The 72,089-nt window shown below is 42.3% G+C and overlaps 3 protein-coding genes and 1 long non-coding RNA gene across 7 annotated transcripts in view; all 4 read left to right on the forward strand.

Annotated features, from left to right (window-relative positions):
• Positions 1 to 4,364: 4,364 nt before the first annotated feature.
• Positions 4,365 to 6,999, forward strand: LOC125288481. The gene is made up of 3 exons (XR_007192495.1): positions 4,365 to 4,487; positions 6,648 to 6,679; positions 6,916 to 6,999. It is a non-coding gene; the product is annotated as an uncharacterized LOC125288481 (long non-coding RNA).
• Positions 7,000 to 12,253: 5,254 nt separating this feature from the next.
• LOC125288727 (poly(rC)-binding protein 3-like) lies at positions 12,254 to 27,841 on the forward strand. Of its 4 annotated transcripts, none has more exons than XM_048235313.1 (13): positions 12,254 to 12,391; positions 17,102 to 17,271; positions 17,413 to 17,436; positions 17,544 to 17,576; positions 17,777 to 17,893; positions 18,495 to 18,626; positions 20,028 to 20,156; positions 21,401 to 21,550; positions 22,031 to 22,075; positions 22,882 to 22,960; positions 23,850 to 23,902; positions 24,433 to 24,602; positions 25,212 to 27,841. In XM_048235313.1, the coding sequence occupies exons 2-13, from the start codon at positions 17,194 to 17,196 to the stop codon at positions 25,264 to 25,266; spliced, it is 1,065 nt and encodes a 354-aa protein (XP_048091270.1). In that variant the 5' UTR covers positions 12,254 to 12,391; positions 17,102 to 17,193; the 3' UTR covers positions 25,267 to 27,841. The 4 variants fall into 4 exon arrangements, with proteins under 4 accessions (XP_048091270.1, XP_048091272.1, XP_048091271.1 ...); XM_048235315.1 differs by having other exon boundaries at positions 22,885 to 22,960; XM_048235314.1 differs by having other exon boundaries at positions 22,034 to 22,075.
• Positions 27,842 to 34,030: 6,189 nt separating this feature from the next.
• On the forward strand, positions 34,031 to 36,599 carry LOC125288733 (leucine-rich repeat-containing protein 3-like). Its single transcript, XM_048235319.1, has 2 exons — positions 34,031 to 34,164; positions 35,272 to 36,599. The coding sequence occupies exon 2, from the start codon at positions 35,755 to 35,757 to the stop codon at positions 36,538 to 36,540; it is 786 nt and encodes a 261-aa protein (XP_048091276.1). The 5' UTR covers positions 34,031 to 34,164; positions 35,272 to 35,754; the 3' UTR covers positions 36,541 to 36,599.
• A 27,112-nt stretch (positions 36,600 to 63,711) lies between these two features.
• The window catches only part of LOC125288595 (protein FAM171B), a 10,373-nt gene continuing 1,995 nt past the window's right edge, over positions 63,712 to 72,089 (forward strand). The window contains exons 1-8 of the mRNA XM_048235074.1: positions 63,712 to 64,095; positions 65,337 to 65,570; positions 66,744 to 66,836; positions 66,971 to 67,123; positions 68,095 to 68,271; positions 68,953 to 69,069; positions 69,354 to 69,477; positions 70,583 to 72,089. The exon at positions 70,583 to 72,089 is cut by the window's right edge and continues 1,995 nt beyond it. Of these exons, the coding sequence (XP_048091031.1) occupies positions 63,885 to 64,095; positions 65,337 to 65,570; positions 66,744 to 66,836; positions 66,971 to 67,123; positions 68,095 to 68,271; positions 68,953 to 69,069; positions 69,354 to 69,477; positions 70,583 to 71,840 (2,367 nt within the window). The 5' untranslated portion in view covers positions 63,712 to 63,884 and the 3' untranslated portion in view covers positions 71,841 to 72,089. The remainder of the gene's footprint in view (positions 64,096 to 65,336; positions 65,571 to 66,743; positions 66,837 to 66,970; positions 67,124 to 68,094; positions 68,272 to 68,952; positions 69,070 to 69,353; positions 69,478 to 70,582) is intronic.

Below are 72,089 nucleotides of genomic sequence, written 5' to 3' on the forward strand. Positions count from 1 at the left end.
TGCGTCCTACTAATAGAGATTTTTATTTAGCCTGTGGCCTGTCAAAATAATCTTAGCATTCACAACGCAAATTAATTTACACAAATGAACTTACACAAAAGTGTAAAGCAGTCCCCTGTACATTTAGCCATTCCAGAGTAATCCAGTTTTGAATTTGCAGTAAATTTCGACATGCATGGAAGTCTCCAAATTTGGGCTTTAAGTTTTACAATGTGGTTAAATTGTTCCACATGATTTCATAACGGGCCAAATACAAAATAAATGTTACAAATATCGCCTAGATATTGGTAAATCAGAGGACAGCTGACTTTGTGAAAGTAGCCTTTATGATCACAAAATGCTAAGCATGCATCTAGGCTATTTGAGTTTCTTAAAGCTGAGCTGTGCTGAAATTGTTCAATACATGATTTCATAGCAGGCCAAATATAAAATAAATGTTATATATATATAGCCTAGATATCTGTAATTATTAGATGATAAGATGATTTACAGTTCTATGTAATATGTCATGTTTCATGTTTTTGTAATGTTTCATACAGTGATGCAGGTCTACTGCAGTGAATAGGCTAAATACAACTTTGATCATTTTTATATGCTACTACTGTATAGTTAATTTTGGCCTTGGTGCCCTGACATGTGGCCTTTGTGCCCCCCACCAAATATGCCCAACTGAAGGCCAAGTGGCCTTGCCCCCAGAATGGTGAAATTCCAAGCCTGTTCAAGGCTATAACTTTTTTTTGTTTTACCATGACTGTTTTTGAAGACGATCATGTGTGGTAGTTCCTACGCGAAGGAAGTGTGAGAAGAATTTCTGTGTATCTATGAGTTACAAGATTCAGTTTGATGGCTAACGTCACAAAGTTAAGTGCGAGTCTGTGCAGTACTGGGGGGACCAACTGAAAAATCGTTCAATTTGACTCAGTGCCCTCCCATTGAGAACGACGGAGTCTGTTCGTCCATTTCTTTTACTGTCTATGAGCCAGAGCCCGTTTGGTGTAGCCTACTGACAGGTCTCACTTTGATGATAGTCAGTCGCAAATTATCGATTTTGAAGATTTTTGCATGCATATTTCAAAATATGCTTATTTAAGTAGGACGTTTATCGCTGCACTGCACTGTTTCCAATTCCAAGGGGAACAGTTTCAGGGGAGCTCCACACCATGGATCGTGTACTGACAGCTAATATAAGACTCACTTTGATGATAGTCAGTCGCAATTTAAAAAACTGATTACTTGGGAACCGCTTGTGGGTTAAGATGCAAGATGATTATCATGTCTGACCTCAACAATAAAGACTCCCTGTATGCAGTTTAATTGCTTGCATAAAATGATTATGCGGATTTTCCAACAACACACACTAACAAACACGGGTATGTATGTAGTGACCACTCAAAATAAAAGTATGTGCAATTAACTGACACTTTGAATAGCCCAGGCTACTTTGGACTTGAGACTTTGACTAAACAAACGACAATTCCAACTGCAAGGTCCCAAATTGAAACGAGCGATAGGCTAATGCCACATAGCTAACGTTAGACAACAAGTTGCAGACTGAGCAACGTCATTTATTACTTGACCACTCAAAATAAAAGTATGTGCAATAAACTGACGCTTTGAATAGCATTAGGAAGTTATTCAGTAAGCTATACAGTACACACTTAACTCAAAACAGTTGTTAGGCTTATGTCATTCTGATCTGTAGAAATGTCACATGCAGCCATGCCTAAATGTATTACACATGTAATAGAGGCCACATTAATTATAGGCTATATATTATAATATTCAGTAGCCTATTCATTATTGAATGCTTAGCTGGAATGATGTTTCCCTATCATCCTATTTTTAAAGCAGGCATACCAGTGGGCATTTAATTGAGCTACCGGTTGGCATGTTTGAACCGGTTTGAACGGGCACTGCACTAATTTGACACATTCTACCCTAGAGGTGTCATCGCAAAATGTTTTGAATGTTGAGAAAATGTGCACTAGTTTTACTACATTGTGCGCTCGTTTTACTAAATTGTGCTCTCGTTTTACTCTATTGTGCGCACAATTTACTATATTGTGCACTCGTTTTACTAAATCGTACGCTCGTTTTAAATTGTGCGCTCGGTTAACTAAATCGTGTGCACAATTTACTATATTGTGCTCTCGTTTTACTATAGTGTGCGCTCATCTATCTATAAGCAAGAAGCGTCTGTGGCACGCATATCTTGCTGACTGTTTGTCAGACTGACCTAAGATTTCGTATGTGGCTCGCGCATGGCACAAAGGTGTGCACTCTCGATTTTGAAGATTTTTGCATGCATATTTCAAAATATGCTTATTTACGTAGGACGTTTATCGCTGCACTGCACTGTTTCCAATTCCAAGGGGAACAGTTTCAGGGGAGCTCCACCCCATGGATCGTGTACTGACAGCTAATATAAGACTCACTTTGATGATAGTCAGTCGCAATTTAAAAAACGGATTACTTGGGAACCGCTTGTGGGTTAAGATGCAAGATGATTATCATGTCTGACCTCAACAATAAAGACTCCCTGTATGCAGTTTGCTTGCATAAAATGATTGCACGGATTTGCAACAACACGCCAACAAACACGGGTATGTAGTGAGCACTCAAAATAAAAGTATGTGCAATAAACTGACGCTTTGAATAGCCCAGGCTACTTTGGACTTGAGACTTTGACTAAACAAACGACAATTCCGACTGCAAGGTCCCAAATTAAAACGAACGATAGGCTAATGCCACATAGCGCTTTCAGAAACTAATGACGTTCTGCAGTCGTGATGGAACCAACTTTTATCTCGTAAATTACCCTACTAATAATGCCCTGAATGGTGCGAAACTTCTGCAGTAGTACAACTATGACCTTTAGTCCAATAACGAGGCATTAGAAAGTTTGTAAGTGCAACAGGAGTTTATTTAAATAAGACTTGCCTGATTATCTGCTACTATACCGCTGCGTCGACGTTTTTTCCGTGATTTGGGAAAAGCCTGTAAAAGTCCTTGCAGGAAGCGATTACATCAACGTTTTTTATTATATCCAGTTTTTAATATTTTTTTTCCGAAGTGTTCACAACTTAGTGTTAACTAATAATTGTTGCAAACTGGACTACGAACAAAATATTAGTGCATTCCTGGATCTTCATCCTTATGCATGCTTCCTGCCAGGACTTTTATGGGCTTTTCCCAAATCACGGAAGAAACGTCGACGCAACTTAAAACAGTTGTTAGGCTTATGTCATTCTGATCTGATCTGTAGAAATGTCACATGCAGCCATGGCTAAATGTATTACACATGTATTAGAGGCCACATTAATTATAGGCTAATATATTATAATATTCAGCATTCATTATTGAATGCTTATAAAGCTGGAATGATGTTTCCCTATCATCCTATTTTTAAAGCAGGCATACCTGTGGGCTAATTGGGCTACGGGTTTTCTTCAGGAATGGCATGTTTGAACGGGCACTGCACTAGTGTTCTATAATGATGGATTTTACTGAACTCCTTACTTAGGCTACTGAACAGGGGATGTTCATTGACTTGAACATTTTGTTTTATCCATCCCCTCACTTATGCTTTTCAATAACCTTTTCTTTGAGTTGTTTGGAGTGTTCTTTTGTCTTCATGGTGGAATTAGCCAGGAATACTGATTGACCAGTGACTGGACCTTCCAGACACAGGTGTCTTTATATTAGCCTACTATACTATACACATTCACTGCACTCAGACTATCTCCATTTCACAAATTGTGAGACTATAGCACCAATTGGCTGGACTGCTGTAGATAGCAACACAACATCAGTACAGAGGCTGACTGGTCCGGTGGGATGGCTAATGTTATAAGGATCAAAACAGGAAGTTAAAATAAGTGATACACTCTAAAAAAACGTGGGGGTGTTGACAACTATGAGAGGGTGTTTCTCCAAACAATGTGTGCTTGTTTTATTCATCAGAAGTCTGCTGCCCTCTGCTTCACTTCTCACCATTCTCCTGTACTGGAGTGGCCTTGTTTAGGAATGTAATCCAAAAGCAGAGTGTTACTAATCTGATTAGTTGATAGGCTGCCCCTTGCTAGAATGGTGGAGTTTTTTTTCACTCTCAGTCTTAATGAGGTAGATATGGTTTCTTTGTGTTAGAGTGATTTTATTCCAGTCATAAGACGCCCTCTTAGCAGTTGCATGGGAAGATGGCACGTTTCCTCAGGGTACCTCCAGTTCTCAATGGGAGGGGTGATGTGTGTGTGTGTGTGTGTGTGTGTGTGTGTGTAGGGGAGGTTGTCTGGTGGAGGCAGAGCGCACAGCAGAGATGGGTGCTTTCTCTTCATCCTCCATCCTGCCCCGCCCGCCTCTCTTTCTCTCGTCCTCTCACCCGTCTTTCCCCTCCGACTAACTTCACAGCGCAAGAACAAGACAACAGGTTTTTTTTTTTTCACACAGAAAATCATCCAAACTTCTGTCCTCCGCTTCAGATATAGAAGGTAAGATTCCCTCATTTTACACAATTCACAGCTTCAACTGTTCAGCAAACTAGCATCTCCACCTCTGAACACAGCTACTGTAGTCATCCCAATGCAATCTTGTTTGCTAATTAAACTATATAAGATGCACCCCTATAGACATGTAGTATGTCTGTATTGAATCATATTCAGGCATTGACATGGGGATCTTTTCCACCATCTGTGTTTCCTAAGATGCTTTGTGTGTGTTCGATGTGTGTTCGTAGTATTCGTCCGTTTAGTGAATGTCTTAAGCCATCCTACACAGAGGGACTCATAGGCAGTAATTATGGCACAAATCAGATTTCCCAGGCGTCCACTGCACATAGCACACACTAATAGGGTTACGCAGACATGTCTGGCCATACACAGGAAATTATGCGGCTTCTTCTCTGCTCAGATGTAATGTTGTGTTCTGTCTCACTAATGCTTTCAAATGATATGAGGTTGCTTTGTTTCTTCAGACAAGAGCATGGGCTAGACTCTCCAACACACACACGCACACGCACACGCACACACACACACACGCACACACATGCAACCTGTTGATCAGTGCTGGCCTGCTACATTCCCTCTTGTTGTTAGCTTTCTGGCTTTTGTCATGCTTACAAGGCTGATGTCAGGGGAAAAACATTTGAGTTATATTTATTTAAGAAATATATATGACTTTATTTTAATTTATTTAAGAATATATTTATGGTTTTAGATTTTGAGGAGCGTTTTTTTTTTTCATAGACTGCTAGCATATTTCGCCCTCTATGGCATGATAATTCAATCTAAATAACATCAGCATGCCTCATCTGTCTTCTTTACCACATTTAGTAAAGGTACAAAATACCTTAACCCATAAACACCAATGTATCAGGCAGTCAGACATGGGGAAAGTACATAAACTACACACATTGTAAAGGAAATAGACAGCACAAAGCGAATTTAAACACACACACACACACACACACACACACACACACTATCTCTCTCTCTCTCTCTCTCTCTCTCTCTCACACACACACACATATACACACAGGGTATGTATGGTAATTAGTAGTGTAACCTGAAGGTCTCTTGGAAAACAGTGATGCATCTGTTTTGGCTAAAACAAGAAAAGATGTGGTTGTAGTTTGAGTCTGCTTGCCTTTTGTATGCTACTCTGCAAGGTAACCCGCTGCAAAGAATTTCATGCATATTAAGCTCGCTGCTCACAAGATCCGATAAAGATCTTGGCTTCCTATTAAACGTATGACTTTGAAAGAAAGGATTTATTTTTAGACTTGCCTCTACTCAAAATGATCACTTATGGATCTCTCTGAGAGTTAAGAGCATTACTACTACCATTTGCCATACATTACAGTATCTCTCTATTTCTCATAATCTCACTGAAATATATAATAAGGGAGTTAAAACATGCCACATTACTCTGCATTAATTTGCCAGCCGTACTATCTAAGTATGTTTCTTTGAAAGGTCAGACGGCACTGTGCTAAATTGCATTACTATGCTCAGGAGATGGCTGGGAGTTATTTCCAAGGCTGTGTCTGCCTGCCAGAGGACCACTGTTGTTTATTTGCAAACTCATCGCTGATGACAAGACATTGGCCACAGTGGAACAGCATTCTGGTTGGCTGTACCTAGTCTGTTCAGATAATCAGATAATCAGATAATAATCAGATAAATAGATAGATAGATAGATAGATAGATACAGTAGATAGATAGATAGACAGATTGATTGATTGATTTAGACACACACACACATTGATCGATCCGTACAATTGCAATGCAATGGATGTAAAGGTATAATAGCTCAATGTGAATTCTTTCAGGGGAGGCCTTAGAGTGTCTGCTGTGACCCACTTTACCAGCTAAAAGTTACAGTGGTGTGCACTTACACAAAATATCCAGTAGAGGACACCAAAATCATGATCAACTTCAACTGACAAAGCCTTGAAGCCATGATAGGAATCCTCCACATGTTATCTGCCATGGTAGCTTTAGTTTTGTGTCATCTTATCTTAACTTATTTTAACTTCCTGTTTTGATCTCTGTCAACTTATCTGTCATATTGACTTTAGTTGTTGTTTATTTGTTTTTCACAGATAGAACGTAATTGTCATGGTGACTTTAGTTTCTGTTTTCTTTTTACAGGTGACAGCTCAATGGATTCCAGTGGATGACAGGTATACTGTATACTGATCCAAATAGGCCAATCAGTGACAGACAGTATTTGATATGTAAAGTTAAGCTCAGTGCACCCACATGCCCCATGATAACGTTATTTCTTGCAGAAGACACTTTGTTCTTTGATTGTGTGACTTTGCACTTTGCCCAGAATTTAAATCTGGGTCCTAACATGTAGCAGGCTCTCAGTCATAATAAAAAACTTTTTTGCGCATTTCTCCTGAGGACTTCCCAGGTGGGATAGGAGGGGCCATCTGACATGTCAGGCAGGCCCTGAACAGGAAGAGGAAGCTGAGGAAGCTTCTGGAATGTTCCTGGGGTAGGTAGGGTAAACCCTAATCTTTCATCACTCCATCTCACACAATCCTATACTCACAACATGGCATGTCTGATGCCTACCAGCTCAGTCCAGTAGCATGGGGTGCTGTCAGGTGTATGGCACACTGAATGACCTCAGTGAGCTAGTTCATAGTAATTTGCAACTGGACTACACAGCACATATCTGCTATGTGATAATGGCTGCTGAGGTGTTCCAATATGGAATTAAAGGTGCCGTCAGTGAAGGTTTACGCAATTTAAAACCCATAAAATATTTTGTCACATTAACCAAACATCTCCTCACAATCCACTAGCTGCCCATCCTGTGAGTACACTGTAAAAAAAAAAAAGGTCTCTGCAGTCCAGGCTGAAAACTGGAAACAAACAAATTGGGGGCAGCTGGCCCCCTAAACAAAAACGAAAAACTGTGTGGAGTTTCAAATACTGAAGGGAGGGGTGAGCTACTTTTATGGTATGTTTTGTTTGGTCCTTGATTAAAATATAATGTAGGTTGTTTTGGACAAAACCATCTGCTAAGAAATTTAAATATAAACTGCACCTGCACCTGCACCTGCATATAAACTGCATTGACTGCACCTTTAATGGATTAGGTGGAGGCAAAGAAGAGTTTCCTCCACCAAGTATATTCACAACCACATGCAGGCTGTTTAAGATGGTAATGAAATATTTGGAGTAAACATGATGGATTTGTGTAATAAGAGGTTGCTGTCAAAGCACATCAAAACACATTCATCCATCACATCCAGCATCTTAACAGACTGGTATGATGTCAATGGCCTTTTTCCAGAGACTCAAAGCATTTCTCCATTACAGTGGAGAGGTTCAGAAGAGATGTTTTAACATGGTTAAATGGCCAAAAAGGATGCGTATCCATGTATAGGCTAGGTATCCCTTGGAATCAGAAACAAAAAGTCTGCTAACACTAATATGTTACAAAAGAACAGACTGAAAAAAGGTTTATTTTTGTAGTGTATTTATGTTCAATATAGTCCTAGATTCCCTTGCAGAAAGCAACTATTATTGTCCTATAGAGTGGATGTAGTTAAACAGCATCATGAGGATTTGCAGTGGTTGTTGAACTGTATTGGGAAACAACTAAACAGTAAAAACGTTTGGCTACTTGGCTACTAAACACTTGCTTTGAAACTCTTTTTCACTTGTTCCTTGGCATACTATTTTTCTACAATCTTTTCATAGAGCAATTGTAAAAACTCCCCTCCACCCTTACATATCTATGCACAAACTCTTTCACTCTCTCCCTCACACACTCACACACACACGCACAAACACAAACACTGACACACACATAGACACACACACACACACACACACACACACACACTAGTTTGGCGTGTGAGATAACATTGGCCCGAGCACAGTTCCATGTGAGCCTGCTGTCATTATTTATTGGTTTCCGCTCCCAGGCCTCTGTTACATCGACAGCAGCCATAAAGAAGGTCAGCTTCATTTTCCATTAGCGAGCGAGAGGGAACAGAGTGAATGAGAAAGAGATAGAGGGGGGAGAAACTGAGAGAGAAGAGAGAGAGACAGACAGAGAGAGAGAGAGAGGAAATGATCGAAATAATGACTGGGAAAAAAATATATGATTGAGCAAAGATGGAGTTTGAATAGGAAACAGAAGGCAATAAATATCTTTTAAAAAAGAAAGAAAGAAAGAATGAATGAAAGAAAGAAAGAAAGACTGAGTGGAAGGCAAAGAGAGGGTAAAAAACAGGGAGCGATGACTTCTCCTTGACCACAGAGGGAGCAGCGGAGGCCATCCGTGGCCTTTTGTGGCTGGGCGAGGCGTCGAGCACTCATGCCTTGTGGCTGTACTGTGGCCATGTGTGCTTTTAGTCCACTCCGGACCATAAAGAAAGGAGGAAAGAGGAACGAACGTCCTTTCAGACATGCACAAAGGAGTTACTGTAGCAGAGGCACTCCGACCCCCCCAGTGCCGGGGTCACCCCCATTATGGCAGCGTTCCTTTCCTCTGAGAGGGAACTTTTAATGATCTTGCTGGGTATTGATCGTCCAAATGCACGTGTGACATTGCAGTGGTTGCAGTGTTGTTTTTGTTTGTGGCTCTTGAATAATGGACTTTGTTGGGGGGAGGGGAGTCATGTTTGCAGTAAGTTTGGTTGCATTACTGGACACTGGTCACTGAACTTAGAACCAATCGGAATGTTTTTTGCAGAATGTTCTGGTCACAGTACGTCATCCATTTCACTGACAGGCACAGCAAGTAATCCTTCTCATATTTTGTCCTATGATAGGCACTCCATTTAGATTAACTTGCACGTAGATTAATATATCAAGCACCATGTCATCTCCTCTGTACAGTTACAAGCTGTTAATCATGTTCATTAAAACCTATTGATTTAATGAACAAGCCTCCCAACGCCTTTCAGGAACTCAAATGACTCCCCTACCTCTCGCTTGCCTCTGTCTCTAATTAACTTTTACTCTGCTTAGCCCTGGAATCGAACACACTCTCTTACACACCCATATACACACACGCACACACATGTGCGCAAGCACACACAAACGCACATACACACACACACACACACACACACACACACACACACACACACTCACACTCTCTCTCTCTCTCTCTCTCTCTCTCTCTGTCACACACACAAACACACACACACACACACACACACACACACAAACATGCAAACACACACACACACACACACCATCAGTAAAAGCAATGGCTCTCTGCCTGGCTCTGATCACTCGCTCTCCTTCACGCCTCTCTTGGCTCATCTGCTGTTCAGGATGATGAGATGAGGACAGGGAACCGGCCCTGCTCACAGGTCACACTGGTCACCTTGCTGGGGGCCCTGTTGCTCTGCTTTTACCAATACTCCCGTCGCTTTTCCTGTGCAGTGACTGGCCGTGGTGTGCGCAGGCAGTCTGGGCTCTGGGAGCGTCTGGCTCTGCAGTAGCTCCACTCTGTCTCCCTGTCTGTCGGTCTGTCTGTCTGTCTGTCGGTCTGTCTGTCTGTGTCTCTGTCTGTGGCCTGCTGTTTGAGCAGTCCAATTCTTTCTCCATCTCTCTCTCTTTCCCTGTTTCTGTCTTGGTCTCTCTTAATGCTTGTCTGGTTTTAGGGTCCACTAGACACACTTGTGTATAAACATCAATAAGCACCAGTTTTAGTTTTATGTTGATATTATCTGAGATATTACATATTTTGGGTGTATTTCCTTTATGGTTTAAGTTTAGTCTGTAAATAGATGAGGACCAAGACCTATTAAAGAAAATGTGACTTGTAACAGTGGACTTTCTCAGAAAGATTAAAGATTATGTATCCTCTAGGCAGCTCATCTATATTGCATAGGAGTAGTGTGACTTTTCCAGCAGGTTATGGAATGCACGCCTATAGATGAGCTTTGGTCAGTTTTCTGAGAAATTTAATTTTGTTACTGCAAATATGAGATATGTCTGGCCTGTGTGTCTGTCTGATGAGATGTCTCTCATCTCATCAGGTAAAGCCACAGTCCTTGTTTGAATATAAGCCACGTTTCCTGTGACTTAGCAGTCTTTTCTTTCCCATACACTGTCTCCGGCTTAATGTGGAACAAATTTAATGCTCTATTTGTGCCATGCCCACAGGCCAGACAACGTGTGCTCGATTTGCAGTTGATTTTAGCCTATGGTTCCACTGCAGTGATTTACCACTTCCAGAGATGTTTAAAACGTCCTGTTTAAAAAAGCAAAAGCTACAACAACAACAAATAAAACCCCTCAGCTTTTTGGTTTCACAAAAGGCAAGCAGACGAAGTAGGAGGGAGGATGATGTGGTGATTTTCGTGTGTGTGTGTGTGTAAGAGGGGGGGGTCTCATGGTGCAAATGATTACTGAGCTGTCCGGGGGAAACAATCACGGGGAACTGGGACACACACAAATTGTATTGTGTTTGTCAGGTCTAATGTGATACCCAGCCACCCCTCCTATCTCTCTCTTTTCTCTCTCTCTCTCTCACTCACTCACTCACTTACTCACTCACTCACTCACTCACTCACACACACACAAACACACACACACACACACACACACACACACACACACACACAAATACACACACAAACACACACACATGGACACACTTATATGCTCACATACAGACACCACTACGCTTCAGTATTATGCATCCACCCAGCCCATGGTGTAGACCTGGCATGAGGCCGTGATGACTGGAGATTAATTCTTGTGCATCTGACATCTCGGTGGATTTGCGCAGGGATTGTTAATCCCAGAGAGATGTCAGTAAAGCCCAACCTAATTCGAGCCATGAGATTTCAAATGCAGGGGGAAATCGGTAGAGAGGACACATACTATGGACCACAGTTTACGCTTGTTCTGTCTTTCCCCCCTTATGTCCAACATATTAACACATTTACTCTGCCCCCTGACCATCCCCCCTGCTAAACACACACAGCCGCGTGCCCTGTGTGTGTGTGTGTGTGTGTGTGTGTGTGTGTGTGTGTGTGCACGCGTGTGTGTATATGAGGGGGGCAGGGAGTTTGTTTAATGTGATACTGTTGGGTTGCCTGTTCCCAATTCATAAGTGGGTTATGTTTTACAGTACGTGTGTTAATAGGAGTGTGTTCATGTATGTGTGTGTCCATGCCAGAAGCTGTATTTTGAAATGTGTGTGAGTGTGTGTGTGTGTGGGGGGGCAATTGGAGTACATGTGATTATATGTCTCCATGCATGTGTATATTTGGCCTGTTTGTATGTGTGTGTGTGTGTGTGTGTGTGTGTGTGTGTGTGTGTGTGTGTGTGTGTGTGTGTGTGTTGTGTATTTGCTGTTCTGGAAATGGTTGTCCATAGAGGCTGTTGGTTGCTCTGCCCCTTCGGAGCCTAACAGGGGTAAGAGAGGTGTTCTGATGCGAGATCTCACCCTTGGGCCTGAGGGCAGAGGTAGCCGCGATGACGCATCGCCCAATGGGTGCGCTCGGATGCCAGTGTGCCTCAGTGGGCAGCTCCCATGATCCCCAGGGAGAAGGGGGGGGGGGGTCCCCCAGAGCCTGGGCACCCCCTCACCCATTGACCCTCTTTCATCACAACACAAAGTGGCAGCATTGGCATCGTTGCTGAATCGCGCCCCGAAAAATTGCACCGAATCCACGCTTTGATTTTTTTTTCACCATTTTGTCGTTCGCCAGAGGTCACGTGATCCTACTGCCCGCCCACGCGTCGCTGTCAGTGGACCAATCAGATGTCAGCGTTCGATCTAAGCTGGGCGAAACGCGAGGGAAAAAAATAATTTTCCTTCTGCGTGTTGTGCACGTTTTTTCTATCTTTAATCTTTTCGCAAACGTCGAAAGTGGAGGCCATCTGTGTAGCGCAGCACAAAGGTAAAGCCTCTTTAAAAACGAATGTTTTTGCCTTCTTATGCCTCTCTGTCTTGTGGTCATTTTAGAAAATAAATATATAAATAATCTGTCAAATTACAATGCGTAGATAGTGTTAAATAGAGAGTTTGTTTCATTTGTGCCTTAACATGGGTCCTTTTACTAGACATTGTCCAGTTAGGGGCCATTGAGGCTTTGATTTTCGTCTTGAAATGTGTGGTCTCAGACAAAGTCAAATGGACAGAAGAGATTGACACCGGTCATAATTTGTATTTTTTGTGTTAATGATGTAATGCTGTATTAATGACGTGCACGCGATCATGGTGGGTCCATTATTAATTCATGCCGCACGTTCTAACGACTCCATGCGAATGTATGTGCGTTTCTTCATGGTGGTTTTGACTGTAATTGAGTGAGGCGAGACCCTAAGCCGTGGTATCTCAGTGAGCAAACACAAAAGGCAGAAGCATGCCTCCATTCTCACGAGAAACATACATAGAGCTTGCAGCAGGGGCCCAATTCATTGTTGTCTTAATTACGACTCTGCCATATGTCATTGTCCGGGAGAAATAACAACGCAGTTCGAAAATGAACTGGGTAATTATTCTCGCTGCAAAGTTTTGGTGAGCTTTTGCTTACAATTTTTTGGTGATAAAGTGAGTGGATTGCGTCAGTACGTCATTTTTGATATGAAACCTCTGAGCGATTGGTTGGAATATAATGACCACACTGAATGCAATGCATTCAGTATCTATTACCAACGTAAAACAGGGTAACCTCCAGAGTCATTAGTGCAATTATCATCACTGTGACATAATTTGTCTCGATCATCGGCAATAAACCGGTTTTATTTATCCAAAGAGCACCTACAGTGTACTCCTGCATCCCCACATATCCATAACCTTCAACCTAACCCTGTGACAGCCTAATACTTCCCTTCCACCTTGCTGCGCTAAATTTTCTCTTAAGTCTGTCTTCATGGTGCCGAGAGTCCGTGGGGACCATCAAATGAAGATCAAGCATACAGTAGGGAGAAGACTTTGTCTCTGTCTCTATCTGTCTTGTGGAAAACCCCCGTGATCTTTTTTTTTTTTCCGCCATGACGTCCTGTGGTGAAAGATATTGATTAAACGTCCCAGCGCCCGGGAGAGTGATTAACCACTGAAAAACTTCTGGAACTTGCTTTGCTGCCTGGATGGGGAGTCATTATTTATTAACGATAACCGATGGGAAAGTTGTCAAAGTTGACTTGGTGGTCAAAGTATGTCACCGGTTTGAGAGGTCGGATTATGATCACTGTTTTCCCAAACTGCATGTATGAGAGGAGATGGTATTATCAGGTGATCGCAGTGGTTGTGTAATCTCATTGCAGTCATGATGTTATTGAGTCGCCTACTGGAGGTTTCCATTTTCTAAATGCGCCTAGGGCAATATACATTTTATCACATCAACATACTGTACATCAGTTAATTTGGCTTGCTTTATGGAAAAAAGATTGCATCTCACAGCTGCATGAAGTAGAATACCAGATTAGTGATTCCCAAAAGTGGATGGGTGCCAACATTAAATAAATTGTGCTGCCACACAAATAAAAGTAAACCGCTTTGACTGTGATTTGATGCAACCTGGTCTTGTTGGATCCGACTGCTTGCCTTCAATGTGGGTATTTTTGTCTTTATCTCTCATGCAGTTTTGATCTTAAGGTTGGGATGAGGGATCCAGTGGATGCAAATCCTCCTTCAGCATTAGAGCCTGTCCCGACCAGAGTGTTGTAAGAGGCTTTGCATGAGCTGAGTGTTTGCACATCCAGACACCAGATCCGACCTCGATCCGGCCCAAATCTGGTCCAAATTTGGTCCACATCTGCTCCTGAACTGCAGTTGTCGTCTGTGGCTATCCATTCACCTGTCACCGATGGGTTTCAAGTCAAGCAGAGCAAGGTCAAACGGAGTGCCAGAATTGCCAGCTTTAGTGCATTACACCTGAGAGACCCATTGGTCATGGCACTGTAAAACTATTACTTTTTAAAGCCGTGGAACCATTCAGCAATTCCTGGAACCCAAGAGGTTATTGCAGTCGACGGATAGAAGTTGAGGAAATTTTCTTGCTCCTGTTAGCTGTCAACTATAGCTATAGGTGAAAGAGTGACACATTCCAAAAATTGCATAGTTTCAATTTTTTGAACAGACGTTATTTTAAAATCTCGCTGGCCTATGGAATTTTGGCTGTTCTGATACTATAGGAGAATTGAAATCTGATTTGATTAAGGATTACATTTTTGCATTTATGCCTTTTTTGATTAAGGATTAGATTTTGACACCAACACTCTGACCTTTGGGTCACCACAAAAACATTGTTGTTACTGTTGTGTGTCCTTTTTTACAGATATTATTATATTTAGATGCTCTTCTTATTTTTCACAAAGGTGCTCCTAATCGAGTTTTCCTGAAGTGAACCAACCCAACAACCAAACCTGTATAACCATAGACTCAGTCAAAGACATTTTAATAATTCATAGCCTAGTGTGTCAGGTTTTATGTAACGAGAATGTTCTTTGACACGTCACTTGTCAGACAGTCACCTGTACACCGCCTTGCCTGACAGGGTCACGGCCTACAGCACAGCTGATGAAGCCCTCAGAGAAGTCTCCAGGCTCTTTCCCTCTTTCACTGCACTTCTTTTGTTACGAGGGGTTGTTAGTATTGACTTTTTGCTCCATGGATCTCCGTGCACTTGGCTTGCTCTGAAAGGGCCGCCCCATTGCTCATTGTCAGAGGCTCTGCATACCGCAGGCCTGAAGTATTAAAACTGAATCACAGCAAGAGAGAGAGAGAGAGAGAAGAAAAGAACTCCTTTGCTCTCTCTCTCCCTCTCTCTCTCTCTCTCTCTCTCTTTCTCTCTTTTTCTTCTTCTTCTCTTTACCATCGCTGCGCAGTCTGCAGTGCAGAGCAGCAGAATTGGGGGGGGGTTAGAAGCGAGAGCATGGGGGCTGGAGAAAGAGAAGGGAGGGAGGAAAAAAGGGAGCGTTTTTGTGGAGCGGTGCTCAGTCGAGCGCGAAGCGTGCTTAATTCGATAGCCGCCACAGAGGAAGGGGGCAGAAGCTCTTTAGCAGAAGGCTTGACCCACTTTCCCCATCAGATGTCACCTCCGTGAGAAGCGGCACTCGCTCACTAGCAGTGATGGTGTGCGCGCTACACACATAGAGAGAATGAGAGAGACAGAGAGAGAGAGAGAAAGAGAGAGAGAGAACAAGGCTGTGCTCTTGAAGCTCAATTAGCACAATTGTAAATGTGTGTGTGTGTGTGTGTGTGTGTCCATGTCGATGAACGACAAGGAGACAGATAACATCTCATGTCCTGTTTAGACAGAGGAATAAGGGAAGGTAGATAATGAGGGAGAGAGAGAGAGAGAGAAGAAGAGGTAGAGAGCAGGAAGAGGGGAGAGAGAGAAGCAGGGAGGATAGGAGGAGGAAGCAGTCTTTGAGTAGGCCATGCCTGGAAGCTGGCGTTTGTTCAAACATGAGGCCATTTTGTTTGTGCAGAGACGTTGGAAAATGTACCCTCCTCCCTTGCTCTACACACACACACACACACACACACACACACACACACACACACACACACACACATACAAAAATACAGATTAGCTAAACATGTTTGCAATGTTTAAAATAGGATGGGATGTTTAAAATGTAAAATTTCAGCGGAAGCAATACATTTTCCCTCCATTTCATCCTTTATTTATTTTGTGTGGCAGCCATTTTCACCAGCATTAACACTCAGGCCACTCGGCTACAGTACAAGAAAGCAGTCCTCTAGATGGACGCCATCCCATCCCATAATACTGCCCTCAGCCCCGAGGCAACAGTGCTGTAATGCAGCGGCTTTGATTTCTTCATCATACTTTCTCTCTCTTTCTCTCTCTCTCTCTCTCTGGCTGGATCCACAGTAGTCATCTGGGGCTGCTTGTTTTGTGGATTATTTCTCGGTGCTGGCTACGTTGCCCTCCAACCTCTGGATGGTCTTAACCCCGGATTAGGGCTTTATGTAATCCCAGCATCCTCTGAGAGATTGGAGGAGGACAGCTGGCAACAACAGTGCCGATCCCCATCTCTATCCACTCTCCCCTGCCCTCTCTGCGGCTTCTTACCGGACACCAGTCCAGACGGCTCCAGACTGCTCTACGAGCTGCAGTGTAGTGACTGATGATGGCGGTGATGGATGGGTGTTTGTGAGGGAGCATTTTGGCCATGGTCTGACGTTGTTGACGTTGCGTTTCTACCAGATGCAACTCTTTACAGTCTGTGTTGTTATAAGCATACAGTGAGGACGCATAATTGTTGTTTTGTCCATATCTCAGTGTTACATGAAATATTCACCGGCTCATTCGGTAGGCCTCACAGATTTACTAAGATGGTATTATCGCAGGCTTAATACTCTTACATGAATAAATGCATATTTCCATATCTCCTCTCAAAGCAATTATCCATACATCCATGTTGTCATGATCCAATTGGGTAGTATGATTAGACTACCCCCCCTTGTGGTTCAGTCTGGTATAAAATGGGAGATAGTGCTTTGAGATGTGCAAGTTCCTAAAATGGTGTACACTATCCTTTTCAAAAGAGGATGGGCAAAGTAGCATGCTATGCAAATGTACAGTTTATTAGAATATATCACCTTACCGTTGGCCTGTCAATCTTGCTCATTGCAGGTGACTGGTTGGCTGTCCTTCCCATCACTCACTCTCTGGCCCTATCGGATCCCTCTTCACGTGACCACACCCAGCCCTTCTCAACCGACCCCATGATGGAACCTGCCAAAGTCCAGTCCGAAGGCGGGCTGAATGTCACCCTCACCATCCGGCTCCTCATGCATGGCAAGGTAAGCACAAGTTGTTTGTTTATTTGTTTGTTTGTTTATTGGCAAAATAATAATTAAATTAAGTAATGCATGCATGCACATCTGACCCATGTAGTGAGAGTATTTTGTCATTGATTTGTTCATCTGCTTGTCATTTTGCAGGAGGTTGGTAGCATCATTGGAAAGGTAAATGACCGCTTTTGTAGAATGTAACTTATTACATATAGTTTTCCAAGAACTGAAGATTTAAATAATTAAACAGTCCAGTGACTCTGCTGATCTTCTCTCTTCAGAAAGGAGAAACAGTCAAGAAAATGCGTGAGGAGGTAAGACCAGCCCTTTACTGTGTCATACTTACTTTATCAGTGTGATAATATGGTCAGCAGGCCATTTTTTGTATGCTTAAAAACTGTATTGTGTGTGTTTAAAAATGTCATCTTATTGCTTAAAGCTCATTGAACAGAATTGAATTGAGTTGAATTGAATTGAGTGAATAACAGCCTGTATTCCTGTGGTTCTTGTGTAGAGTGGCGCTCGCATCAACATTTCAGAAGGGAACTGCCCTGAGAGGATAGTGACCATCACCGGCCCCACAGATGCCATCTTTAAGGCCTTTGCCATGATCGCCTACAAGTTTGAAGAGGTACTTACGCAATTGCTTTACTTTACATAAGGGGTAATGGCCGCCGAGGTGTCCCAGTAAATTACAAAATTAATGAACGAGGCAGAGGCAAAGAGTTTCCATTAATTTTATATTTAAAACAGATTTATGGAGCATATCTAATTATTTGACAAATAATGAGAATATCTCAAGCCACAAAGGACTTACTAAAAATAACTTTTATTTGACTGTCTCTCTACAAAAAACAAAATCTGAAAGCATTCAGCTACGGTAAATGGTGCATGCTAACTGTTTGACTTCACTGTATTGTAAGATGCTTTTCATAACCGCTTTGTGAAATAACATTGGCTTCACTATACCTGATACCTTTGTGAATGATGCTTTATTTCTTTTGTGCTAAGATAAAGCTAAGACAAATAACCTGTCATTGGAAAACTCTAAGTAGAACATTCACTATTTTTGCTATGGAGGCATGCCAAGGACTACTTCATGAAGATGTTACTCGCCCCATTTTTAAAGTCTGGAGTTTAGCAAAGAGCCTAGAATGCTGTGTCATGGAAGTGTTCTGAGCATTATGGAGGAGCTGGAGATCTGGAATTTTCCATTTTGTATCCTCCCTCAGGACATCATCAACTCCATGAGCAACAGCCCCGCCACCAGCAAACCACCTGTCACCCTGCGCCTAGTGGTCCCGGCCAGCCAGTGTGGTTCCCTCATAGGGAAAGGGGGCTCCAAGATCAAGGAGATGAGAGAGGTAAGGGGTGTGTGTGTGTGTGTGTGTGTGTGTGTGTGTGTGTGTGTGTGTGTGTGTGTGTGTGTGTGTGTGTGTGTGTGTGTGAGGTATAAAACAAAGGTACAAAGGTAGTCTACAAGGCTTTATTGTAGGTAGACAGGCTCAGTATGGTATGCCCCTGCCTTCAGGCTGTAGCACAGAAATAAAGTATATAAATCACATACATCATTTATTATGACTAGATATAAATCATTATAAAAAGTACTGAAGCATACTGTTCCTGTCCATTTACTGAATCTTACTTGCCTGGTTGATGCTGTGTGAATGCTAACGTTCCCTCTCCATAATCCTGTCCATGTTGAAGATGTTCAGGTGTTGCCATTAGATATCTACTGTAGTTTGGAGCAACCTCCGAGAGGACTAGAGACTTTTTTGTTTTCAAATTTGAAAAATCAATGTTTACTAATAGAATATCAAACTTCAGGAAAATACACAAAAGTTAAGGGCCAGTTAAGGTCCTTTTCATGTGCAGATTATTGTGTTTTATCAAATTCCACCTACAAATGGAGAGAGATTGCTCCGCCAGACCCCTCTTTGTCTTTGTTATCATCATCTTTGGCAGAAGTGCTAGTGAATAAAAGGCTTTGTTTTGTTTACCTGTCCTGAGTCAATTTACTGTCTGCACTGTTTTACCACTAGACATTTTATTTTATAATTATCTCCTTCATATTGAACTTCTTTACACAAAAAATGTGCTTTTGAATTACTATTTTAATATTCCTTTTTAACTAACCATGTAAAATTGAGCTAGCTCTGACTCTGAGATTATGAATTTCATCATTGGTAATGCTGTTGCATCTTTATCAAGTATATGGTTATGGTCATGGTTACTTAGCAGACACTTTTACCTACATACATTTGTAACTTCATATGTATAGTGTATGACATTAAATTTTAAACTAGATATGTAACAGGGAAGCCCCACACACATACGTAACTGGGACGTAACTGAAGCGGTCTGTTTGCATAGTGTATGCTGCAACAGCCCCCCCCCCCCCAAACTGCACTATCCTATCCCATCCCATCCGTAGTGTCTATTTATTTACAAATGTGCATACTGTAATTACACTTACACATAGCCATATACTGCTCTTCATCCTGCACATACACTTATTTTTAATACTAATATAATGTTACTGTTTCTGCACTACAATGGTACTGCTACCACACTGCACATAGCTGTACATACTGTACATATCTATTTATATGGTTCGTACTAAATATCCACATTTATTCAGTTTTTCTGTACTTCTTACTACTACTATAATGGTACTGCCACTACATTGCACATATCTGTACATGTTGTTCACACATTGTTCATATTACATAGCCATGTTTATTTTTCTGGTGTTTCCTCCCTAGTCCACGGGAGCCCAGGTGCAGGTGGCGGGGGACATGCTGCCCAACTCCACAGAGAGAGCAGTCACCATCTCGGGCACGCCAGAGGCCATCATCCAGTGTGTCAAGCAGATCTGCGTGGTGATGCTGGAGGTATTGGGCTCTGTGTGTGTGTGTGTGTGTGTGTGTGTGTGTGTGTGTGTGTGTGTGTGTGTGTGTGTGTGTGTAAAAGCATGACTATTTGTGTCTAAACGTCTATCTATGGTCCTAATAGAAGACATCTCAACTGCTAGTGGTTAATAATAGCAATCACGTAGAAGAGCCCATAGAGACTTGGTCTCAAATTGACTGGCAGTTTCAGACAAGCCTGTTGAAAGCCTTTGAAAAGATTGTACTTTCAATATAAGTCAGGGGATTCTTTAGTCTTCCATTTCTTTGAACCATTTCTTTTTTTTTTCCTGTTTTTTAATGCATATTGTAATGTCTCTCAAATAGCAAATGCACACCAAACACAACATTGTACAAGATACTGTGTGATTCATATTAAAAATCCATTTTATAACATGCTGAAACTGTACATGCCTAAAAACATGAACAAATGACCCACCAATGGAGAAATTTACAATTTGATGTGTTACATTTTTACATTTTAAATTTAGTTTATATATTTTATGACATATAGTCCTTGTTACATTGTATCTACTCTAAATGCAGTTTATGTCAACATATTATCTCTCCAACTATAGCAGCACTTTGATACTTTGCACCTACATGACCCCAAACCTGACCCCTATCCTAACTCTAACCCTGACCCTGGTTTTATGTAATTACACTGTATCAAAGTGCTAATGCTTATCAGTACTTAATGTGTCATACAGCATCTGAATGGGGCGGTGGTAGCGTAGTGGCTAAGTAGCCTGAAAACTTGTGGGTTCAATACCCACTGTTGTGCCCTTTAGCAAGGCTCTTAACCCCGAGTTGCTCTGGGCACAATGGCTCTTGTAATATAATTGACATAAAAGCTAAATGAATAGATGTAAATGTAAATCTAAAGGTACAGTTACACTGCAACAAGGGCTATGCACCACAAACTTAGAGAGAACCATTTTGTTATCCTTTTACCCGTGTTAACATCTGATTACCCAGATACAGATGGAACCAGATCCACAGCTTTTCTTTGCTCTTTCACTCTCTCTCTCTTCCTCTTTTGGTCCCTTCATCCCCTCAGTTTATCAAGTCCCTCTCTCTGACATGGACCTATCAATTAATACTGTGTCTGTCTTTTGCCCTTCTCTCTCTCTCTCTTCACCCCCTCTCTCTCTCCTCTCTGCCCTCGTTCTTTCCGGCTCCGTGTCCATTCCCCTCCTTGGCTTTGCTCCTGTCCACGCCTCTCTAAGTCCCCTCCCAAAGGTGCCACTATCCCCTACCGGCCCAAGCCGGCTGCTGCCCCGGTCATCTTCACCGGCGGGCAGGTGAGGGCAGCCGACCCTCTGGCTGCGTCCTCCACAGCCAACCTCAGCCTGCTGCTTCAGCACCAGCCACTGCCTGTGAGTACCACAGATAAACTCTAATACACATGCGCACACACACACGGACATACACATACTGTACACATACACATGCACACACAAACACTAACACACACACAGACACAGACACAGACACACACACACACACACACACACCCAGGCACACAAAGACACACACACACTCACTCACTCACTCACTCACTCACACAATCACGGAACCTATAACTATTTGACATAAAATATGCAGATACTCATATATATATATATATATATATATATATATATATATATATATATATATATATATATATATATATATATATATATATATGAGTCATATGAGATATTCAGTTCCAAACTGCCAACTGACATGCTGTCTGCCCCCCCCCCCCTCCCCATCTCTATATCTCTCTCTTCTCTCTTGTCCACTGGCTTTATTCTCTCTTTTATTCCTCTCTTTTCTCTTCCACTCTGCATCCTTCCATTTCTCTGGATCAGCAGGCTTACACCATTCAGGGACAGTATGCCATTCCGCACCCAGACGTGAGTTTTCTCCCCCTCTGACACAGACACTGATGCCTTTGACTATGACCAGCCTTCTGCATGCCTCTTCTTTTTGGACTTCCTCCCTTATTAATATTCATCATAATATTAATAGGGCATTTCTGATATGTGATAATTTGTCTGTCAGAGCCGAATTAGATCTCTACCCTCCAGAACTTGACAGGACATGGCTTGAGGGAGATCTGTGAGGAAAGATTGCCTACCCATGCATAACTGGGTCGAATTGATCATTAATCTTTAAACACCTTCGATGTTTCGTCAATGATAGAGGATTGAGGTGCAGACACCCCCCCCCCCACCCCAACCCAACGCTAGCTTTAGCACTTTGCGCCTCAATAGGCTTCATATCTCCGTTCAGGCCAAGTCTTTACAAAAGTTTCCTCTAGCTTTTTGACTCTTCTTTCTTTTCTCTGTCTGTTTTCCTTTCTTTCGCTCTGTCTTTCTTTCTGTCTGTCTGTTGCTCTTGCTTTCTCCTCCACCACAACGGTCCACAACTTCTCCTCACTCTATCCCTCTTTCTCTCTTTTTCTTGCTCTCTCTTCCTTTGTCTGTCTCTCCCTTTCTCGCTTTCTTTTTGTTTCTTTCTGTCATTCTCTCTTTATCTCTCTCTCATTCTCTTACTCTCTCGTTCTCTCTCACTCTCTCTCTCTTTCTCTCTCTCTCTCTCTCTCTCTCTCTCTCTCTCTCTCACTCTGTGGTGGAGTTGTGGGCGTCTTACTCAGAGTGACTCCTGTGTTTCTAATGATAACCTCTTAGTCTCACTGTCCTCCTCCTCCCCCCCTCAGCAGTTGACCAAGCTTCACCAGTTGGCTATGCAGCAAACCCCCTTTACCTCCCTCGGGCAGACCACCCCCGCTTTCCCTGGTACGTACCCACGCTCCCCACTCTTAAAAAAAAAACACGCTCCTTCTCACCATAGCACCCGTAGAGTCACCACTCTCTTTTTTGCCTGTTCGTCTGTCCGTTTGTCTTTGTCACTCTTTTTTTCGTCTTGTTTTTTCCTTCCAACCCCTATTTTTTCAACACAAGCCTGGTCAATGCTATTGAGGTTATATTTTTTTTGTTTGTTTATTGAATTTTTTATTCATTTATTTATTTATTATCTTCCTAAATGAACATGGGAAAGGTGTCTTCAGTGAGTCGAGAGAGGGGTCCATTTTTTTCAGCATCTTTGGACTAAGCCCAGGTTGTAGAATGAGTTTTGTGTAATATGAAGAGCATCCAGAAGGGGGTGCTGTACTGATCATTCTTGAAATATTCATGTGAAGTTGTCAGCATCCTTTCATGCATTACGAATGCTTTGAACTACAGCCTAAAAACAGGTTCAAAAAGCGCAAACAGCAGTTGACAGGAATAACTGTATATTCTTAAGGACCATGAGTGGACATTATCATCTTGATCCGTTGCTAAACCCAACAGTCTTTAAGGTATCCTCTATTTCTTGCTTGTTCTCGCTCTCTCTCTCTCTCTTTCTCTCTCTCTCACTCTCTCTGTCTCCCTTTCTCTTGGTATCTCCCTGTCTCTTTTTTCTTGCTATTCTTTCAACTTTTCTCTCTTCCTCTTCCTGTCTTTTTTCTTTCTTTCTTTCTTTCCCTTCCTCTCTCTCTCACTGTTTGACTTTCTTCTTTAACTTTCCTCTATGTCCTCCTTCACTAAATCTCTCTGTCTCTCTTTCTCTCTATCACCCCCCTCTATCTCTCTTTCTACCTATCTCTTCCTCCCTCTCTCTCCCGCCATCTCCTTTTCATTGCAGGTGTGGATGCCAGTCCACAGGCCAGTACTCATGAGCTCACCATTCCCAATGATGTGAGTATAGTGTGGCTTCCTCAATCTTTTTATTATCACACATGAGCACAATCAGACCCAAATCTGGCCCAGTGTGGTTCTGATCTCCCAGATCCTGGCCAGATGAGGGCCACATCATTGCCGGGCCCTTCAGTGTCAAGTATATTCCGGGTCTGCCAACTGAGCATCATTCAGAACTGTGAAAACACCTTAACTGCACAAACTGTCCCAAATACTTCATCGCCCCCATGAGGTTTGATGTTGATGACAATGCTGTAAAAAATGCCATCATTAGAGATGTGTGTGGTGGGGAAGTTAATCACAGCCTGACAAGGGAGGAGGCCAGTGAATGATGAATACAGTGGGAATAACAAGAAACAAGTACTGTAAGCTACGGCATATAAAGACATATTTTACTCGGCCCTCCTGAAGTTTGCCTCTGGCTTTAAGAATGATTTCTCTGTCGGTTCTGGAACTAGAGTCAGGGTCTCCAGGGATGCGCTGTGATTGGTGGACAGGGATTGCATCATACCTCTTCTGTTTCTTCCCAGCTAATAGGCTGCATAATCGGGCGCCAGGGAACCAAAATCAACGAGATCCGACAGATGTCTGGGGCACAGATCAAAATTGCTAACGCCATGGAAGGGTCATCCGAGCGCCAGATCACCATCACTGGAACCCCCGCCAACATCAGCCTTGCCCAGTATCTCATCAATGCCAGGTAAGCCTTCAGTTATGTCACACAACAGAATCAGGGACTCTCCTGGGTCAAATCTAATCCAGATTCCCAGTGGCTCTACTGTGGGGGGTGTGGGTGACCTCCAAGAGGAGTCACCAACATTATGCAAGGGGTCATGAAATGATGTGGATGCATTTTAACAACTTTAATAAAACATTAACAACACAGTCAGTATTTTGACACCTCTGGTCATATATTTTATATCTGGTTAGTAAGGGAAAAAGACAAAAAATTACTGCATGTACAGTATTGTAAAACTAATTTTCACTCTAGCTTTACCCATTCTTCCACCTCAAATAAATGTTATAATAAAAAATGTACATTTCAATATCCCTAATCAGGTGGACAAACCTGGAACTATAGATAAATATATAAATATATATTTTACTGTCTTCCAGAGAAGATGGAAGCAAGGAGAAACTCCTGTCCTGTAAAATGCTAAATAATCTACAAGGATTCCTTTGACTCCTTTGACTGTTGCAAAGCAGACATGCTTTTCTTGGAAAGCTATAATTTAGTGCCCTGATGTTTTGATAGAATAATGAGACACAAATTAATGACTGTCACTCCTCCCAACGACACCTCTGGCAGGTTCAGGGATGTGGCGGCCATGTGGACTGACCCCTCCTCCATGACGACTTCCTGAAGCCCCTGACATTCCTCCCTCTCCCTCGAAGCCCGCGACGGATGACCCTCCCACGTCGATACAGCACTATTGGAAAAACAAACCACTCCCTTCCTCCGCCCCTTTTTCTCTTTTTTGGACCTTCTCAGCCTCCATAACGACCTGAGCAATCAACCCCAACTGAAGCTTTATTCTCAGGAAGTTTATACGGCTGTGAGTGACAAAAAAAAGCATTGATTCATAAAAAAAGTATTTGTTTTTTTTGTTTGTTTGTTTGATTGATTCTCATTTGTGACACGCTAGCCATAACACACCTACATAGTTTTCTTGTCAGAATGTTGACAGAACTCCGCAACCCCTGCTATAACCATTCCAGACTCTGATGCTGTATGTATGTCTGTGGCTTATATTCTCAGTAACACACTCAAAATATACAGCATGAAGTACATTGAATGGTTATAATAGGTGTTGAGCATGCACTGGATGCATTGTGTAGGCTATTGTGTGAGCCAATGTCACAGTTGATTTGTTTGTTTGTTCTTTTTGTCTGTATAGGTTTAGCCCAGTGTGTGAGCATGCTGCATATTTAGTCATTTCGTTTGGAATTGAGCTTATTTCTTTTCTTCTTTCTGTCGGCCCGTGAGTGCTTATTTATTCAGTCGCTATGTACAGTGCGCTTGATGCGGCGGTCAACTGCATTTCTGGAGACCAATTAACTGTGCTCTGTAAATGCATGTTGTTTATTGTATGTTTTGTTTTGTTTGTTTGTCTGTCATGGAGGAGGTACAGTTAGAGGGCTGTAGTCTTTGTCATGCCCCCCTTCTATAGTCTCATGAACAATGTAAGACTACAATTCCCATAAGAGTCACAAAATCCCTCTTCTTCCCCCTGACTGAAACCGTATCCCTCCTTGACTTTGAAAAATGCAATAACTTGCTTCTTGCTGTATATTTAATTTGCACATTCATACAGAGACGCTGGCTGACTTTGGTCATACTCAGTTGATGGTGACAGTGTTCGACACTCTTCCTAATGCAAAACAAGTGGGCCTGGGGGGCCACAGATACCCTCAGCTCTAGTCACATCCATGTACTCTTTGTTCGTATATGTTCACTTTACACAGTTATGAATGCTATAGCAGGAGCCATGGTCAGTGAGTTTGACGTGCTATCTCAAGTTTGAGATTAAATTTTGTGGGAGGGAGTTGACTAAATTGTCACTTTTGTTTAAAGCCTTGTGTCAACAGCATTGTATGTTTTTTTTAAAAAAATATGCCACATTCCTTGTGAAAGGCTTTTTTATTATTATGAAATATGTTTTGACTGATAGGCGGTAGCCTGCAGAATGTTATTTTATTTTATGCCATTCTCATGTTTATTCATGGTTTATTTAAAAAAGAATGGGTTAGGGAAAGGATGTTGAACATGTCAACTTGACATATTTTCTCTCTTGACATTTGAAGCTCATGTTCAGCTGTGTGACATGTCTCCTGGACAACATGGGTGGAGCTGAAGTTGTAAAAAAATGTGTTCGGATGATCCTCTCTGTTGTCAATTTAAATAACTGAGAATGAAGGGTTGTTTTTTGTCCAAAATAAGCATGGAACTAGCCTTTGAATGTAATTTTCAAGAACGATCAAAAGGCAATCTTCATTATTTAGTGTTTGTAATAGTGATGCCATATTACTGTGGACAATTGATATTTCAGGACAAACCGAAAAGTACAGAATGAATCAACACAGTTAGACAATTGGTGTGTTAAGATGGTGTTTTACAAATGGCTACAAATTGGTTGCTGTACTTAAAATTGTGTTGTATGTCTTATTCTTTAGCTATGTTAACTGGAACTTGTATTCTATGGAATGTCGTTTATATCAAAGCTATAGACTAGATTTTATTGTTTTACATGACATTGCATTGACAAATTCATTATTGCGGTTGTTACTTTTATTGATATTATTATGACTATGATTATAACTGTAACATGCATTAATATTTCTTAGGACATCCAAACAAGTACATGAAGTGCATGATCAGATTTGTTTCTGCATTGTAGTTTATTATAACTGGCCATCTCATATGATGCAGCTTGTAGAGTGACATACATGTTTTCAGTCTATGTGTTACCAGGCAGAGGGGTAGACAGATATGTGCTTGATCTGTCTCTTCTGTCTGTTAATCCATAGTACACAACAATTGTTGCGGATACTGTACATCCAGTATTTCATAGTTATTATAGCTCTGGACACATTTTTACGTGTCCTGTCATCTTTGATTCTAACTATTTACTGCAGTTCGCAAAAAAAGAAAAAGAAAATCACAAAAAAGACTGACATGAACTGTTGGTGTAATCCAGATGCATTTACTAGTATATATGTTATTTTTGTGTTTCTCATGTGCTAGCGGATATTTAAAAATTTGTGCTTCTGTAAAACATTTGCTGTTTGAAAAAAAAAAAAAGTGTAACGGAGGTTTTGGTTTTTAGTCGGGTGATTTTTTGCTGCTTGCAGATCTACTTTAGATGAACATTATTTAACTTCTTAGGTTTCTTTTGAAATGATTTGTGAAGAGGATCAATAAATTCTTCTTTTCTGTCACTGACGTGTGTTGTTTCTTTATTCACATACTGATAAAGATTTGACTGAAATGTTCACCCCTGCAAAACTCTTATTTGCTATGGTATTCTTGAGCAGAGCTTAAATTACAGTATCCCAGTATTCCACTCTTGACTTCAAGGACTTACAGTATTTCCATCTGGGGATCTTTTTTGATGTGGCGCTGAATTTTTGACCCATGCACACATTTTCCATTCATTTAAACAGAATAGATAGATAGATAGATAGATAGATACTTTATTGATCCCCAAGGGGAAATTCAAGAATGTTCATTTCAACATGAGCTCTTTCCTCAGCCCAGCTTTATTATTATTTCAAAATAAAGAATTAGCACATCTACACACAGCATAACTAACTCTGCAAAAAAAATCTCTCTCCCTCTGTTTCTCCTCTTCTTTGTCTTCAAATTGTTTATGAATATTTTCTCTTATAGCCTGCCTTGCAAAGAGGTTCGTCATTGTCTCATTCTCAATTCAGTACCACGCCTGTCACCTTTCTTCACCACACACTTGATTAAATATAGACTTCAGGAACGCAATTTCCTTCCACTCAATTTGTAGTTGATTAAGAGACCATGAGTTCCTTTCATCTGTACATAGTATTAGAGGACATCCAACACAAAGCATAAGCTTGCTTTAGTACTGGAGGAAAACAATAATGCCCAGGCTTTTTTTGGTCTATGGCAAGCTCAGTCAGTTCAGGGTTTTCTCTTTCATTCTTTATTTCCGCAGCATACACACTTTCAAAAGAGAAACTGGCAATAAAATGAATTGGAGTCTGCATACTCAAGCATACTGTTGTCTCATCCTATGCTGTGTGTCAGAGCAGTTCTGAAACTATGTCTTGGACAAGGTGTAGGCTACAAAGGTCAAGACACACTACAGTACAGTATATCTGTATACTACTGTATGGTCCATATGAGCTCTCTTCACTGAGTTTAATGCCATAGCTTGGCTATAGGCTAGACTTATTAGGCGTAGATTAGAAAAATGTGTATTATCTCTATACAGTGAATGTGAATTCATGTTCTGCATAAATCATTTTCATACCACATTAAAAAAAAAAACATTTAAATACACAAACTACATAAAATATGGGACCCTGTGAAATAAAACAGTTACAAATAATACAGGTGAAAATACCTCCAGAAAACAATCTTCCAGGAAAATATCATTTGTTTCAAGTTCTAGTTTCCTCAGATTTCTGTGCACATAACAAAGAAATATGTTTGGCAAAGCACCTGGGCAAGGTCCTGATATGCTCCTCAATACATCTGCTTCTGTCAGGTAGAGAGAGTAAAAGGCAAGCGGTGGGATTTCACACATCAAAAAACAACAGATTTAGTTTCACATTGTCAGCATACATTTAAATTATCTTTTTTTTTACACAAAACAAATGTCTAAGGATGGAGCTTTTTTACCACATGATAAGACCTTTTACAGGAGCGGAGAAAATTAGAATTGTGACAGATTAGAAAGTTTGGACTTTGGTCATTTCCTCTGCTCTCTGGACTATCAAAGGCTGGCAGATTTTGTGGAAATCCAGAGCAGTCCTGTTTGTAGCACAATGGCAAACATTGCCTTTGGCTTAAGAAGCAGCAGGTGGTGGCCCAGGCATGCTGCAGTAAGGTTTAGCTTAATTAGGCCTGAATCTCCAAAAGAAACAAAAACATGACCTCCTTAACATCTGCTTTTTTCCAAAGTATATTTCCCATTAGAGTCACAACATATTCTAATACTGAATACAGCATATTGTACTATCTTGCAAGGTAGACAGATATAATTTTGAGAGGAAATATTCTGTCATTTACAGTACTTCAAGAGCTGATGGATGGTGCCCAACTTAAAACTTGAATGGGGTACAATAGTACATCACTAATACATCATTTTTTTATGATATATTCAGCAAGCAATGTTGAAAGTATTATTTCTAGACAACCACAGAATACTTCACCTAAAACAGCATAGGATGTGACTTATTTATGTGATGCTTGTTGAGTTGTAAGAGCATAATGTGATACAACTAATATGGGAACAAAGTTCATAGGGTAAGGGGGGGGGACCTTTGACCTTGGTCCGAAAGAAGTTCTATATGAAGGGATGCTACAATTAAAGGCATACAAATGCGACGGTGATTTATGGCTGGCAACCGGCAAAATTGAATATAATCTATTGAAGTGAATGGGGCAACACATACGGCAAGTGGAACGATGGCCGTCGCATCGCAGCCCCTTTCTATTTTTCAGGGCGATTTTGATGTGTCAAAATAGAAAAAAGCTGTCTGGTCAGTGTATCTCCACTGAATCAATGGGTGATCGTGTCACCAGTAGTGCGTGTAGTAAAGCGATTAACAGAATTCTACCATCACATTTGACTGTCACATCACTGGCTGTGAGTGATTGCCTTAATTCTGCACTTCTGTTCTGCTGGCAGTGAAAGTCTGCTACATAACACGGAACACATCAAGGGTTGCAGAAGGGTATGTGAGGTGTCTGCTTCTCCCTCTAGAGTGAGTCTCAAATTGATGCAGATGAATTCCTAATATGCACACACACACACACACACACACACACACACACACACACACACACTCACACGCACACAGAGAGAGAAACACAGACAGATATACACACACATACACACACACAGACACACACACACTCACATACACACACACAAACACTCACACACAGACATACTCTCTCTCTCTCAGAAACACACAGACACACACACATACACACAAAGTTTGAACGACACTCAGTGCCACGTACAGATCACTTGCATCAGCAGAGACAAACCGAATGGGACTCTGTATGCCGAGGGAGGAGTGTGGGTGGGTAAGGGGGAATGAAGACAATGAACAAAACAACTACGTACAAAAGATTTCACGAGACAGAGGAGAATACTGACCTGAAAGACGTGAAGGGAAATGCTGAAAATAGAGTGAGAAAGGAAAGAAGGAAAAAACAGCAGGAACAGAGATAAGAGGAAGAGAGAAAGGAAGACAGAGCTAGATACAGGTCCTTATGGAGGGCAGAATGGATGACTGCATCGCATTTACAAGCATCACCGCTTACCTTGAGTCATTCTTGGTCAAGTTCACTCTAATAGGCCATTACTGTAACTAAGCACTAAGAATACGTTGAGAGGGCTGTTCCAGACTTCCAGAAGAGCTATAAACACACACACACACACACACACACACACACACACACACACACACACACACACAGGCGCGCACACACAAAGTAAAATCCTTCCTGTAAGAAAACCATCACTTCATTGTTAGTCACGCCAGAGGGGTTTATTGTGAAATAAAATGGCCTTTATCATCTGAAGAGTATAACACAAATATTGCTGAGGATTTATAAACTGTGACAAACAGTGCTTTAGAGATATAGCCCTGTCAAAAAGGAACAGAAGGCAACATTTTTGGAAGGAATTCAATTCCTCTTGGGCTAATGTTTGAGTGACATCTGACATCTCAAAGATGATCACCAGGTACAATTATGTTTGTTTACTTTGTCAGAAAAGCCTCTCCACAGTAGTATGGGGCTGGTGACAGTGTTTGTCTGGTCCTCAAGTAAATAATTAAAACTGACCATCAACAACATCGTGTTATTTGGCATGATCTCTCACAATCCTGCAGCATAACTCTTTCATAAACATCACACAGGTGACAATTAAGGGCAGACACTGATCTGAGCTTTGAGCTTTTTTGAAAAGGTCATGTGTAATTAATTGACAAAGGGGGAAAAACAGGGGGAAAAACAGACAATAAGACACTGATGTTTGTATACCACTGTATCATGTTCGTTAATAATCGTATCAGTTTCTCCTCACAACTGCACCAAGCTGAGTTAAAGGTTGGTAATTTGTATGCCTTTCAGCTTTTTTTGTGTTTGCCCATTGCAGTTTCGAGGGTTCTGTGTTATGAAGTCTATATGTTAAGCATTATTCTGTCTTCCTGTTTATCCTTAACCTTGGCCCCAAAGCGTAGCCCACTGTATTGAATTTTGAATAGCAATAACCTTTCAAAGCCGAGTTTTCCAGGAAACTTGCGAGAACCCCCTAAAACAAACACTCACGTTAATAATGGAGACCATAAGTGAAATCAATTGGCTGTAGCCAAATACAGCGAACAGCAATGTTGAAACTGCCTTTTCAGCCAAGAAGCAGATGTGTTGATTACAAGGTTGTGGCAGTTGTACCCAAACACACACGCACGTACACACACATACACACACACACACACACACACAGGATACTTTAATTGTCAATTAGGGGCTGTTTTTGTGCCACCCAATTAGAATTCGCAACTCTAATGACTAGAAGGCTCGTTGACTCATGTAGAGGGACTGCGCCATAGATCGGCATCATTATCTCGCCAGGGCCCCAAGTGAGCGGCAAGCGCTTTGCATTCATGGCTGGTGCTGTGCTTTCCCAAGGCTATATCCAGTAGAGAGGGGTGACACAGAAGAGCTGCTCCAACATAATGAAGCCTGGCTGGGTGAGGTGTGGAGGGAGACATTTTTTTTTTTGCACCCATGCGTCTAAAGGCTGTGTGTGTCACTTCCTACCGAGTTCCATTATCAATTCACATACTTGGCTGCACTCTGTGTTTTATTTTCCTTTTTTATCATTGTCCGTGGTTAATAAACGGAACTGAGAATAACTGCTAACTGTGTTATGTTGGCAGACTGAAACGACAATATGTTGGCAGACTGAAACGGCTGTGGGTTCATTTACTGACTCTTTTTAAGTGCCTGTAATTGAAACAGACAATATAGTATTTAAACGGAAACAAACAAACACAACGGTTCCTTCCTGCTGTTTTTATGACTGCAGTAATCTTTAGTCTGCTACCTAACTAACACAACAGAGTGCTGAAAGCTTAATGGTCACACAGTTGCATAATTTCAGACTCATCCAATTGCAAAAAAAAAGAGTTACAGTACAGAAGTACAGAAGTACAGGAATGCTTGGGCACAGCCAGGCCTAGTTAATATAGACAACGGCAATAAAAGTCAACATACTGTATCACTAAAACCCTAAATAATCACTTCTGTACATCCATTGGAGAGGTTATAGGCTACAATAAAATGGCTATTCACCTGTAGTTTGAATAAAATCTCTAACTCTTTAAAGCCGATCAGATCAATCTAAATCTCTTTTGCTGTTTATCCTTTTTTTTTATTTTTTTCCCATCATAAAAAAAATTGAGATTTGAAAGGGAAATGTTTATTTTGAAAGAAAATTATTTGAGTGACATCGATACTAATTTATGGATGTTGCTGTTTCTACTCTGCATTCCCTCTTATGCAAACCAATTGATTCAGCAGCAGTATATCAACGTGTACCCTATGTGCATGTCCCGCAGGGGAGGACCCAATTTCATTATGTAGGCTGTATCAAAGGTTTCTACGTGACGATATTTCATGCTAACTTGTGTGGCCTGCCGCCTGAGCCAAACGTCCGAGTTAGTTGAGTGATAGCCTACTGTAATAGCTCCTCTGTCACATAAAGTGCACCTGTGTCGTATGTCGTGTTTGTGTGTGTGTGCGAGAGAGAGAGAGAGAGAGACGGCTGATTGGGCAATTTCTAGCTCCATCAGTCACTCTACACATGAAGACCTCAGACGAGTTCCTCAACTGAGCGCGCAAGGTAGTCCGGGCGACGTGACAGCCTACTCATTCTCGCAGTCGTTGCTATTTATGATTGTGTGTCTTTTAACTTATCTATTAGGTACTATCACGTTTTTGGGGCTTAGTTGTTTGTGAGTTGTTGGATTGTTGTTTTTTATTCCGCTCTGCCTCACTTTGGCTACCCGACGTGGATGCGTTTGCAGTCGTTAGGCTACATCTTTAGACTTTGGATACCATGGTCCTCTTTCAGGTAGCCTAAAATATAGAGATGTAGGCTATCTTTGCGGCTGAAGATGAGTGGCAAATTGGGATAACGATGCTGTATCCGTGGACCACCAACTGTATTCTGTCAAGTCAGGAATATTAATCCTTAACCGATCGTCTTGATATTAACTTTGGCATCAGGATGATTTACTGATAAGGAATTTATGAGCTATTTTCGAGTGAGATACTTTTGAGACGGACCATTGGAGTGTTTTTCTTTTTTTTTTTTTTTTTTTTGCAGCGGATTATGTTCGTCCACAAAGCGAGCGAGACAAGGCATCCGCTCCCACTCCAAACAGGCATAACGAGTCTTTCCTTAGAATCTGCTAGCATTCTACCGAAGAGAAGCAACAAGTGATGCTACAATTAAAGGTTCATTTGAAAACTTCATGTGAAGGTAACTATTTCAATTAAATTGGAATGAAATTCCAGAACTTTACTGAAAACTTTTCGGAATGATTGAAGTGGATAGGCCATTATTTCTGGCACAGATACACATTCCTCATGGATTAACATCTTTGAAGGAAAAAATAGCATTAAAAGGATTAGACTGGACATTTCTCCAAAAACGCCTGACCTCACTTGTTGTCAAAGACGACCTAAAATGACTATGCTTGCAGCCTAGGGTAAGCTTATATTTTTGGAGTCAAAACAAAACTCTAAAATGCTACAGTGTCAGTACAATACATACTTTATTTAATCCATACACTCGTCTATAGACTATGTTGGTGCAATAGAATGCCTTGATTGACACCCTAAATTGAAGCCATAATGAAAATATTTCTGTGATTAGAGCTTTGACCTTTGGGGTGCTTACATACAACTATGAATAGGCACTAAGTGACAGGGTGAGATTGACACAATGTTGTCACAATTTGATGCCAATGGTACCTGACATTTAACCCACTAATTAGGTTTCTGAGCCTCCAGGAAAGCTCGCCTGGAATTAAAGCTAATTACTTACATTGTCGACACAAAAGCTACAGCCGAAGATATGCCTTTCCTGAAGCCTATTTTCTATTTCAGAAAATGTCAAAAAGAAAAATGTCACAATGAGATGCACAAATTAAAAAGCACACCACCTGTAATTGAGACACACTGCCCTTCTGAAATAAAGCTATTATGCCTTGCCATGAGTTCTTTAGCATTTTAGGATTCTGTGGATATCTTTGATGTAATTACAATAAGCATTTTAGATGATTCATAGCACACAGACACAGCAGTCTAAACCCCAAATGCACTCTGTTTTAGGTCCAACTGATTATGCACAGTACCTTTGCAGAAAGTAATTTGATCTCAGATGCATGTTCCATTTACAAGACACAATGAACCATTCTGAAGATTAGTTTGAGTCACAGAAATCAATGCCAGTGAAATTATTTTCTCCTATTTGAAATATTGAATGAATATGGATGATCTCTGATGGAAAAGGCAGCACACATCTTCTGCACAGGTCTCATTAGGGGACTTCTGTTTGTCTGACATTTCTTTCTTTTGTTGCCAGTTTCCATGTGTCTGAGGGTGATGTAACATTCAGCTCTACCAGATGGCGCTAAGTGCATAATATGTAAGTCCAGATACCCCTTCTTCATTGATCAAAACTTGAAAACTTGTGAGGGGGAAAACTACCTTCAGATGAAAAGAAATCGGCTGGATATCACCAAAGAATGCCTGACAACATTGAAAGTCCAAACACAGGCAGATGTTTGATTTGTTCTCTGTAACTGTTTCTTATTGTTTCAAGTTGAAGACTATGCCTGCTTTGAACCAACAAATGCTCTTGTCTTGACACTGGAAAGAACTCTGATTTTCTTCTGAGTATGGTTTACTGCTTATTGTACCCAGAGAAGGGGGAAGGGAAGTCAGTCTTGGGAATGTAACTAGCAGAAATGTTAAATTCATTACAATCAAACAAGGTGTTCACTCGATTTCAGTCACAGGACCATTTATCAAGATTGGTGGTAAAAAAGTTACCTGTCTGTCATGCATGAGAATGCACCGGCTAGCTGTGGACATCTCTGACATGGGGGTGCTGCTTCGAGGGGTCATGGCGTTGGCTCTACTGTCTGCCACGGTGTGCACATGTCCCAAGCTCTGCCACTGCTTGGAGCGTGGTGGCCAGACCAGCGTCCAGTGCTCATCACGCGACCTGCGTGCCATTCCGGCGGACCTCCCCGAGGACACAGTCAGCCTGCACCTGGCGTCCAACCGCATCACACGTGTGCCAAGCCAGGCTTTCGTGCGGCTGTGGCGGTTGCAGGAGCTGGACCTGTCGGGCAACGCCATCGAGGCCGTGGAGGAGGGCGCCTTCCAGGGCGTGGCGGAGAGCCTGCGGGCGCTTGACCTGTCCGACAACCGGCTACGCACCTTGCCCAAGGAGGCCTTCGGCCGGCTCCGTGCCAAGATCAGCCTGTCGGGCAACCCCTGGCACTGCGAGTGCACACTGCAGGAGGTGCTCCGCGAGCTCCGCCTGGACGAGCACACGGTCAACGAGGTCAGCTGTCACACAGCCGTGCGGGAGGAGTTCGCCGGACGGCCTATCATTCAGGTGCTGGACTCGGGGGTCAACTTCTGCAGTTTCCAACGCAAGACTACCGACGTGGCCATGTTTGTCACCATGTTCGGCTGGTTCGCCATGGTAATCGCCTATGTGGTCTACTATGTTCGGCACAATCGTGAAGATGCACGGCGACATCTGAAGTACCTCAAGGCACTGCCCAACAGCTCACAGAGCAGCTCAAAGGACTCTGACACAGCCAGCACTGTGCTCTAGTGTGTGTGTGTGTGTGTGTGTGTGTGTGTGTGAGAGAGAGGGAGTGAGGGACACATTATGTCTGGGATGTCTATTCTCTGCATAGATCAGAAAAAGATTGGACAATCAGCACAAAGAAGGACCCATTGTGTGTATGTGTTCTTTTCTGTCTGTATAAGTGTTCTAGGGGTTATTACACAAATCCAGTGTTTTACATTCCTGTGAATGTAATCTATCATAAGAAAATGTAAACATTTTATTTGTACTTCTGTTACATCTGAAAGATTTGATAATTTTCAGACAACCTGAAACCTGAACGGTAGAGTTTAACTCTCCTTAAGGTGGAAATCTCACGTCTCAAATCATTTCATATGTTGGTTCAGTTTTCATGTTTGTGCTCTATCTGATACAGCTCTTAAAAGGCTATAATGTGTGAAGTTGGGTATTTCGCCTCCCTGTTCATCTTTCAGTTGATCAAAAAAATGGGGCCCTAACAATCATCAATCATGTTAGCAGTGTGGATCCAGGCGGCTAAAATGCATATCATACTCTTACAATCCCAGCAAGGCAAAATCTTGATAGCATAACATCACAGCAGGTAAGGTTAGACATAAATCATATTTGGACAGGCTGACTATATTCCCAAGTGCCTCCATAGTGGTGATTCCGCCCCCAATCAGATGACTGTAAGGGCTGAGACTTGACTATTGTTGCCTCATCATCATCAGTGGTATTTTCTGCTTGTTTCCACTGGCACCGAGACGTTAGGTGACCACTCGCTTCTCAGCTACTCCACTCTTTTGTCCAGGCTTTTTGTTCCGGGCATATCGATTCCACTCCTGCATCGATCTCACACTAAGGGCATGCAGCTCACGGTAAAAACAAAAATGTCTGCTTGTTCTGGTTATTAAACCTAAGGTCATTTACAAGTGGCATAGCAAGGAACTGTGAGATGAGATCATTAACTGGGGTGGGGGCAACAAAAATGTTCTGTACAGAATCTGTATTGCTTCTCTTTGTCACCCTCAGCTGGTAGGTCTGGTCTGTACAGATGGCCTGTCCAGAAGCTGGGCTGCATGAGTGAGGGTCTGAGAAGATAGTTATCCAAAATTAAACAGAAGACGTGGACTCACAGAATTTGGGATGTATACACATGAGCCAAGAAAAAGAGAGCCAGTCTTGTTGGATATACTGCTACCCCATCAACCCAACCAGACATAAATATGTAGCCCAGTGTGTGTCCCCCACAGTCATGGTGTAAGTTCTGTGTCAAACTGTCCACGTTTATTGTTTTTTTCCATTTGATATGTGCCATTGAATGTTCGCCATTCCTTAATCTGTATTCAATTGTGTTGCTTAGATGTGGCCAGTCCCAATTTGAATACTTTCTATTAAAGTGTCTTTAAATGGATATTAACCTCACTGTACATCTTTATCAGCACTTCCCTCAGAAAATATATCAGGGAGAATAAGTTAGCATACTTAATGTGATCTGAATCTGTAGTTGATATCTCTGGCCACTGCAGAGCCTTGAAACATTATTCAGGGATCATGCAGCATCTTCCAGACCAGTGCTCACAGAGATCATTTTAGGATTTAGTGCAAATGGCCAATACATTTCCTACTGACAAGCTTTGTTAGTGGAGATAAGAGGAGAAGTGACACAGGAGGAATGCAGCAGTGATAGGAATAAGCAGGGTATTTTTACAGCCAGGTGTGGCTTTGAGATTTCCGGTGTATTGACTGGAAATTAGACTGTGATGCCAAAGGAAGAGGTAGTAAAATGTAACACCGGCAGCATTTAAAAAGCAACAGAAAAGCATCACTCTGAAAAATGAATGGAGATTAGTGAGTGTATTGTATTGCATTGCAAGGGCTAGAATGGTTTGGCATGTCCGTAGCAGACAGTAACACTGTTTTCACTCTGTGTAAATAATGTGTCATAATGCCTGGGGGACTGTTATAACTGGTTTCCCAGTGATTAACAACATCACAGTTTGTTTCCATTAAAAACAACAGCTGGACAAATGCTTTGCCAAATAGACGTGATTGATGAACATTTTCCTCTCACACTGGACTGCCTGCTAAGAAATGTGTTATGTGCATATTGTTAGGCCAATTTGTGTTTGCTTCTTCTGCATAATCGGCTTTTGAGCAACATAGGTGTTGAATGACCTCTCACTGTGATATTGTGTGTTCACTAAATCACAAAGCTGCAACAAAGGACTGCTTTCGCTTCTCGACAGGGACTCTTCACAACATGAAGGGTTACATGAAAGGATCTAATTAGTCACCAACTTCTTAAGCTACAAATAACACAATAGCTCTCTCACTGCACAATATATAAACCATTATGGTGGAATCAACATTAGCAAGATTTCTTGGAATAAATAGCTCTCCAAACAGCACTGTATTTGCGTATGTGGCCCAGAAATGTCTCTGCTCTTCTATAATAATAGGTTACCACAATATTTTCACAACATCTTAAAATGCATCAGAATCAAGGTAGCCAGAAGTATATATATTTTGCTCCTCATCTGAGACCTCAAGAAGACTACGAGGAGTCCCTGATGTCATCCAATCACCTCACCTCTCTGCCCCCAGCCTACAACACCCCTCCATTCCAGATGTAATCATTAAACCACACACGCCAACCCATTCCCAAATGTAATCACTTCTAAAGCACGCACCAACCCATTCCAAGGTGGGCTATCTTCACACTCCAGACTGCGTCTGACCCACTTGTCTTCCTGCCCCCTCCCCCCTCTCTTCTATTTTTTTCCTCACTCACATGGATATTCTCTTAGTCTGGCTCACGGCCCCTAAGCCATCTGCTCGTCGTAATGCAGATTTCTCTCTCTCTCTCTCTCACTGGATTAGACATGAGTTTGACCAGATTCCACGAGGCTGTGGAGTGTTTGTCCTTGTTAGGGTTCAGTGGTGCAGCAGTAAACACATGTCTGGGATCATCCTCTGCGACCCCACACTACCAGCACTGACCGCTGTCTGAAAGAGACTGCAGCTAATACGTTATGAATGACGACACCAGTATATGAAGAGTTGGTTCCAAAACGATGTTATTGATATTACTTGAAATACACAATTAAATAACATTAATGATTTCAAAATTGGAGATTTTGGAACCAAACTCATATATATACAGAGGAAATAAGCTTTCGGTGATGTACAAAAATAACACTTCATGGGTTTGTAATGTGTGGAAGGTTCACTTGTGGAGAGGAGAGGTGTATACTTGTTATCACTCCCCAAAAGTGCGCCACATCAAGAAGTGCGCCACACGGACAGAATTTAGGTCAGTGTGTACAGACCTTACACTGAAAGGGCCTGGCGAAGGAATAAATGTCTGTGAGGAAGGAGATGAATAACATGCTTGGAGGTTTTACCACCTGAGCAGTGCGTATAGTACAGTATAGTGTACTATAAATGGAACTTCAGCATCAACAAGAACTTATGATTATGACTGCGGCGCTAGCAAACGGCGGTCATATAGGTTTAGTTTTTCCAGTAATTTTGTGTCAACGATTCCCGGGACACTGAGCTGCCGAGCTGCATAAAACGTTTACGAATGTAGCCCCACAAGGATGACATCCTATGGCCTAGGATGACCAAATAATGTTGGTATGTTGGTCTCAAGGGGCCATGTCAAGCCATCCCATATCCATCCCATTGTGTTATAGTGCCACCTAGTTAAAAATGAAAAAGCAAAAGCGAGGCGTTGTAGTTGCAGGTATCTTTGTCTGACATGTTCAAAACTGCATGTAATTTGAAGTGTAGGATCATTATGACACCTTCTGAATGCATGCCAGGTTTCGTGGAATTCCGTTCATGGGGGGCCATTCAATAAATTGATATATGTGTACATTTAGTGACTACACCAATCGGCCTATAGATGGCCGGACAGAGTTTTCTGTGAATATCTTGAGAACTGTAGGGCCTAGGATAACCATTTTTTTTGTATGTTGGCCTCAAGGGGCCATGTCAACCCATCCCATATTCACTCATTTGAGGTATAGCGACACCTAGTTAAAAATGAAAAAGTAAAAACGAGGCATTGTAATCGCAGGTATCTTTGGCTGACATGTTCAAAACTAGAACGCCGATCATTGTCGAGAGATAGGTCCCGACAGGGCGAACCAGACCCCGACGCGCAGCAGAGGTGTCCTGTTATACGGAATTTATGGACGAGGGTGAGGGGCAAAGAACTCCCCGACGCGCAGCAGAGGAGATAAACTCCACACAATGTGACTTTTTATGTTTATTTGTTACTGTTTCATCGTGGCTTTTGCAGAAACAAATAGTTTTCAAAACACGCTGAACTTGATTCAAACATTCTTTAGAACACAGCTGATCAACCGCCTGCTTTCACTTTTGAATGAAGTTCCAACGCAAGAAGTGATCGGACTACTAACGGAGGGATATGAAAAGACGTCAATATTAAGCACAAAACCCATTTTCCTTGACAGTGGTCTGTTATACACACACACACACACACACATATAAACACACACACACACACATACAGGTACGCACACACTCACACACACAGTACAGATACACCCACACAGTACACACACAATCATGCAAGCTACACAGGCACGCACACACTCACAAACACATCCAAACGCATGCACACACATAAACACACCCGCACGCGCGCACACACACACAAAAGCAAACACACACATACACTCATTTACATACACAAAAGTTGCAAGAGTAGGGGGATGGAGTAGGACAGGGGTATTCAATCATATTTCAGCATCATAATGTTTAATGTGCGTGTTTAGGCTAAGATAGATAGATAGATACAGTAGATAGATAGATAGATAGATAGATACAATAGATAGATAGATACAATAGATAGATACTTTATTGATCCCCAAGGGGAAATTCAAGAAATCGAAGATTGTAGGCCTAGGCCTAATGTTTAATATGAAATAAAATAAGTAGCCTAAAAGGCAACATTCGAAATGAGGAGAAACTAGATGTACCGCAGAGCGGTACAAAATATGACCGCCGCCCAGTCCAGCACATTTTTTCCACAAAAATAAATCACGCTGAAAGGACTATATGATTCTAACTGTCTCACTAAATTGCATTATCCACACTCAATTCTCACTGATATCTGCTAGACAACAAGTACCAAAACATGATTAGTTCATAGATTTCACATGTAAAATTCATTTTATACAACCCCACCTCCATCTTGCCTGTTCATAATTCTGAGACATTCTTGAATTGTGTGCATGTACATGTTTATGTTATGTGTGTGTGTGTGTGTGTGTGCGTGCTTGTGTGTGTGCCTGCGTATGTGCCTGTGCATGCTACTACATACAGTATGTCTACTGTGTGAGTAAGTGTCATACGTATGATTACTGTGAATGTATGTGTGTGTGTGTGTGTGTGTGTGTGTATCTGTTTGTGCACATGTGTGCACATGAAATGGGTTAACATGACCCCTGGAGGCAAACATACAGAAAAAAATGGTCATCCTAGTCCCTACAGTTCTCAAGATATTCACAGAGAACTGTGTCTGCCCTACCCTCCTTTCAGGGGTCCAGTCCAGCGGGGGGCAACAGATAAAAGAAATGTTGGTTCCATGCTATCCATGTGGGGCTACATGCCCACCAAGTTTTTGTGTACCCGGTCTTTCAGTGTCCGGGAATCCTTGTTGGTGTCGTCTCTAAATGTACACATACATTATTTTATTGTAAGGCCCCCATGAGCGAAAGTACACAAAACTTGGCATGCATTCGGAGGGTGTCATAATGATCCTACACTTTTAATTTCGTGCAGTTTTGACCTTGTCAGCCAGAGATATTGTGATGAAAACACCTCATTTTTTTCTTTTTAATTTTTAACTAGGTGGCGCTATACATGAAATAAGTGGTAATGGGATGGGTTGACATGCCCCTTAAGACCAACATACATAAAAAAGGTGGACCTCCTAGGCCCTCACGGTTCTCGAGATATTCTGAAAACTGTCTCCGGCCACCTACAGGCCAGTTGGTGTATAGTAACATAAATTAATTTATTGTGTGGCCCCCCATGAACAGAATTCCACGAAACTTGGCGTGCATACAGAGGGTGTCATAATGATCCTACACTTCCAATTTCGTGCAGTTTTGACTATGTTAGGTCACAGATACCTGCAATTACAACACCTCATTTTTTTTTTTTGTGTTTAACTAGGTGGCTATACATGAAATGAGTGGTTATGGAATGGATTGACATGGCCCTTTGAGATCAACATACAAAAAAAAAAAAGGTCCTCCTAAACCCTACGGTTCTCGAGATATTCACAGAAAATGCCCCACCCTCCTTTCGGGGTGTCCAGTCCAGCGGGGGGGGCTACAGATCAAAACGAAAAACGATGGTTCCATGCTATCCATGTGGGGTTACATGCCCACCAAGTTTCGTGTACTCCGGTCTTTCAGTGTCCGGGAATCATTGGCGAAATTTGGGCATCACGAAAAATAAAAAAAAAAAAAAGCTTAAAAAAAAATCATAATAAGGCAAGATAAGAGTAGGCTAATTGGGGAGAAAAACTGAGTAGCCTTGGCTATTTTTAAGATCTTAACGTGAACTTAAAATAAAATTTGAGCTGAGACAATGGATATTCCACAGCTGGTTCCTTGAACCCATTAATCAGCAAGTTTAATTTATTATGACCGCCGCGCAGCGTTAAGCGGCGGTCATATAGGTTTAGTCAGATTTTTTTTTTTTTTTTTTTTTTTTTCATGTCCAAATTTCCGTCAATGATTCCTGGGACACTGAAAGACCGGGGTAGACAAAACTTGGTGGGCATGTAACCCCACATGGATAGCATGGAACCATCGTTTTTCGTTTTGATCTGTAGCCCCCACGCTGGACTGCACCCCCCGAAAGGAGGGTAGGGCAGACACAGTTTTCTGTGAATATCTCGAAAACCGTAGGGTTTAGGAGGACCATTTTTTTTTTGTATGTTGATCTCAAGGGGCCATGTCAACCCATTCCATAACCACTCATTTCATGTATAGCGCCACCTAGTTAAACACAAAAAAAAGTAAAAATGAGGTGGTGTAATTGAAGGTATCTGTGACCTAACATAGTCAAAACTGCACGAAATTGGAAGTGTAGGATCATTATGACACCCTCTGTATGCACGCCAAGTTTTGTGGAATTCCGTTCATGGGGGCCCACAATAAATTCATTTATGTTACTATATACACCAACTGGCCTGTAGGTGGCGGAGACAGTTTTCTGTGAATATCTCGAGAACCGTAGGGCCTAGGAGGTCCACCTTTTTTTGTATGTTGGTCTTAAGGGGGCATGTCAACCCATCCCATTACCACTTATTTCATGTATAGCGCCACCTAGTTAAAAATTAAAAAGCAAAAAATTAGGTGTTTTCATCTCAATATCTCTGGCTGACAAGGTCAAAACTGCACGAAATTAAAAGTGTAGGATCATTATGACACCCTCTGAATGCATGCCAAGTTTTGTGTACTTTCGTTCATGGGGGGCCTTACAATAAAATAATTTATGTGTACATTTAGTGACATACACCAACAAGGATTCCCGGACACTGAAAGACCGGGGTACACAAAACTTGGTGGGCATGTACCCCCCACATGGATAGCATGGAACCGTCATTTTTCGTTTTCATCTGCAGCCCCCCGCTGGACTGGACCCCGAAGGAGGGTAGGACAGACACAGTTCTCTGTGAATCTTTTATGGTATGTTGGTCTCAAGGGCCCACATCAACCTGGCTCATAATCACTCATTTGTGATTTGCCCCCCCCAAAAAAAAATGAAAATCAGTAGGATTAAAAGAAAGCCAAAATAAATATTCATCATCATCATCATGGCTGCATTTTCAGTATTGGCGAAAGTAGTCGTTTGTCCACTAGATGGCGATCGTTGCAGTGAGGCGTAATTTTGTTGGAAGTTAAAAGTGGGTTGGAAAAAACAATGGGCCTTCATACAAGGACTGTAATTTACATAGCGAACATCTAATAAGGATAGGGGCGATGTTCACATGAAGTGTAATTCCCATTTCTTCTTGAAGCGAAATAAATCTGAGGATGTTTATCGGACATGCTTGGTTTTACTGCAGGTGCGTTAATCTTGTAATATCAATAAGGACCTAGGTAATGTTACCCGTTAGTGTTGGTTGAGTGATGGAGGCATTTGATTTATTGCATTTGTAGAAAACTATAAATGCGGTTTTTACCAAGCAAATGTATAGCAGCACTGTTTGTATCTTTCGACTGTCATTTTATTGCACGTGCTACAAAATCATTCTGTGCAATGGAAGATTTACCAACGTTACACCGGGTCTGATACAGTTTTGCCTATACATGCGTGAGACTGAGGCGCCTGTTTATTTTGTTTTAAGTGCGTGCAGGGTGTGAGAGGGGAATCGATGTGCTTTGATTACAGCTTGGTAGTTGTAGTCTGTGAAATTAAAAAGCACGTGTGTGTGAAGTATCCAAACAATGACACCTTCATTTCATTATGGCTGCTTTAGCAAAACACCTTAAGCTACTGTGTAGTGGGTCCCATTAAGAAGTGGCTACTTCATTTAAACTTTCCTTGACTCATGGAGCTCGTGAATGTCATTACAACTTTTAGCCCGCGATATGACAGTTTAAGTCCGGCTTGATACTGTAAAAGGCGTAAGCCATTGGTTTCAAAGGAGATTTTATTTGTGTTAAGCCAGCATAGCCTATTGACAATTTATGTTGTCAATAGGCCTACCTTTTATAATCCTACCTGTAGCTTAGGGAAGCTAACAGCTTTCTATTAGGATCTAGTTTGTTAGTTACCGTTTTGTCATAACTCCCTGATGCATTTTTGCATTTAGAATAGCCAGAGCGTGTAGGCTATATCTCAATCGGAAAATTAAAACAATATCGGTGCCTATGGACTAGGCTGGGTGAACCCAGCCTGATCTGCCGCTATTTATTTTTGATTTCTTAAAAGATTGAGCTTGGTCTGATGAAAGCCAGACTAGCCATGGACCTCAGTTAAACAATGCAAGGGAACATGAATCAGCCTATATTTGCATTAACAATAACGGACAAAAGCTCTTCAACTTTGGCCCGTTAAAATGTGTATGAACAGTCTAGCGGCGCATTTCATCAAGGCCCATTTGGACATGTCAGTTATTTGCACCACTGGTTAGATGTAAAACAGCATTTCGTTTCAGACTAGGCTACTGTTACTTAATTTGTGCATTAACAATAACGTTTCAGACTACTGTTACTTAATTTGTGCATTGACAATAAAGTATTACATGAACTAAAGATGACTAAAATCTTATGTAGAAGAAGAAACATTCACAAAAAATCCATCCATCCAAAAAATGACCTTTGTTTTTGATAGCTGTTGAAAACGGCATGGAACTGACAGAGATGTTTTTGTTTAAAAATACATAAAAAATAAATAAATAAATAAATAAATAAATAACATTATGCTGATACCTTTTGCTTTTCCCAAATACAATGTAGCCTACAGGTGTAAGTGACCTTTCATCAATCCAGTTGCAATGGATGAACTGTGATGAACTGCCCTACTTGTGATTGTTTAGAGATTTTAAAGGTTTTATAACAATTCTACATCTTTGGCTATTCTACAATCTATTCACCTTTTCAGCACCAGTAGGGTACTTTCTGTGCAGCCGCACACACACACTCAGGCATGCCAAACAAGCATACACAAAAGTTTCAAGAGTGGGGGATGGAGTAAAATATGGAGACAAATTGAAGTGTGATTTATTTTCGCAGAACGGATGTACAGGACTGAGCGGCGGTCATATTTTGTACCGCTATGCGGTACATCTAGTTTATTTATTTATTTATTTTTTTATGTTGACCCGAAATCCTGGAAACCCAGGAATATCACGTTGTTGGGCAGTGAATGCATAGGCTTAACTAGATTGTGGTGGATCAATCATATTGCCTTCTTAAATCGTAAAAATATTCTGTGGTCTCAGTTCATACCCTATGCTTGCTCAAAATATATGCTTTGTCTAGTAGCGCTTAATATAACTTTCACGGTTACTCCCCCCCCCAACATTCTAAATCAATTGTATGCACCATATTGCTATGTAGCATAGTAATGTTATACACCATATCAAAGCTTGGACTCTTGGGAATCCAAAAATGACAACTTTTTTCATGTACAATCTGTATAGTGCGTTACATTCTTAGATTAATCTTATTATGTCTCAATTAAATTTGATCCAAAATGCCCCCCTCCCCCCTTCCGCTTTTGGTGGTACCCTGACTTCTGGCTGCAGTGTAGCTGCAGCACAATAAGTAGATGCAACATACTGAAATATTCACAAGAATCCATAGAAATTGAATCTTCATGTTGTGTTAGCCTATTCATCTGTACAACTAATATTGGATATCTTATACACACTCATTGAACCAACAAAGTAAATGCAAAAAGAGACATTTTTGTAATCATTCCATATTTAGTGTAGTCATTCCATATCAGAACCCCTGAAGTATAATCCAAATACAAGCATGAAACCTCAAAGTGTTACCTTTCATTTGAGACCAGGATTATGCTTCTACACAAAGGGGTTCTTGTGCAGTAAGCATTTGATTGTCAGTATGCCTTTTGGATAACAAAAAGTCCTATGGGGAGTATCCATAGGCATTTTACAAAACGCATGGGCATACCTTGGCAAATAATAGTCTAAAGCACTCATATTTTCATTCTATATTGATCTACTTTTGCACACAACTTCACAAGACCTGGTGCTAGGGCTCAGTTGTGTTTCTAAGGGATATCAAGAGACCTAGAGGGCTGAAATGTGGTCAGTTCAGAGATGCTTGTAATCCGGCAGAAAGAAAAAAAACTATATTCTAGCCTCTGTAACTCTTTGTGAGTACATCACACATTTATGTTGACTGTTTCCTACGACAACTAGAGGTTCTCAGCTTTCTATAGAGGTCCAACATTTGATGGTAGCCCCCAGAAGAGGTGGGAACAATGCCCTTGTAAATAGGCACAGTGCAATTTCAGGCAAAAACTTGAAATTCTTTTTGAGAGTTATGCTGTTAAAATCGCCTGTCTCAGAATATATAGAAGAGGTCCAGGGCAATTCCGCGCAAAACTGTCACATCCATAGGCTATTTAGTTGGCGTTACGGACATGACAGTTTTGCGTGGTATTGCCCCCGTATCGTTATATAAAGCTCTGTTCTCGCTGTCTAGCTTTCTCCTCTTTGAGCAATCGATGATTTGAAAATAACTTACTTATCGTTAACTTAGATATCCATCTGATTGTTTCTCGTCCCGTCTCCTCGCTCGTTTCAGGCTATCAGTCTCTTCTCCATAGTAGGCTACTTTACTCACTGACTCGACTTTATCAGAATTCACAGATTTCACTGGCTGAGTAGCAGCAAGCGAAATTATGGTTCCTGAAGCTCCTGAAGTAAATGCTGTTATCCTAACCAACGAAACATTTAGTGCAGCTTTGAAATCTTACGTGAAAATCTAAATTAGGCTATTATGGTCTGGGTCCGGATAGAATCACGTCACGGTCCGGACTCGGACCGCGGTCCGCCATTTGGTGATGGCTGGAGTAGGAGACAAATTGACAAGCGTGATTGGTGTATCGCTTTGCGGTTGTCATCTGAGGTGTGGCCCTCAGATGGGGGAAGATCGGTGGCAAAGTCGACTCCGAGATGTGACCATGGTCTCTTCGGAATGGGCAGAGGCAAAAGCTTCCCTGCAGGCAGGTGACGAGGGGTTTTGGCCATGGCGCAATCCACACAACCAGCTACGTACCTATGGACATCTCACCATGCCCGGCCACCAGTACCGCTCCTGAAGTAGTGAGAGGGTGGCCATGACTCCAGGGTGACCGGTGCCGGGTGAGGAGTGTGCCATGGTGAGGAGGTGAGTTCGGAGACTACGAGGCACATAGGTGCGGTTGTCTGGCTTTTTAGGTAGCACAGGCTCAGTCTCCATAGCTGCGGCGATCTGCTCATCTAAGGTCCACTGGATGGGACTCACCCACCACTCCAGCTGGTAGGATAGGCTCAGGCTGTTCAGGGTTGTCTTCAGGGCAATATATGCGAGACAGGGCATCAGCTCGACAGTTACGTGAGCCTGGTCGGTAACTGATAGTAAAGGTAAAACGTGTAAAGAAAAGGGCCCACCTGGCTTGGCGAGGGTTGAGTTGTTTTGCTTCGCGGAGGTACTGGAGATTCTTGTGATCAGTTAAGACTAAAAACGGATGATTGGCTCCCTCCAGCCAGTGACGCCACTCCTCCAGGGCTAACTTGATAGCAAGCAACTCTGTTACCGATGTCATAATTGCGCTCTGCAGGGCTCAGCTTCCTGGAGTAGTAAGCACACGGATGAAGACGAGGAGGGTTACCAGGGTATTGGGACAACACAGCTCCGACGCCCGTGGTGGAAGCATCGACCTCGACAACAAACTCCTTGCTGGGGTCAGGGTGACTGAGGACGGGGTGAGGTGAAGGCCTGAGTTCCCGAAATGCCTGGGAAGCCTCTGAGCTCCAGGAAAGGGTCTTAGATTTTCCTCGGAGCAGAGTAGTTAGGGGAGCCGAGATCTGGCTATAGTTCTGTATGAATCTGCGGTAAAAGTTGGCAAAGCTCTATAAATTTCCTTTATAGAGTGTGGAGCTGCCCAGGAAAGTACAGCCTGGACCTTCCCGTCATCCATGCTAACTCCCTGGGAGCAGATGTTGTAACCTAGGAATTGGACGGTGGGTTGGTGAAAGGTGCACTTCTCTGCTTTGAGAAAGAGCTGAAATTCACGCAGTCGAGACAGGACCAAGGAGACGTGCTGGATGTGGTCATTGAGATTAGGGGAATAGATCAGGATGTCATCAATGTAGATTATAACAAATTTATTAAGGTAATCTTGGAATATTTCATTCATGAACCCTTGGAACACGGATGGTGAGTTCGACAACCCATATGGCATCACGAGATACTCGTAATGACCAGTAGGGGTGACGAAGGCTGTCTTCCACTTGTCACCACGGCGAATGCGCACCAAGTTGCAGGCACTTCGGAGGTCAAGTTTGGTAAACAGCGTAGCTCCACGCAGCTGTTCCAGAGCTGCGGGGACAAGAGGCAGGGGGTAACGGAATTTGACAGTGATTTTATTGAGGGCACGGTAATCGATACACGGTCCTCCATCCTTCTTGGCCACAAAGAAAAATGAAGAAGCAGCTGGAGACTTGGAGGGCCGGATATACCCTAGCTTGAGGGCTTCATCAACATACGCCTTCATTGCTTCCTGTTCTGGCAAGGACAAGGGGTAGACCTTCCCCCGAGGCAGAGGGTGCCCGGGTAGCAGGTCTATAGCACAGTCCCAGGGTCGATGTGGAGGTAGCTGGGCTGCTCGTTGTGGACAGAAGACATCCCTGAAAGAGGCGTAGGCTGGTGGGATGGTGACCGGGCGACTCTGCTCTGGACTTTCAATGGATGTGGCATTCACCTGGAGAGTTGGGCGTTGGCTGTGAGAACGTGGGAGTTGTGGAAAACAGGAAACTTGACAGTTCTTGCTCCACTGAAGGATCTCCCCTGTAGACCAGGAGATTGTAGGTGAATGCTGAATCAGCCATGGGCGCCCCAGGATTACCTCTGCAGTGGACTCGTCGAGGATGAAGAATGTGATGGATTCCACATGAAACCTTCCCACCCACATATCTAGGTTCTTTGTTTGATATTGGACCCACTTACGGGCTAGGGGCTTACCTACTATGGAGTGGACGTGGAAAGCAGGGACGCAGCGAATCCGTGGGAGTTGGAGGCGGTGGCAGAGGGAGCCCGAGATGAAATTCCCCGCAGAGCCTGAGTCAGTGAGAGCAGAAGCCATGTAGGAGGACCTAAAATCAGCAAGGATGACAGGTGTGACTAAAGGTTTTAGATGAACACTGGGAGTACGGACTGCACTAACCATTGGTCGAGGCAGGCGTGTGGGGCATTGGGCGATGAGGTGGCCTGAGTTGCCACAATATAGGCACAACCCCCGAGTCAGACCTCTGCGTTTCTCTGATGGAGTGAGCCGCATGGTGTCCACCTGCATTGGTTCTGCTGTGGCCCCTGCTGCCTCTTCCCCGGCACAGGGAACGTGGACTGATGAAGAGGTGGAATGGAGTTCGCGGAGGCAATTCTCTCTGCGATGTGCAACACGAATGGCAAGCTGGATGAATCTTTCCAAGCCTATGGCATCGTCATAGGATGACAGTTGGAGCCGTAGAGTGGGTTCTAACCCCTGTCGGAATGCAGTGAGGAGGGCTGCCTCATTCCAGCCGCTGGCAGTGGCAAGGGTACGGAAGCGGAGGGTGTAATCTGAAACGGACCTTCGTCCCTGCCTCAGGGCATGCAGCTCTGCTTGGATGGAAGAGTCTCCCTCAGGAAGGTCAAACACCTGTTTGAAATGGGCCACAAAGGCATCCACTGATTCGGTGATGGGTCCACCTACACTCCAGACGCCTTCTGCTAATTGTAGAGCATGTCCAGAGAGTAGGGAAATGATGTATGCAATGCGGGATCGCTCTGTAGGGAACCTGGGGGGTTGCATCTCCAGGGTCAGGGAGCATTGCAGGAGGAAGCCTTTGCATGCCGCAGGTGATCCAGAATAGGCTGTAGGATTAACCACAGGACTGGACGGGTTCAGCGGTGGGGGAGGTACTGGCGCCGGAATTGCCGCTGTCGCGGTAGTCAGTGCCTGGCGAAGCTCGTTAACCAGTTCCTGGAAGTGGTCGCCAGGTTGATTGGATCTAGGCTCCATTGCCTAGTCTGGCCTTCTGTCACGGCCCATAGACTCAGGACAGGGAGGTAGAGTTCCAACAAGATTATGGTTTACCTGTGAGTCTTTATTTCACAGGTAAACCAGAAGGGGGTTGTCAAATCCAGGCCAGTAACAAACAGAAGCTCCAAAGAGTCCAAAACACAGAAGAACAGTAAACTTTAAGTAAAAGTCCCAAAACACAGAAGATCGACTTAACTAACTCTGGGGGTGACTCGAGGGGTCTGATCAGGAGGACGCTGGAACTGGTGAGGGGAATTCAGGATGAGTACTCCTTGGGTAAGTCAGGCTGGTGGATAGCACTGTGGTGTCATCTCTGACGAGGCCAGACAAAGACTGAGGGGAGATTGGGGTTTAAGTAGGGAGTGAGGCTGATTGGGAACAGGTGCAGGTCATTAGTAAACTGGGGAGTGTGAACGAGTGAGGGGAGCTTCAGGAGAGTGAGCAGTGGGTGTGGCTGGAACAGAACCTGGTGTGACTGTGACAGCGGTACAGTACATCTAGTCTTTGTTTTCTAAGTCTGAACAAAAACACAGATGAACTTTCCATTTTGAAATTAATTGTGGGTACATACAATGTGAAACTGCTTAACATTTTTGGCCGCATAGAAGGTTCCTGTCATGTCCGCCATATCAGAAAGGTCAAAATCGCTGGCAAAACTACAGTGAGGCGACTCAAATTCCCCTTGAGGTTGTGCTGCATGAACTCCTGAGAGGAATAGGCCAGAATGTCAGCTAGACATCTGCAAGATTTGCCAGACTAACTCATGTCCTTGACTTTAAGGTGACTTGCACTCAGGGGGTAAAAAACAAGGTTGGTGTCCAGTATGAGATTGCTAACATTGTAATTTCATATCATTTGCGTAGATTTTTTATGTAATGGTAAAAGCCCAGCTATGGGCAATAGTATGGAATTATCAATAGCTACAAAACCCATAAGTACAGCACCTTATGGTTATGGAATGATTATGGAATTTGTCCAAAGCGACTTACAAAATAAAACTTAACCTAATATGGTGACTCTGTTAAAGGTGCAGTCACTGATTGTACGTGATTTCAAGCACCTACATTGTCACATCTCCTTACAATCTATACACTGTAAAATAAGTCTGTCTGCAGGCAGCCAAAAACTCCAAAAACTGGAATTAAACAAATTGGGGGCAGCCAAAAAAATAATGAAACACTGTGTGGAGTTTCTTTGGGAATACTGAAGGGAGGGATGAGCTACCTCTCTAAACAAATGCGGTATCATTGCACATTGAAATTGCATTGTCCCTATCAGATAAAATTCCCATAGACATACATTGCAAACAGACACATTAAGTCAAATGTTCAGTCTAATGACAATGTGTTATATGATTAAATGTTGCACCTCTTCCCTACTCATAGTGTGGTAGTGTGGTAAAGCCTAATATAGACCCTTTAAACTGCATAAGCAAACCAAGTTTTGGAGTCAACATTTTGTAGAACATTACACCAAATTCCAATTCATTTTCATTTCAAAGTATCTGCGTTGATTTTGAATGTTTCAACCGGAAACCCTCTAGGAACAGATTGAAACGGTCTTATAAGACAGCAGAGCATCAACTGGGTACAATCATACACCGTCATTCTATTACAGAATGTTTGGTACTAATTTGAGAATAATTGTCCTATTTTGCATTCACACACTTCAGCCTGGAGTATGCTAATTGACTCAACAAATTGCTTCAGCAGAAAAAATATGGCATACCTAATGGTGCCATGACAAGTAACCAACTAAAACTAATAAAGTGTTGCTAATAAGTTACATTTGCTCAACTGGGGAAAAAAAGGTTTCATTTGATGCACACTGGGCCTGTCATAAAGCCCTGAATTGTGATGTTTCTCTGGGTCTGCAAACCACAACACTTTATATTACCCCTAATAAATAACACTGCACAGAAAGGCAACCAAGCAATGTATGGTATAGTCTGCATACTCTAAATTCCCCAAGATGTTCGACATGCAAGTTATTCTAGGGTTTACATAGGCTAACGTCTTAGTTGTTTCCACTGACTTTAGAGTAATTTTAAAGAAGCTCCACCGTCTCTCTCAATCTCTTGAACTTGTTTCAATTTTGCCATTTAATACATCAAAATAAAACAGAGACGCGGAGAGAGCTGCAGAGCGGATGATTAGCTTTTCCAGAAGAGATGATAGAGCAATGTGAGTCCCGCTAACGTGAGAGGTCAAGAGCTTTCAGCTACATTTATGGGATGTATTACCCTCTCTTCCCCAATCAGCCTCTAGGGGCAATGAGCCAGATTAATTGGTATTTTCAGTGGGGGCCAGGACTCTGAAGCTAATGTGGCAGCCAAATTTGAGTGAAAGAAACATTTGCACAATTTGTGAGGGCATTAATTTCCCCAGGGATCTCAGACGATACAATATCCTCTTTGAGGGGCATGTTAAGTCTAAATTAAAATTTCAGGTGATAGAGTGGGTTGTATGTAAAATGTACAAACCTCTCCAAAACTCTAAATGCTGTTTCTATCAGAGTTTTATTAAACACATTAGGATGAAAGCATCCACTATGAAGTCCCTGTAATAAATTACTATTTATTATAAATTGAAAATATGCCGTTTATGGCCACTTAATTGGGATGCCCTACTGTATATTCTGACACACAAATGTACTGACAGAGTGATACTGGACCCAAATAGACCCCCTTCACTGTCACCACTCAAGATTCAACATCATCTCCTGTCATCGTTTTAAAGGCATCGGATAAACATTGATTAAACCTACATTTTATGCGTCCTTCAATGTAGTGGGATGAGTTTGTGTGAATGGTGTTCGAGGCCTTCTGAAAAGACCTCAGTCTGAAAAGACCTCAACTGTCAAAGTTTGATAAGGGCGTGGATTGGCTCTGTTTATTTTCCCATTAGCATGCTCCTTACATGAGTGACACCAACTGGACACAACAGACTGGAGATCACCACGGGGTCTAATAGCACACTCTGTGAAAAATTAGATGGTTCTGGAGAACAGAACTCTTTCTCTGTCCTCTTCCTCTGCTCGACGGGAAATCTGCCCTGGTGGCTCGGCGAACTAAGGCAAACGTCACGCCCACAAATTAACGGAAAGTTATCAATTAACCCTGAAGAGACATACTCGGCACCACGCCAGATGTCATCTCGTCTTTGAGACTGAAAGCTAGGCAACATGAATGAGCCTGTCATTAGTCTATTCAGGACCCTCTCACCACCCCATATGAAGCAGTGGTGTGGAAGCATTTTCTACTAGATAGACACTGTTTCCACATCATTCATTCTTTCATTCATTCATTCACTACTTCTGGCCTACAGCCCACTTTAAAATTATTCAACTTATGTGCCTCTTTCAGATGCCAGTATTGCAGTGTTCGTCTCCCTCTCCCCATAACGACTTGTTTGGTCCCTGCCCAGTGCCCGGCTGTCCCTGTTGGGTGATATCAGTTAATTTCTTGCATGAAAGATCAAGAGGATATTCACACAGTTTAGCATGGTCCATGGATATTACCGATACTTTAATGTAGCCAACGACACTATGACGCAAGAGGCCTGTTGTGTGTGCACCTAGTGTGTTTGGGTTCCGAGTGAGCTCACTGCTCCAAGTGTGTATGGGTGCACACTACCCCCGGAGGGGTAAAATGCAGATGCTAACACAAAATGCAAATGCTAACACATTTTCCTACAGGACAATAAAGAGAATAAAGAGAGATAATTCCATACAAGTAAAGAGAAAGAGACTTTGCAAGCAGAGCCCATCCATAATACATCCTGCAGGTGGTGCAGCTGCAACCTTGAACAGGCATGGTAACATGTATATAAAACTACTGTCAGAGTTTAGTCTATGTGTCCATTTCTGACACAGATGACAGGGCCTAAGCTGCTGTAGGCTTGTTGCTCATGAAATCCCTAATGGACAAATATCAGGATAGACGAAAATACCTAACAATTCCTCAGGGGGGAAGACCAGCAGTGCAAGCTCAACGCCATGGGACCTTTGCTGGCCGTGGAGTAACCATGGCAAACAGCATTAGGGCAAGGCACCATGACGTGCCACTGGGTTGAATGTATTGCTGGGCTTGCATCTGGGATATGTGAACTGGAAGGGTTTCCAAAGAAAGTGTTTAATTCAAACATGTTTTATGTAGAACTTTTATAGCTAAATATCTGCTGAGTGGATGTTCACAGCTCTGCTGTCGTTCAAACAGAGCCAAGTACAGTATGTCTCTCTCTCTCTCCTTCTAACAAACACACACACACACACACACACACACACACACACACACACACACACACACACACACACAAAACAGATCGTTTTTATCTGCTTTGTTGGCATGTCAAGGTTGTTGTTGTTGGAACATGAATAAAACTATTCACCCTCATGGTCCCCTGATGTCCATCACACACACATACTGTACACACACACACGCCCTTAGTTTGTCACTCTCCCATCTGTCACCCAGCACAGCAGAAATCATTGTCCTTTTGGACAAAGATCAGAAAGACAAATTAAAACAACAAATTCCCAAAGACAGAACTGAAACCAGTTGCAATAATTCCACTAAATCACATATGAACTAACATTTGCTCCACCATCCAATTAACCATGACTTTAACCATCACCAGAGCAGCAACTAGAAAGTTCAAATGACAGCCTGAATACTGGGAAACACAGAAAAACTAAACAGTAAATGGCAGGAAAAACTGACATTTGCCCAGAAAGGACCAAATACGTCCTGAGAAAGATATGACCTCTTCTTCAGCATTGTCTTTATCTTTATTTACTCGGCTCACACTTTTATCCAAAGCAACTTACAGATGTCAACTAATCGCAGGGCCAGACTCCCTGGAGTAACTTGGGGTTAAGTGCCTTGCTCAAGGGCACAACGGTGACAGCTGCGATTCAAACTCACAACTTTTCAGGCGACTGCATGCAAACTCAGCTCCTTATCCACTGCACTACCATCGGCCATTTTGTATCTTCACTGATGCTGCTGACTGTGTTCTTTACTCCTTTAAGCCGAATGCTGTGGCTACTGCAGACCAATTGGTGTTATATTTGCTAGCAGACTGCAATAGGTATCAGGTAGTTAGGCTACACACAGTCTTGTAGTGTCCTCTTACTCGTTACAAATACATGAAGCCGTATAGAGATTATTCTACACTGACAGAAATCAAACAAAGAAACATTCAAAATACAACAAAAATACAAACAGGATTAGGGAGTAGGCTGGTACAGTTACATCATCGAATTACAAAATGTCTGAACCTCAATCGGTAGAAGAAAGGAGCCAGCAGGAGCCAGCACTATAGGATGCATTCCCAGGAGGTACAGATATACTGGACATATACTGGAAAGAGAAAAGCATTTTTCACTGTAAATCACTTTGGAGAATAGTTTTGCTAGATATATAAAATCCAAATGTATTATTTGTCTACAAGCAGTTCCTCTTATAAATAAGTAAGCAGAGATATCTACCTCCAAGCAGAATATGTGGCATTAGCTTCTCCATGTGCACTAAAAGTGACCATAAAAAGGGTGAGTTAGCACATTCTGATAGAAGCTTGTATTGCAGTCATGTCCCCAAAGCCAAGCTGACAGGGATAGTTGTTTTAGGGTTTTGTATCAAACTCTGTTTGGAGCTCAGTTTTAGGAGTGGTGTGCAGTTCCTGACTACTAAATAGACACCAAAAGCTAGGATTTTAAATGGTCTACATTCAGTTTTGTGAACAGCATATTTCAGATTTAGCCCTGTTCATGCCAATATGTAATTTTATTTTTCCGACACCATTAGAAACATTATTGATTGCCATTCTCTGAAAAATTCTCCCTGTTTTGTGGTCTGAGAGACAGTTCTTGTAGCACTTTCATCCAGTTTAAAATAATACATTTCCTTGCAGAATTAGTGTCAGGAAGCTATTGATTGATTGGTATTCATACTAAATCTGCCATATGCCTAATGAATTAGACCTACAGTACTCTTTCTTTTCACTGGTGCAGTCAGCCACTCAGTTTTCCTCCTGCAGTGTGGCTCTGCATGGGCTAATGCTTGCGGATCACCTGAGTGTCTCTGGTGTCCACAGAACAACGCAAGAACAGCACATATTTAACAGTCAGGTCACTCTGTGGAGCTCTCTTCGGCTACAAGGTTTCGCCTTCAGTACAATTATTTTCACATACTCTGCTCTCTCCACAGGTCACAGTTGTTGGTGTGGAAAAAAAGACAGAAATTTTGTGTTGTTGTGTGCCATGGCATGGATATTCAATGAGCAGGGCCAGTGAGGTTAATTTGTTTTATCTGCTCCAGTTCTGTCCAATATAATTCTGCCAATATTTTGTATTCATAGTCATGCTTATATACTGTAGGTGCTCAAGAGAATCAGATTTCATACAATGAAAAAGAAGTGATTTTTTTTATGGAAATAGCATGTTGATACCAATAACATGAAACCACACATGCATGTTTAATTAAATTTAAATTATAATTAATTAAAGGAATATTCAATAAACACATATAATTGTGTTGATGTGGCTGGTGATGTACTTCATCAATTATTAACACTTAAAATGAAAAATAAAGATTCAGAAAATCATATTAAAATCTCTGAATCACTGAGGCCTCCATCAGTGAATTGTACATGAGTGAGTGAAAGCACTTTAGCAATCACTGACTGAATGGAAAACTTCAGAGGGTGGCATCCTCCTAGAGAAAAGTTTCATACAGAGGCTTGAGGGCTAAAAGACAGCACTAAATAAAAAATAGCACATGTCAAAATGTATTTAGATATTCCATCTAAATTAGTCTGGTGTTTTCATAGTGTCATTTGTCGCCATGAAGAAGACATTGGTGGCTTAGATGATGTTGACAACATTTCACTGACATGTCCTGAAAAACATTCTTGTCTGCACTGCAAGCTGAAGTTTTTAAGGAAAGTATTCACGATCAGTCTCATCATGCAGTGTCCACTGTTCTCTGGTAAGTATTATTGTTTCAGGCACTGTTACATCATTCCTTTTTTCTTATCATGCCTCTAAATCATATGAAAGTAAACAGCTTTCAAATATTAGTAACACTTTCCACTTTAGCAATACAGCCTAGGGTGCTGTGTAGCTCTGCATTGCGAAAGCAGTTTTTCAAATTCAACAAGGTTTGTCTTGATAAAACAATATCAGCTGAGCTTTGAGACTTCACTGGTCTCTTTGCACTTTCTAAGCAAATATAGGTTAACACTGAAACTGCTGCTAAAAACTTCTGGGTTTGCTCTGAGGTAAGTCATGTATGCTGTTGTCATTTACAGCCTGCATGTTCACAACACGTCATCCCTTCTCCTTCATGATGCTTTTCAGGGGTATTGTGATGCTGTATGAACATAGGCCTCCCAGGGCCAAAAACTCAGCAATCCTATATGAGCCTTTCAACTGCTTAAACAAACATGTGTGTTTTAAATGCATTTCAGGTGGCACAGAAAAACAACATTGAGCTAATGGTAACTTGGGGAGAAACAGATATTTTAAAAATTATTTTTAAAGTCATTCTGAAGAGCATTACGCTAAAGTCCGATTCATTTTCATTTCAAAGTATCTGCGTTTCAACCAGAAATCATCTGGGAACAGATCGAATGGGTCTATACAGTATGTTCTGTTTCCATGGCCGACTTTAGTACAGTATAGCTGAGCTTTACTGGGATGTGCGCAGTTGTATAAGTATCCGAAAACTACACTTGAGTAGAGGTACAGATATTTGATCAGAAAATTACTTAAGTAAAAGTAAAAGTACAAGCATGCTTAAGTACAAGTCTTAATGTATCTATATTTACAGTACTTAGTATATCATCATTCATTGCTTAGTATGTCATCATTCATTGCTGGGTCCTGTGGTGACATCAGGTCAGAAAATCCTGGAGTTGCAAATATCTAACATGCTGAATGGAAACTCTGGCTTTTGTTTTCATTTGAACATTATTTTAGCCTACTTTCTACTTGCTGCTAAAGAAAATGTAGTGAAGTAAAAGTATACATTTAATTTTGAAAATGTAGTAAAGTAAAAGTTAAAGTAGGAACAAAAATAAAAACTCAAGTAAAATAAAGTACAGATACTCTGCATTCATACTTAAGTATTGTACTTAAGTATTTCTTCTTAGTTACTTTACATCTCTGGCTGTGCGTTTTGTTGGGCTCTGACTCCTCACCAGGTGGCTGATCAGAACTAATCACAGCCATTATCACACCATCTGTTTGACTTCCTTGGATGTTTTCTTTCACTTCCTCAACAGGGGGGAACTAATCACTTTGACAAAGTTTAATGTGTATATGCAAGGTGTTGACCAAGACAAATAACAATGCATATTGCCTGAGACAAAAAAAAACAGGCTTTAAAAGTAAAGATTATCACAGCACACTGGTATAATACTACTACAGATGGTTTATTTAGAGCAAACAGCACGTTTCTCTGTCAGCTTCTTCAGGTTCACTCTCTCTCAACAACAGGATAAAAATAGGATCTGTTGTCTAAAGGAAGATCATCTTTTGTCCCTAAAACAGCAGCCATTTGTGTGGTTAGCTGAGTGAAGTAAATCAGTGCAGAAAAAAGAAACCAGTTGAAAGAACAAAAAGCGTACAAACAAAGTGAAATTTTGACTCTGTGGGTAAGTTGGTAGAGAAAGACGAGTGCATAAGTGAAATTATGCATTGTAATGACAAGTATTCAGCCCAGCTGCTTGGAAATAATGTAATTAGTTGCAGAGAACCACTTCTGACATCTTTATTGAAAGACTCTTTGTTTATCGTCCACATACACTCTGAAAAGGGGCTGTCACACTTTGTGGTATGGCATCTCCAGAATAAACAAAATAAATAAATAAACTCATTCAACAAAATCATTCATAAGTTCCAGGACCAGGCCCAAAGATGTTATTTATCAATTCTTGAGTTTAATCAAACTCACATGTTTCAGATGCATTAAGAACACACATATGGAGAGAGAGAGAGAGAGAGAGAGAGAGAGAGAGAAAGAGAAAGAGAGAGAGAGAGAGAAAGAGAGAGAGAGAGACATACATTTTAATTTCATTTAAATTTCCATTACATGAATCTCGACACAAATTACCTGAAGGCAGACTGGTGCCAGCATCTATCATGAAAGAGCAGCTGTAACCTGTAGCTGTGAATTGCACGAGGAACAACAGACAAACAACCTGCCACATCGACTGAGTGCTTGGAGAGACAGAAATAGATGTCCTACTATAGCTGTCTCTCATCCTCTGAACATCACAAGGCTGTCCAATTTGTTCATTTCCCAGATGCTTTTAGACAGGTGCATTTCCTGGCCACTGTTGGACTCCTTATTGAAGAATGCATTTTTTCTTTGCTGCTTTTGTTATTGTTGTTATCATTTGTTCACAGAAAAGGCCATGTTGGTGGCGGTGGGTAGCCTATTGACATGCACTGTGAAAAGAATCAGCATTTTTTTCTAAATGCCATCCACAGCATCTTCAATACTGTGCTTCTTTAGAATAGAATAGAATAGAATAGAATAGGTCTTTGTTGTCATTGTCATAGGTACAATGAAATTTAAAGTGCTCTCCAGTCAGTGCATCATTCATTGAGTCTATAAAAATATAATTTATAGTAATAATTTATATTAATAATTTACAGTAGTTTTACTATATATAATATAAATAGAAACATATAACAGCATTAGCAGCATACATAAACACAGAGTCATTGCATAAAAAAACAGTATGAACACCCAGTCATTGCATAAAAAACAGTATGAACACAGTCATTGCATAAAAACAGTATGAACATACAACATCTACAGACATGCATACTTTCTGTCATTGCAATGATCCATTTAATATCAGATTCAATATTGCACATTGTTTTGGTTTGAGGGTGGTTATTGCAGTTGGATAAAAAACTGTCTCTATTTGTCCTTGTGTTAATTGATCTGTACTGTCTGCCAGAAGGCAACAGTTCAAACGGGGAGTGACCGGGATGGTGGGTGTCCTTTAATGTTCTGGGCTTTTTCGAGACAACAGGAACTGTGTAGTTCTTCCAGTGTGAGGAGAGGGCAGCCGACGATCTTTGGGGCAATGTTGATGATCTTCTGGAGCGCTTTCTTTTGAGCAGCTGTGCAGCTGGTGTACCATATGCACATGCAGTATGTTAGTATGTTCTCAATGGAGGCACGGTAAAAGGACACCAGCAGTCTTTGTGTGATGTTATTCCTCCTGAGTATTCTCTCTCTGTTGGGACATTTTTCAGCAGCTCAAAGGTGTTCACGCTCCAGGATAGGCTCTCCTCGATGTGGATTCCCAGGAAGCAGAAGTTTGTCACCCTCTCCATACAGTCCCAGTTGATGATTAAAGGCACACTATGCAAGATTTTCACCTTAACGAAGCCAATTTGATGGTAAACGAACTTGTAATAGATTAATCGTTCACCTAGCATATAGCTATACAGCATAGACGTAGTGATTCCCTACCGAGAAAACCAGCCATGCAATTTCCAAGAGCGGCACCCCGACAAATCTTGCGAGAATCGTGAAACATTACCTTGTCAGTAGATATGTCTCTTTGGAGTTTTTGCCTGTTGTTAATCCTTCACCTCCACAACAAAAGCATTTGCATTGTGTACAGGGGGGATAAGTTGTGAGAAGTTTGCTATTTACAATAGCAGACACATATATACATTGCTCACTTGCCAAAAATACCTATTCTGCATAGCATACCTTTAATGGTGGGATCTCTGTTTTCTTTCTCCTGTAGTCTATGATGAGTTCTTTGGTCTTTGAGGTGTTGAGGAGCAGGTTGTCGGCCCTGCACCATGTTGACAGCCGCTCCACCTCATGTCTGTAGGCAGACCCCACCAGCCCCCCCTCCCCCACAGAAAATCAAAAATTGGTCGCACTCCAAAAAAATCTTTTTTTCTTGCTGATTTATTTCATTATCAACAAGGGTAAATGAAACCCCCCAACCCACAAACTTCACCATGGTGTTGCTGTGATGGACAGGGGAGCAGTCGTGTGTAGAGGTAGAGCAAGGGACTCAGAACACAGCCCTTTTCCTTGAGGAAGTGGAAGTGAATAGCCCATTGTAACAACTGTGTGCCGAAAGGACTCTGTAGGGATTCTCAAGCCTGGCCATTTATTCATCACCTCCTGCTGAAAATCTGGGATTGATTGTTATTGTTAAGATTTCCACATTGGCTGTTTGAGTGTTTAACAGGTTTGCCAGTGCTCCATCGTGGATAGGCATAGGACAGGAAGAGGAGGAGACATGTTATTCCTCTTGAAAGCAATATTTTAAACAGCAAGTGCTCAACTCTCTCTCTCTCTCTCTCTCTCTCTCTCTCTCTCTTTCTCTCAGAGCATAACTGTGTGCACTTGTGTGTGGGGTTCAGGTCAGTCATGGACAAAATAGCTGGATGGATTGATGGATGGATGGATGGATGGATGGATAGATGGATGGCATGCAGTATATCAGTCACATGTCTTTAATTGTGTACATACTCTTCATGATTCATTGTTTTGTCCTTGACTCTGGCTGTAGGCCTATGGTATTTCCCATTTCTATGAGGACTGGCTTTGCTCAACATGTGTTCACAAGACCCATACTTATCTGCATTGATAGCTGGCCTGATACATTCCTTTTTGACATTCATCAACCATATTTGACTGATGACAGCAAGTCAGCATATCATTAAATTACTTTCCGTAATAAATGAGATTTATTTTCGGATTTTTTTTTTAATTTGGCATATCAACCAGTCATTGGAGTAATAGGCTACAACATCTGTGGCAGTTCATTGTTTTGCGAGTAAATTAACTGAAGTCAGTCATGGAGTCGCACCTACTCACATGATTAAATTAATTCTGAATGGCGCACACACTTTACATATCATATGGTCTATGCCGGGTTGGTTATGTGTAAGAAAGAAAGAAAGAAAGAAAGAAAGAAAGAAAGATAATGATTTTAGCACAGTGTAGACCTCAGTTAGTCTACACGTTCCGGTTTGGCAGGTGCACATCGCCATCTTCTGGCGTCAATGACTAGCTTTATTTCGAGAAGCCTTATTTCTGTATCTCTCAGCTTTTCTCTATAGATAAAGCTAAGCTAATGTTTTGGTTATCACACAGTCAGTGGAACGGTTCTTCTGTCATATATAATAATGATTCCCTCATGTAGCAGTCGCTCATAAACTCGTTTGATTTGACACAATTACGCATAGGCAGCGCTGCTAGGTGATTGAATCCAATCTGTAGAGGGATATTTAATTGATGCGATTATCTATACGTGCCACCAGATGGCGGGCTAGCACCAGATGATGTAATTCGCACCCCTCCTTCCCATGCAAGTGAAAGCAACCAGGCACAACAGTGGTGACGCCGCTGCTGATTACCATGCGTGATTCACGTCGACCCCAGCCACGTTGGAGCATGATGCTGGATCTCCCGAAGAATTAAACGACGACAAACATTTCCAGTTCTCCGTCTCATTTCGTGCAGTTATGTCTCAGTGGCACTGCTTTATTGCGCGATGCCAGAGCTCTCAGCTTACCTGCTCCTCTCGGTTTTGTTGATATCCTTCGAGGATGGGTACGTGAACAGGGCGGAGGGTGGTTTGGTCTCCCCTGGCCCTACCCCGCCGTTGGAGGACAATGCCAGCGCCGCTGGTACAGATGGATCCGTCAGTAGACAGACGCTCCAGCCTCAAGAACATCAAGTTCATACGTCGCCCCTTGTCCCAGGTTAGAGCACAAAATGTTATTTTTTAGCTTGTTTCTTAGCTTGTTTTCTTTTTCCTTAATGTGACCGTTTTCAATGGTCTGGACACTATCGCTCTTGAATCGTGTGTTTGCTTGTAATGGGGAAACCTCCAAACGTAGCTCTCTCTCCCATAGCCTACAACAATAACAAAGGGCTTTTGACCACAGAAGATGACAGAAGCCTTCTTTACCTAGCGATATTCTCCTTTGTCTCATAGGAACATAATGCGTTTATTAACGCAGGTGTTTAATAATATTCAAAACATGTCTGGTATTATATAGCCTACTTAAACATAGGCCTACCTTTAAAATTACCCGAAATAAATAATTAAAAGATGGCAGCATGCTTTTGCCTCGACTAGGCCTCTAGCAGTAACGTGGTCTCCGCTTATCTGTAAATATACAGACATAATTAGTCTGTAGTGAAATGGATTTGAGCTTTATTATCAGGGATTATTGTATTTATCACTGGCAAATGGCATATTGTCTGTAATCCCGTCATATCAGCAAACCTATGCACCCCCATTGGTCAGTCACATTCTTAGGCACAATGTTATGAGTGTCTTAAAACGGCTTACAAAATTAAATGGATAATTTGCTTTTATTTCATTGAACTTCTTACTGTCATTATTGTTTATAGATGTATTGTTGACCCATAAATAAAACATAGGCCTAATGGTAGGCCACGAGATTTGTCAGGGGCATTATTATAAGACATTCATAACATAAACAAAAATGTCACTTCCAGGATAAGGGGTTTTCCAACACAAGGATGTGAATTGTAGGCTACATGAAAGAATCACATGAAAGGTATACAAACTGTATCTGTGTGCTGCTGGCACCCTAGCACAAAAAATTCTGGCATCTGGCTGTCTGTGGCACTTTGATCTATTTTTAAACTCCCTGCCTGTGCTGAGAATCTCTGGTTTCATTACTATTTCATGTTCAGAGAAAGGTTATTGCGGGATTTTCCCGGGCACCTGACAAACATGGCTGTCCCTGTTGGGATGGTAACCCTACTGTGCTGTGTTTGAAACCTATCTCTTGTTGAGACAGTCCCATCCACAGTAGGCTACCTGATTCAAATAAGCATTTTCATCATGACTGCATCAGACAAACAAACAAAATGATTTAACAAGAACAGATACATAACAAAAACATACTCCACTTGTAACCGTGGCAACAACCCCCACCCCACCCCTATCATCTGACTTGGCTTACAGCACCTCCTCTAGCCCTGAGAGTTTGGGTGAAGGATGCATCCAGCCAGCGTTTCATCGGAGGTGCGTCGGTGGAGGTGTTTGTGAACGGCACGCAGGCAGTCAGCGCCGTGACGCAGGACAATGGCGAGGTGTTGCTCCGGGTGCCCTACGCCCTGGGTCAGACCCTCAGCATTGTGGCTAGCATGGATGGCTACGTCCACAAGCAGCTACCCTGGAAGACCACCAAGATGCCCAGTAAGTACAGCAGAGGATTAAAGTCTGGGTCCATCGTAGTAAAGTTGTCACCAGCAGATTGGAACACATCTTTAAATTATAAATATTTACATTGAATTCATGTTCATGGGGCAAGTAATAGCGTGTTCATTTGACATCTATTGACATATAATAGGCTTCATGTGGAAGTGATCAAGGCTTTAAGAGTATAATACCATCCTAAAGTTTATTGTGAGCATTAATAGTGCAGCTCTCCCACACGTACTATTCTCTTATGGACATAATTTCCTGGAGTATATTCAGTAGGTCATCCATCTTTAGTCCAAGTCCAAGTGCAATTGGCAGTGTTGCTGTCACTGAGTGTCTGACAGAGAGAGTGTGTGTGCTGAGACACCCCTTTGTCATTGTAAGTTATGTGACACAGAAACACAGATGTCTTGGCTACTGATGCTGATTTAGATTAAATTGTAATTGCTTTGCACGTTAACACCACCCCCCTCTCCTCTTCTCAAGGCTCAGAAGCTTTTCTGGCCAAAGTCCTTGGAATGAAGTGCTAAGACGAGTCCCAGCAATAATCTCTATAAGAGCCATTGATTTCCTGCCAAATGGACCATCTTGCGTGTCTCTATGAGCCTTATGTAGAGAATGAATTAAGGATTAAAGGCAATTGTGTATTTATGGGATCAATATATATATTTATTTCATGCATTGTTTCTTGGTCTGACTCAATCAATATCCCCCCGGAAATACAGTTGCATGTGATTTCAGGTTGTCCATGAACCTAGACCTTTCAATTATTTATGTACTACTGGGATTGTGGTTCTCTAGGGGTGTGTCCCTCATAGCATGTGCTTTTCTATTGGGTGTCCAAGGCAGACAGTGTAGGCTCTGTTTGGTGTGGGAGAGCAGGGAGATGAGGCATGGGAGTGCCTGTGGAGGGGTCCCAAATTCCTACTCAACATCCCCACCAAGTGTTGCTCTTATGCAACTGATCTCACACACCATCCAAATGGTTTTCTTGATTTTTGCTTGAACCCAAAAGCCTAAGTTTTTAATATAGCTAAAACTTGGTAAAACAAGTATAAATGTGTTTCTTGTTGCATTTTATATAGACTTTGATACTTTATTACCATTTAATTGTCATTTTGTTGCTGGGATATACAGTATGTGTCATGTTATGGTTTTTCATTTCAGTATTCTCCTCTGTGACTCTGGCTCTGCTTCCACAAACCCAAGGCAACATCTTGCTTTTTGATGACTCTGTGCTGATCACCCAGAAAACATCTGGTATGTCATCAAGTATAAACCTACAAAAATATAAATATCCAAACTCATTGTTTGGTGTAGCATAACAGTAGTGCCATATCTGTTGTATTAAAGAAAGAGAGGCATGTTTTGTGTGGTCCTCCTGTGTCTTGTAGAATACACATCCCAGCCCAGTGTACAGTTCCCCAAAAGCCTGCTGGAGCTTCCGGACAACACCAATATCTCCATGGTTACAGCCTATCTGACGGTGCCACCCATTGACAAGGATTGCCACCTGTGCACAACCGGTCTCCTTAGCAACCGTTCAGGTATGGGCATACTGAGACTTACTGGGCACACATGTACACTCCACAGGAGTGCAGTTAAATGTAAATCAACTGACAGATGTTCAATTTTCTCATTAAAAAGGTGCAAGTGATGGTCCAAACGCCAAATAGGCACAGAAAGATCAACATGAAAGAGTAATTAAATACAAGCACAGACATGAGTTATAGACCTATCACTATTACTAGTCCAGACAAATGTTATAGTAATTTGGTCCATGAACACTGTCTGTTCTCAAAGTCAGCATCTTTTTATGTAATGAGTAAGAAAAACACTATTATATAAAATATTTAAGGATATATCATAGGAAATTAGCCTCACGTTGACATACTCTTGAACAGATGCCAGTTCTGAAATGATACACTGCATCACACCATGCATGTAAGAAGTAGGAAGAGTAACTGTTAACTTTAGGCAAGTATTTTTAAGATTGTGGTTAAATTCAGTGTTGGCTACCACATACCAGCATATCGCAAGTTAAGGGAGTCTATTTCTAAACAAATGGTCCTTTAATAAGGGGCATATGTGGTATTAAAATAGTAACTTGAAGAGATTTTGGTTTCTCAAAAGCCCAGTGCTTGTTCATGAAGCCTGAGAAGGCAGCGTGACAGCAGGATCCCAGCAGTCATTAGTATCGGTCAACAGCTCCAGCATTTCAGGTTGGCAAGCAGCCCCACTCAGGCCTCTCTGATGGAGTGTTGATTGGAGGTGTGTGTGTGTGTGTGTGTGTGTGTGTGTGTGTGTGTGTGTGTGTGTGTGTAGGGGATGGGCGTGAGCTCTGAGTTGGCCCTGAGCACTTACAATGGTCAGGTCAAGAAAACTGATCACCACTTCACCAGTGTTGTTACAGCTGGAGTCCTCTCTCCTCACAGTGTTGAGTTTCCGTATGTTGGTGTGGCAGCTAGAGTAAGGTGTGACAACTTGACGTGATTCAAATATCACACGTTTTCCTCAGGCTTCAGGAGCGTTAGGCTCAGTCCAGTGGCCGGTCTCAGCACCCAGCTTCTGGCCGATGGGAAAGAGCTTCCTGTCAGTGGACCGGTCAAGATCACCGTGCCTTTGCCCCACAGCGCTGCCGCCTACTGGCGGGCATCTGACTCCATACCCGCATGGGCATTTGACAGGAAGACAGGTGAGGAGGGAGATTGTCCTCACAAGAGAACATTGTTTTACTTTTTCTGTTCCTGTTTTACCATGTGGTCATATACAGGAGCTAGACAAAATAATAGAAGCACCAGGTTAGATAAACTGCAGTCTCTGTCACTCAGTGTTGCCTTCCGTCCTGAGATAGGCTTCCCAGAGAACGTTTTTTTCCTTATTTTTGGTATACCAGCATGACAAGACACACTCTTAATAAATCTCCAGTTTTTGTGTCTGAGGCCTCAGTCATTCGTGCTCCAGAATTGCAAAAAATGTCGTGGTTATAACATTAAGAACAGGATGCCTGAAATTCATAAGATTTATTTACCATTGGGACATAATTTATTTGCAGAAACATCTGCAGAGTTTGAGAGATCACTGATTTCCTTTTTTTCTGTCGAACCCCTGTAAATAACACCAAAACCACCAAAAATACCACCAAAACCAGAATTAAGACTCAGTTGGGTTTACCTTGAGAGGCATTAAGGCTTTCTTATCCAGTTTCAGAATTGTTCTTTGTTGACTTCGCCCTCATAACTTTGCCTGTATAAGCTCTCATACTGTACATTTTCAACACAGCCACATCATCTCCAACCAGGGTGAAGTCAACAAAGGCTGTAGTGTAATTTTAACATGAAGTGCTGACATTAACAGAGACATTCCTCTCCTTCAGGCACCTGGCTGAATAAAGGTTTGGGGACGGTGAAGAGAGATGGGGATGCTCTCATCTGGACGCACGTGGCATCTCACCTCGGGGACTGGCTCGCTGCCCCCATACCCGCCTTCCACGGTGAGTCCAACTCCTGACCACTCTTGGGTAGTGTGGTCAACAGCAGCCTGTGTAAATCAGACGATTTACTGTTATGCTCCTTCTGCTTTGCTTCTTCACAATACCTAAGAAAGATGAACAATATAATACCCTTTATTATATTGTTTCCACACAGCTGCCTGCCTTCGCCTCTAGGGGGCACTGTGCTTGTGCGTTTTTTTTTTTTTTTTTAGTACTGTTTTTCAGTACTGTTCTCTCACCACTTGACTGCCCAGTAACTGGATTTTTGTTTGGGGAAAATCTAGGTTACATGGGCCATGGGGCGCCCTCTCTGGACATCTCATATCACACGTACCTCCTAATGGGCAGCCTGGGAGGAACGCTGCTCATAGCCATTGGGTTTTTGTCCGTGATCTTGTGTCACTGTAGGTAAGGTAGCACTCCTGACTCATTCGCACACCTCATTGTTTACGTCATGTTACCTATGAAATTCTGCAATTACTGTCTGTACGTTTTTTGCATGTTCTGATTGCTGCTCAAAAACATGTTTTTATGCCTCTGTGGCTGCGATAGCCATGGCCGGAAGCATGTTTTCGGGTTGTCCATCTGTACATCTTGTTTGTTTCTCCAACCCGATCTCGTGAATGTGATATCTCAAGAACGCCTTGAGGCACGTGCTTCAAATTTGATTTGATTTTGGAGGTCAAAGGTCAAACTTCAAGGTCATTGTGACCATGAAATTCTCATTTTTGTGAATGTCATATCTCAAGAATGCCTTGAGGCACATGCTTTAAATTTAGTATGAATATGTATTTTTTAAGATGAACTGATTCGATTCCTTTCAACTCAACCTAATTCTGGTTGAGGCATTCCATTTTGACAATTTTCATTAGTTTACTAATGCTTTCATGTTATGTACTTACGCTAACCTCATGTTACTAATTTAATTACGACATAGTCTCTGTTTTGATCATGTAGTGTGATGCAGTGTGATCAATCAGCAGAGGACCTGTAATGGAAGGCCCTTTCAGGCCTGCCAGTGGCCCAGTTATTCTAAATATGGCCTCCATGGCGTAACCTGACTCTCGCCAGATGAATTTCATTCCGCTTAGCTCCGCCTAGCTTCACTCACATCCATCTGGGACCTCTTCCATTGAGAGTGATTTCTGCACCAGATTTTATGGTAGAGCCAATCAGGACGCAGGGCGGGAGTTTCATAGATGTGACATAGCGTAGAAGCGACTGTGAGACTGTTATCAGCATCACGGGTTGGCTTCGATGTGAGTGGTTGAAGTAGCACGTCAATAGATGACGGACAAGTGGCTTATTCAATCATATGCAAGCATTTTTTGATTAGGCCCAGCCTTCTGAAGCAACACTCCAATGGATTGGTCCCAGATGGATGAGTGGAGCTAAGCGGAACGAAATTCATCTGGCGAGAGTCAGGTTATCCATGGCGTGCATCTCATGTACTAGTACGTCATACATGGTTTTCTCACAGAACTTGTGATTCTAACTCTAACTTCCTCTGCAGACATTCTGCACGGGGTAGAGTGAGGAGGCGGAGTTCCGCCCGTGTGATCCTTCAGAAAGACCAGACCACATCCACCAGCTGCGATGGAGAAGACGACGAGTATCCCCACGATGACCGCACCTTCTCGCTGGCCACCATGGCACAGCGGAATGCCTCGACAACCCCCCGACATCAAGCCAACTACAACATCTATGTGGAGGATGTCGGCCGCTCGTTTAAACTGTACGAGAATGTGGGCAGCGCGGGAGCGACCGAGGGCAACAAGTCGCCGATGCCGTCGGTCTACGTTAACAGTGAGGAGGTGGCGAGGCTGAGGGAGATGTCTGACCAGAACCGACCGGCCCAGGGCGCTGGCGAGAATATGATGTTCAAGGACAAGCTGTTCCACATTTACAACCAGCCTGTAGCCCTTGTCCCAGCACCAGAGCTCTTCGCTAGCCATCCGCCGCCAACATCCCAGGCTGAGCCTTCAGGCTGCCGATCGGCCACATTCCCCAGGAATGGGATGGAGCATGGGCCGCAGTCAGAGCGCAATTTGAAGGACAGCTTCACCCAGACACTCCCCAAAAATGCTACGCAGGACAGTGACGAACAGCCAGTCTCGGAGGGCGCAATCCAGGGTGCAGCCATCAACCCTGGAGTCTGGGGCCGCTATAGCCACCTCCTGGAGTCTGTCTCCGTGCCGGGAACTCTGAACGAAGCAGTGGGGATGGGCCCCTTCCGAGCCGAGCTCCAGGGTATCTCAGAACAGACCCTGGTGGAGCTCTCCAAAGCCAAGCCGTCACCACACCCGCCCAGAGCCTGGTTTGTCTCTCTAGATGGCAAGCCTGCCGCCTCAGTGCGTCATTCAGTCATCGAGATCCAGGGCCGACACAGGCCCGGCAGCAGCAACGACACCAGCTTGGACTCGGGGGTGGACATGAATGAGCACCAGCAACCTCTCCTGAAAATGGAGCGCGAGGGGCCCTCTTTCCCAGCTATGCCCAGAGCAGGTGGGCCTGCGAGCCAAGAGGAGCCCGACCTGAGCAGCAGCGAAATCGGAAGTCCCGAGGATGGAGCCCTGAGGCACACCTTGGAAAGTAGCAACGTAGCCATGCCGTTCAGCAGCATCTCAGAGGAGAGGGACGTGGGCGACACGTCAAGCGAGTCCAGGGGCACCCCGCCACCCCGACGGCCTAGAAAGGTCCGAGACAAGGGTAGACCAGACAAAAAGAGTGGTCGTCATGTACGTGAGGAAAGGCCACAAATGAAACGCTAGCCTGAGCTAAAATTCTGCCAAGCTCCAAAAGAAACCAGGCTTTTGCCATCTGTGTAAAAGCATCTGTTTGTCATCAGTCTGCCATATTATGTCACATGGCATTAGGAAATATATCTCAAACAATATGACCAAATTTACTATTTCTACATGCTTTTTGGGAAGCATGTTTATTAAATGTGAAATGATTAAAAGGTTGAGGGAAAAAAATGCTTTTATTCATGACATTGGTTTGATGTTTCTGACAGATGT

This window comes from Alosa alosa, chromosome 23 (assembly GCF_017589495.1).
Source record: "Alosa alosa isolate M-15738 ecotype Scorff River chromosome 23, AALO_Geno_1.1, whole genome shotgun sequence".
NCBI lineage: Eukaryota > Metazoa > Chordata > Actinopteri > Clupeiformes > Clupeidae > Alosa > Alosa alosa.

Bases quoted from the DNA above. Each gene is read 5' to 3' on its own strand.
- LOC125288733 (XM_048235319.1), top strand. From the start codon at position 35,755: ATGAGAATGCACCGGCTAGCTGTGGACATCTCTGACATGGGGGTGCTG.
- LOC125288727 (XM_048235313.1), top strand. From the start codon at position 17,194: ATGATGGAACCTGCCAAAGTCCAGTCCGAAGGCGGGCTGAATGTCACC. The intron at 17,272-17,412 runs GTAAGCACAAGT...GTCATTTTGCAG, and splicing joins GGCTCCTCATGCATGGCAAG to GAGGTTGGTAGCATCATTGG. The intron at 17,437-17,543 runs GTAAATGACCGC...TTCTCTCTTCAG, and splicing joins TTGGTAGCATCATTGGAAAG to AAAGGAGAAACAGTCAAGAA.